This window comes from Micromys minutus (assembly GCF_963924665.1).
Source record: "Micromys minutus genome assembly, chromosome: 12".
NCBI lineage: Eukaryota > Metazoa > Chordata > Mammalia > Rodentia > Muridae > Micromys > Micromys minutus.
The window spans coordinates 578230-649593 of record NC_137981.1 but is presented as its reverse complement, the minus strand read 5'-3'; the positions used below and the strand labels follow the sequence as shown (position 1 = coordinate 649593).

At 44.4% G+C, this 71364-nt stretch overlaps 3 protein-coding genes and 2 pseudogenes across 7 annotated transcripts in view; 3 read left to right on the top strand and 2 right to left on the bottom strand.

Annotated features, from left to right (window-relative positions):
• FAM107A (family with sequence similarity 107 member A) overlaps positions 1-7297 on the top strand; it is a 19237-nt gene extending 11940 nt beyond the window's left edge. For both annotated transcript variants that reach the window (XM_080926189.1, XM_080926190.1), the window contains exons 2-4: positions 2457-2631; positions 4042-4198; positions 4903-7297. In XM_080926189.1, coding sequence (XP_080782315.1) covers positions 2457-2631; positions 4042-4198; positions 4903-5010 — 440 coding nt within the window. In that variant the 3' untranslated portion in view covers positions 5011-7297. The remainder of the gene's footprint in view (positions 1-2456; positions 2632-4041; positions 4199-4902) is intronic.
• An 11774-nt stretch (positions 7298-19071) lies between these two features.
• On the bottom strand, positions 19072-19349 carry LOC308427697 (selenoprotein K-like; annotated as a pseudogene). Its single transcript has one exon. The product of its transcript is annotated as a selenoprotein K-like (transcript).
• Positions 19350-19384: 35 nt separating this feature from the next.
• LOC308428008 (nucleosome assembly protein 1-like 1) lies at positions 19385-20132 on the top strand (annotated as a pseudogene). Its single transcript has one exon. The product of its transcript is annotated as a nucleosome assembly protein 1-like 1 (transcript).
• Positions 20133-32349: 12217 nt separating this feature from the next.
• ACOX2 (acyl-CoA oxidase 2) lies at positions 32350-60076 on the top strand. The gene is made up of 16 exons (XM_080926115.1): positions 32350-32417; positions 33500-33664; positions 34194-34427; positions 34993-35155; positions 35339-35490; positions 35838-35945; positions 37375-37494; positions 37782-37897; positions 38403-38575; positions 40204-40366; positions 42050-42240; positions 43711-43890; positions 46268-46373; positions 48705-48922; positions 56547-56679; positions 58109-60076. The coding sequence occupies exons 3-16, from the start codon at positions 34268-34270 to the stop codon at positions 58169-58171; spliced, it is 2046 nt and encodes a 681-aa protein (XP_080782241.1). The 5' UTR covers positions 32350-32417; positions 33500-33664; positions 34194-34267; the 3' UTR covers positions 58172-60076.
• A 93-nt stretch (positions 60077-60169) lies between these two features.
• On the bottom strand, positions 60170-68981 carry KCTD6 (potassium channel tetramerization domain containing 6). Of its 2 annotated transcripts, none has more exons than XM_080926114.1 (3): positions 67065-67112; positions 63186-63257; positions 60170-61469 (listed from the first exon to the last, which is right to left on the bottom strand). In XM_080926114.1, exons 2-3 carry the CDS (start codon positions 63210-63212, stop codon positions 60783-60785), a joined length of 714 nt encoding a protein of 237 aa, XP_080782240.1. In that variant the 5' UTR covers positions 63213-63257; positions 67065-67112; the 3' UTR covers positions 60170-60782. The 2 variants fall into 2 exon arrangements, with proteins under 2 accessions (XP_080782240.1, XP_080782239.1); XM_080926113.1 differs by lacking the exon at positions 67065-67112 and adding an exon at positions 68837-68981 and having other exon boundaries at positions 60171-61469.
• Positions 68982-71364: the final 2383 nt, after the last annotated feature.

Here is a 71364-nt window from a genome sequence, read left to right as displayed (position 1 = left end):
ATGTAACAGGAGACTAAGAGGCAAACAGAAGCAGCGTGCTGGAAGTGAAAGAAATAAAAATTCCTAAGATCTGCTGACCATTTCCCTACATGACAGCCGGCATGACCTTTTAGAAATCAAATCTGCCTTGCCCTTTCCTGGACCTGAAGCCAACTGTCCACCCTCACTTCGAACACTCCACTACCAGAGCTTGCCCTGGGCACAGTATGCCTTTGTGTTCCCAGAACAGACCCAACTTGTTCAAGGTGCGGGAGTCAGAAAGCTGTTCCCCAGGCCTAGAGCAGCCTGGGCCCCACTCCTCAGAGAGGCCTTCCCAGCACAGGCACAGGTCTGTCCTAGCCGTTTGTAATCTTTAGAGCAGGGCTCCCACCTCCCCACCTCTCCTCTGTGTACCTAGTGCTACCACACTACCCGACAACTGACAGAAATATACACATGTGCAGAACACATTACGCATGATGCACATTATTATTATGCACTTCCTCAGTGGCCACGCCCATTGTGTAGTGGCTCTTAATCCTGTGCATTTGTTCTGGCCATACTACTGAATCTTTCTCCTGTTGTTTTGCTGGTATGTCTTTTAAAGGTATTATTAAATAAGCATAATACCATATTTTAATATTATTTTTTACATAACTCTCCAAAAGTTATGTAACTTGTTTCTGTTTGCTGTCTTAGCATGTTAGCCATATACCATGAGTTCTTCTAAAGACGATGTGGCTGATGAGAAGTGCTCCACACGGGGAGGCTTGGGGCCCAAAGAGGGTGAGGGCACAGTCAGTAGCCAGACAAGGGGATACTGAAGTGTGCTGTGTTGGCTGCTTGGACAGGAAAGGCGCTGAGAACACGGGAGTTCTACAGAGAATCCCTGTAAAGATCAGAGCTCTCAGTACCACAGTCTATACCTAGCAGGGATCTCAATGATACAATTTGCATCAAGGCATTCTGAGATACTGGCTCCCAGAAGGCGTGACCCCATCAACTATGCTGCCTTGATGGGCTGGAAGGGAGATGGTAATTTTCAAGCATTCCCATTTACTAGAGGTCCGGGATGTAGCTCAGTTAGCACAGTGCTTGTCTGGGATACACGAAGCCCTGGGTCTGCTTCCAAACACTGATTAAAACCAGGCACAATGGCATAGGCCTGGACCAGTGGATAAGTTCAAAGTCATCCTTAGCTACAGCGCAATGTTGAGGCCAGCCTAGGCAACAGGAGACCTATCCCAAAAGCAAATAAGTAACTAGGGTGCCTCACAATCATTTTCTTAAGAACCAAAAACATTTGGGTACAACCTGAAAAGAAACCACCTCATGAGAAAGACAGAAAAAGGAAATGATTAAAATTCTCATTTCTGAATAAAAAGTAGTTTCGGGCACATATACACACAGGTGCAAGCCAGATGCTGTTCGGCCTGGTGTGAAAGGGAAAATGGATAACAGCTCTCGTCCCTAGCCAAAAAGCCAGCTCCAATTGACAGCTGCTTGCAAAAGAAAAGAAAATTCAGTACCCCAGCAGGACCTCCAAGGTACATGAAACACACTTACGGAAGTCTGGCAGGAGACGGCCAACCGAAGCCTGAGCAAAATGAGTCCTTGTTTCATATTGATTGCTGTGTGTGTGAGTGTGTGTGTGTGTGAGTGTGTGTGTGTGTCTGTGTGTGAGTGTGTGTGTGTGTCTGTGTGTGTGTGTGTCTGTGTGTGAGTGTGTGTGTGTGAGTGTGTGTGTGTGAGTGTGTGTGTGTGTGTGAGTGTGTGTGTGTGTGACTGTGTGTGTGAGTGTGTGTGAGTGTGTGTGTGAGTGTGTGTGTGTGTGTCTGTGTGTGAGTGTGTGTGAGTGTGTGTGTGTGTGAGTGTGAGTGTGTGTGAGTGTGTGTGTGAGTGTGTGTGTGAGTGTGTGTGTGTGAGTGTGTGAGTGTGTGTGAGTGTGTGTGAGTGAGTGTGAAAGAACACATGTGTATGTACACAAATGAAGGCGAGAGGTCATCCTTGGATGACATTCCTCAAGCACTGTCTGCCTTGCATCTTGAGACAGGATCTCCCACCGGGACATGAAATTCACTGATTAGCATAGTAGAGCTCCCAGGGGGCACCCACTCTCTACCGCACACTGCTGGAATTGCCAGCTGGGAATCTAATTCAGGTCACTGTGTTCACATTGCAAACTCTTTCCTGAATGAACAGTCATCTCCTCAGCCCCAAGACAGCTTACACTGTGGGCCTTGGTCTCCTTTCACTTCTGTAGCCCACATTCCAGACGAACATCGGCTACAATAATCACAAGCTTTTTGCCTTGGCGGGATGACTGCGTCCCACAGTAGAGAGGCAGAAAGCAGGACAAGGATAGCCAGGTAGCTTACCCAAGTTGCTCAGAAGCTACTGTCAGTGTGAGAAAGCCCCCATTAAGCTGTGTAGCATTATTAATTATTAATGTGTAACGTTACTTCCCATCATCACAGCCTCGATGTACTCAGAGATCCAGAGAGAGCGGGCTGACATCGAAGGACTCATGGCCCGGCCAGAGCACAGAGAGTGGAATTCAGAGCTCATCAAACCCAAGAAGCTACTGAACCCTGTGAAGGCCTCTCGAAGTCATCAGGAGCTGCACCGTGAACTGCTTATGAACCACAGAAGGTAGGGTGGCACCCAGATGGCTGACCCAGCAATACCCTACACCGGCCTGCTGGTCTTAAAGGGATGCTTCCTAGGGGGACTGGCCTAGCCATTGCCTGGAGCCCCAACAGGGTCACCATAAGAAGCCGTGTGAACCTGAAAGCCCTAGCCACTTTCCTTGTGCTTAGATGCCACATAGATTGGCACAGCGCATGCCCACATCTAAGATACAAGACAGAGACCCAGTTTCTGCCCTCCCCAGGGGAAATGAAAGTTGCTGGAGACTTTAAATGAATGTGGGACCCCAGAGGGGTTACTGGGCTAGGGGGACTATCTATATAGCTTCATAGAAGAGATGCTGTCTATAAAGCCTAAAGCGGGGTAAAGAGTCAATGGTGGTGGGAGATGGGTTGTGTTGGAATAGAAAACTAGAAAGCACAGAGAAGCTACCAGGTAGAGATGGCTCTTTCTCAGCCATGCCCCTGTATCTGGGGAGAACACGGCAGTAAAACAGAAAAGCCAGGGGGTAACTGGGCTATGTCACGTCTGTGATCAGTAATCACAGGATGTCAAGTGTAGAAGACAGAGGCTAAGGATCCATTGTGAGAATCCTGATCACCTGGTTTGACGGAAGCTGGTGGTACCGTCATGGCGCCCTCTGCCGGCTGATCGCTGTATTGGAGCTTGTTGTGATTTCCATTCTAATTCATGCAGGAGATACCCCTTGCACATGGGGGCTGTTTGTGAGTTTGCTTTCTATTAATATTATAACATTATCATGGTCTTAGGTTTTTTTGAGACAGTCATTCATTTTACCATCAAAAAATACCACCACGATAATAAACAGCTTCAAACTGAAATATTTGCAATATAAGTTATATCGAAAATTACATATACAGTATAAAATATTCATATATCCGTGTACCATAGTCTACAAGGAAAGGGTAAACAAAATGAGCGGAATTAATATGCAAATGAGAAAGTGTGGATGCTAGAAAGACTTTAAAGTTACATGTGACTGATAATCGAGAGAGCATGAAAACCAGGCATTGTTTTTTTGTCTCCTAAACTTAAAAGGCTTGGTTTGTAAAATGAGGATAAATATATATCTTTGTAAGAAAATTAACTCCCATGAGATTTTAAGAGAGTGAAGGCCAGCATTCATCAGAAGCTCCAGTAAAATATCCAGCGACCACGTGGCACCTAGTCTCTGCAGCCTGGACTGAAATTCCATTCACCTTCCTGCTGTACCTGCGGCTGCCCCTCCGTGTCCTGGGAAGGGGACCTCTGCCTTTTTCTATAGCGTGGGCCAGTGAGAGCGCCCCCTTCCGGTGTTTCCCAAGCACTCTAAGAGATAATGCTGGGATTGCTGTCACTGGGAAAAGTCAGGTCCAGGCTGTAAAAGAATTCTGACAGTTCCCTCACCCCCAGGGGCCTGGGTATGGACAGCAAGCCTGAGCTGCAGCGGGTCCTGGAACACCGTCGCAGAAATCAGCTGATCAAAAAGAAGGAAGAGGAGCTGGAGGCCAAGCGGATGCAGTGCCCCTTCAAGCAGGAGCTGCTGAGACGGCAGCAGAGACTGAACCAGGTGGGTAGGAGACCTCCAGAAGGAAGATCAGCACGGGGTCAAAAACCTACCTCTGCCCTGCTGTGTGACTCTAGTCCAGTGGCTTCTCTGACCCTCTGCTTTCCTGTAAGGTCTACACCCTGGAAGTTAGATCTGCTGATCATCCCTGCCATGAGTGTGTGGCATCTCTATTTCACAGGTGGGAGGGTCTGGGGCCAGAGGAAGAGATGATTTGAACCCAGGAGAATCTGGCTCTTACTGTCTCCATGTGGGTAAACAGAGTTCTGGGTTCTTGTGTGCTGGGGGGAGGAGCTGGCTAGGGACATAGAGAGTGGCAGGGATGAGGTACATTAAGGGAGGAAAGCAGTCTCCAGAATAGACGTAGGCTCCAGAGCTGGAGCAGACCCAGGCTCCAAACCCCGGGCTGCAATGTGAAGTCATTTGCACATTATCCGCTTATTCAGAGACGCGGATTTCCTCACAGGCACTCCTTTGATAATGTTTCCTGAAGTGAGGGTAGATTTTTGTTGTTGTTCAGGTTAATCTTTATGACCCCTTAAGTTTCTAGTCTCCTGATACGCACCCCAACTTTGGGGTGGATTTACAAACTTTCAGGCTTTCTCCACTAACAGGACCCTTTGGTTTAACACCATGGCTTTTGAGAATAGGAACCCCAGCCCCCAACCAACCCTGCCAAATTTACTCCCTGTGTTTCTCTGCTCCAGCTGGAAAACCCACCACAGAGAGAAGAGGACCACGCCCCTGAGTTTATCAAAGTCCGGGAAAACCTACGCAGAATCACCACCCTGACCAGTGAAGAGAGAGCACTGTAGAGTTTCCTCCACTCACTCTGGCCTACCCCTCCTCGAGCCCTGAACCTGAGGACCCTAGCCCACAGTGATGCCAGCAAGACACGCCTGAAAGGCCAGCTACCCCTGGGAAGCTGGAGACCCCCGCATACCCTACAGCAAAGTCTCTGGGCTTTTCTTTCTGAGCACCTAGCCTTCCTGTGCCACCGAGAGGAAGACCTCTGGAGGTACCATGACTGATCTGACTCACTGAAACTTCCCTAGCAGAAGTGAGGAAGAGAGCCAGGTATCCCTCCGTCTGCCTCAGTTGCTTAATAAGGCCTACTTCTTGGAGCAGCTCAGCTTCTAGTGCTGGGAACAGCTCAAGTCTGGTTCAGCCTGAGACCAAGGACACCTGATTTAGAAATCACAGATTTCTAAGAAGGTGCCGAATGTTTGTAGCCAGGGAGGTTACAGGTGGGAAGGAACCCAAGCAAAGCAGCTTTAGGCCTTGCCAGCTTGCCTCATAGTTTGGCTTTTATAACTCCTCTTCATTGCCCTCCCTAAATTACTAACCACATCTCACCTCAGAGCTCTGGCTTCCAACCGAGAAGAGCACGTTGCCTCGTTTACTGTAGATACACATCAGAGAGTCCCGTGAACAGTCCCTGGAAGCTTCCTGTCTAACACATTCCCAGGGGTGATCCAGGACGTGGGTGTGAACACATAGCTTGGCTGAAGCACCCAAGAGTGGTATGTTAGAAATATCCAACTCTCTTGGCTCCCTAGCCTGGAGGTTCCCAGTGCCTCCTCTGAAGCCCCCCAGAGTTCTTCATTAACTATCCATACTGTTCCCAGAACACACACACACACACACACATACACACACACACACACACACACACACACACACACACACACAAACTGTAGGCCTGGTCAGGGGATTATAACTGCCAATTTTCATTTCTTATTGGTGTAACCACACTATCATATAATTCTAGCCAAACATAAGGGGGAAAGAACCTTTCTACCACGTTTTGAAAAGCAACTATACAATGTTTTCCTCTGGAAAAAAAAATATATATAGCAGTTTGAAAACTCTTAGGTCAATATTGTACTGTCACCTCAGACCCTCAAAGGGCCTTCCCCACTCATTCTTCTTCCTCAAAAGCCCTTCTTCCATGACACCCAGAACTTGAATCTTTCACTCCTATTCCATTTGTGAAGATCTACAGAGTAAGCCAGGCCTGAATTCTTCCTCTGAAGAATGAAATCCATGACTCAGCTTTTAAGCCCTTTGCTGGGAACAGCTACCAGACAAGCAAAGTTTCTCACTCCCCAGTGGTTCTGCCTCCTGGAAATGGTGGTGGGATGGGCAGCAGGTCTGATAGCCAGTGGAGATTCAGTCTCCTTCCTATGTGTGATGCCTGCATAGATATGTAAATAGACCCCTCTCTCCTCTCTCTCTCTCTCTCTCTCTCTGTGTGTGTGTGTGTGTGTGTGTGTGTGTGTGTGTGTGTGTGTTCTAACTCGAAAGGTCTAAATCTGTGGTTCTCAACCTTCCTAGTGCTGCGACCCTTTAATACAGTTTCTCATGTTATGGTGGCCCCCACAACTGGAGATTATTTTCATTGATTTTTCATAACTGTAATTTTACTACTATTAAAAATAATAATGGAAATATCTGATGTGTGACCCCCCCCATGAAAAGATCACAACCCACAGCTTGAGAAATGCTGGCTTAAATGCAGTGAAGCTGTCTTAAATATCTGCTGGTGAAGTATTTTGCTGAAGGTGTGTGTTTCTTAAATAAAGAGAGGATTGGGGGTTGTCACCTTATGTCCATGTGTTGTTCTGACATGTAAAGAGGAGCTGGCAGAGCATCTGGGACACAGTAGGGCCACCCAAGGTGTCCCCAGAGAAATGGCAAGTCATGGAAGAGACACCCCAAAAGCACAAGAGCCCTCAAGGCAAGTCTTCCAGGAGAGCCATAGTTGCTACCTTGGTACTCTGTGAATCTGTCAGTTCCAGTTCTGTCTCTTTCACTGCCTTTCTGACTGTAAATCTAGATTCTCATTCTTCTAGCCTCCTCTGCAGGCTTGGGTGATCATGTGACCAGGTATGGTCAATGAAATTGAAGTGGAAATCTACAGGAGCTACTAGAAAAGCCAAGCCCATGCCTTTTCTGAGAGCCTCACTTTGCCTCTCCCTTCTTGATTGGGGATGTAATGGCTGGACCATTAGCAACCATGTTTTACCTGAGGAAACAACCAAAAGATCCATAAACCCTGTGATCCTCTGACCGAGCAAGTGCCAACAGTTCTCTATCTCCAAATTCATGTAAATAAAAATAAAGTCCTGTTTGGTAAAGCCGTTGTTAGTCTGTTCCTTACATTTCCCAAGTGACACTAAAGGCACTTGCCTGCCCATCCAGAAATCCCTGTACGCAGGCTAAAGAATCAAATCGCCATTTTCCAACAGAAATCGGTGGGCCTGCCCTCTCTTCCACACACCTTCTGATGCTGCCTGATTCCAGCCTGCGAACTGGAACTCCTCTCTGATCCAGTGCCCTGGTGTCAGGAAGCTTCCCATGTGTTGCCTGGAAAGATGCTGCCTTTTCCTGGGTCACTGCAAAGGCTTCATCCCTGTTGCTGCCTTTGCCCCTGTGGCTCCTTAAGGAAGCTGCCCAGTCTGTTCTGTTACATTGTTAAGTAGATTTTGTCATCCTTCACAGAGCCTTCTGCTGGCTCACAGGGGAGTCCTTCCAGTAATCTGGAAGGTTTTATGTGTCCAGCTCCCTCCTTACCCTGACCTTTCACTGTAACAGTCAGCCTGGCAAGACCCACATCGCCTACTTGCTACATAGCTGTTTCTGACCACAAACAGGCTCTTCTCAGGAGTCACTCTACACACACCCTTATTCTCTTCAAGCCCTCACCCCCACCCCCTCCACACACACAGACTCTCTTTCAAAAAGATGTTCCAGCTAAGTTGTTGGCATCTACATCCTACTAATGGGCCATCTTAAAGTGTACAAAATGGCATACTGTCATGAGGAATCCCTGCAGGCATAAGTCAAAGGTGTGTGCCCAAGCTCGCAGCCTCAGGACCACTGTGGAAGCATCCCAGCACAGAACCATAAAGTTACTTAAAACAGGAGATTTTTTCCATGTGAGATTTATTTTCTTCTAAGCTATGGTTTCTCCATCGTAAACTGCATATGATAAAAAACATCATGGCACAATGTCCAAAAGGTTGGATCTCCCTGACAGCTTCAGAAAGGGCCATCCAGCCATCTTTTCCTACCTTCAACAAGCCATAAAGGTTCTATAGGAAGGAGTGTTTTCTCCACACAACACCAAGTGGCTTTGTCCCAGGACACCAGCACCTAGGCTGTCCTGAGCCTAAATAACTAACTTCTTCTCCACCTGCTTACATGGGCTTCTAGATATCTTCTATTGCCATCTCTAGAATTTGCTACCTTTAGTACAGAGATCTGTGTCACAAGCAAGCTTCCCAGGCTACTGTATTTTGTGTAAAAGTCTGTAAACATCATGCTTTGGTCATGTCTTCACACTTTGCTTTCTTGTGAAAATCCTCACATTCATGTAAAGGTATTTTCTCTTCTTAGTCAGCCATGTATTAACTTCAACCTCTCTGCTGTCTCTGAAATAACAATAAGTTGGCCATGTGCTGAGGTCACAGGTATCCAGAGACTTTCAAATATGCGTGACTAAGGCCAGGGGCACAGATTCAGGTTACCCCCAAACCCTGTGTACTCCAGAGAAACAGATTGTTTTAAACAGAAGGAAGTAACTTTGCCTTAATTGACCTAATCAAAGCCCAGACGTCTCCACTTTTGTATACAGTGATTTAGATCCCAAAGAGTAAGTGGCAAAGTTGATATTTGATTTTCTGCTGTTATTGGGCTTACAGGAGATGAGACTCTTTCTCAATGGCTCCCAAGGTTGCTAATCCCTGTTTTCTAACTTCAAAATTCAAAACTCTAAAATTATTTAAGAACCAAACCAAAGATTTGGAACAAGGGCCTCCAAATATTTTTGGCATTTCTTGCCTTCAGCCAAGAGAGGACAAAGGACACTTTTGGCTTTTAGCCAAGGATACAAACCAAGACCCCCATCTCTAAATAATTCTGTTCCATTTTGATCTTTCATTTTTATCATCCTCCACTGTTTTAGTCAGGGTTTCTAGTGCTGTGACAAAAACCAAGACCCAAAAGCAAGATGGGGTGGAAAAGTTTATTCAGCTTACACTTCTATATTGCTGTTCATCATCAAAGGAAGTTAGGACAGGAACTCACACGGGCAGAAGCTGATGTAAAGACCATGGAGGGGTACTGCTCACTGGCTTGCTTGCACATGGCTTGCTCAGCCTGCTTTCTTATAGAACCCAAGACCACCAGTTCAGGGATGGCACCACCCACCATGACCTGGACCCTCCATTAATCACTAATTTTAAAAATGTCCTACAGGCATATCTTAAGGGAGCGTTCTCTCAGTTGAGACCCCTCCTCCTCTAATGACGATAGGTTGTGTAAAGTTGACCTAAAATCATCCGGCATACTCCCATCCACATAACTGCACATAACTTTGTTCTTTTCAGAAAACAATGGAACCTTCCCATGCTGTGTTAGACGTTGCTAACATTTTTCTTTAGTTCCCTTGTCTACTGACACCTGCTTATAATCCATGCTTATGAGCCTCCAGAGACCCAACCCACACTGTGAAAAGGCCTCATAGCAACATGTTTTATAACTCTGGTCTTAGAGTCTTCAGACAGTAATCAGCCATCTGGACAATCTTGCTACTTGAGACTTTGGTATTAATCTTTGAGCCCTGACAAAAATAAGTGTTTGGCTATTGTACGTGAGATACATTTGCACATAGTGTTTGTAATAACTACACTGTTCCCTAGACTTGTAAAAGATCTAAATTTTACCCTACTGAGTCAAATATCCCAAACTATACTTCAGTAGGAAAGCTGAGCTCTCTCTCGCTCTTTCTCTCTCTCTCTCTCCCGCCCCCCCGTGTGTCACACACACACACACACACACACACACACACAGGTATAATTCTTCTTTGCAATAGTATTAGTTGCCCCCGAGTTTTTTATATATGTATTACATGAGTCCTCTAAGACATAAAGCTTTTTAAAACCATTCACTGAAATGATGCCCTCCTTTTCCTGGCTTTTTGCTTATTATCCTTCTTAACAAATACAACAGAAAATGATCTACTAGACGGTTAATCAGTGGCTTCTTTAGAATAATATTGTTCAAAGGAGAGATGGGGAAGATGAGAAGGAGCAGGACTGAAATGAAATCACAGAATTTGCCTGTAATTCCCACACTTGGGAAGCTGAAGATGGAGGATTTCACATTTGAGGCCAACCTAGTCTTGGTGGCAAGGCCATGTCGTAAACCAACAAAATGGAATCCTTTGTGCTAGCTTCCAAAGTGGTTCATGAAAACTCAGACCAGCGGTTGACCTTGAGTAAATTCTTCTTCTATTTATTTGCTCCAGACATAAACATTTTCCATCCACCTCAGGGTCTAGATGCTAAACCAGAAGTGTAACTAACCTGGAAGGAAGGGAAACACCCCAAAGAGACTCTCATACCCATCAGACTATTCAAAAACGGACCCCAAGGAATTTGAACTTCCCTTGGGAATCTCAAACTAAGGAGACGGAAATCTTAAACTCTGGACCAGCCAGAATGGAAACTTTTCTCCCAGAGGAGATTTACAGCTTCTCAGACCATCTTGTAGGTGCACAAACGAGCCAGTGATGGGCAGGACCACCCTTGACCAGAACCGCTAATACATGCATTGCTCTGGCCTTCCACTCAAACTGAAACCTCCCACTGGGACTCTGGGTCAGGGATGGAAAACTGTATCTCTTTATCTTTCCAGCGAAGCCACATTGAGTAGATCTTTTTATACTTTTCAGTATTGATCTGGCTCTTTCAATTTGCTCAAAAGTAAGTGATATAGCCTGGCTTGTTAGGCACTAACTCTGATCATCTTCCCAATCCCCAGCAACCTCACTCCCTCGTGGTTCTTGCTGAACCAACTTTCTGAGGCAGGACAGAAAAGGAAAAATGTGGGGACATGGGAAAAAGTGAAGCTCCTGCATTTTGTTTACATACTGGTGGATCCTAAAAATCACAATAATTTTGCATTTCTGAAACGAACATATTTTCCTGGGCTCTTGGTCCTCCCCTCGTCACCCTGTTTAAATCCTGCTCCTGCAAAGGGCTTTCATTATCCATTACCTGTGTGCTAATTCACAACACCTGCTAACCCCCACACACTTCACACTGGGTCTCCGCCCTGCAAATATCCAGCCTGTAAGCAAACAGTAGGCTCTGATTCTCACACTAGGCACTCCTTCTGCAGGTTTTACTCACCAATAAAGATGTAATGTTGGCAGGTCACTCATCCCTGTGTCTGTTCAACCAACCTTACGTTTGGTCCATACAGGAAGCAGGAATGGGAGTTATCCAATGAGAGTTTCCTTCTGCTCTTTGTCCCTCCCAACTTTTGCATCCCCTCACCCCCTTGAGTGACTCCAACAAAGAACACCATGAGTCTTGCTCTCCACCGACCATCTCTGGCCGACTCAACTCTAGGTAAGTTTTGCAACTTTCTCCCCTCCTCTGGAAGCTGTCCATCAAGAACACCTCAGAAAGCCCCAGTGCCAGATACAGTTTCTCAGGATCCTACTGTCAGTCCTCCTCCAGAGGACTTGTGGAGACAACCCTTTCCTGTAGACAAACACTCCATTACTGAGCAGGATCTCTCCAGGAAACAGGATGGTCTCCATTTTGGCCTGTGGCGGGGAAATGGCTCCTGTCCTCCCAGCCTTAACAAGCCTCTAACCGAGCTATGGATGTCTCCTAAAAATAGATTGACTCTGGGACTTAAAGGCCTTAGTAAGCCAAAGTCTCACATTCTACCGTGACACAGCATGGCCACAGTGTTAACTTACAGGTAATTCCACTAGGCTTCTCCCAGGACCCTAGCAACAGCTTCTGTCATCATCTGCCACCAACACCAGATGTGGGCTGCTTATAAAAAGGACTGCCAACTGCTCCAGTGCGCGTGCTCTCTCTGTGTCTCTCTCTGTCTCTCTCTCTGTCTCTATCTCTCTCTGTGTGTCTCTCTATCTCTCTCTGTCTCTCTGTCTCTCTCTCTCTCTCATGACTTGTTATTTGTCTCTACTTTTCCCCCAGGTCCTCACTGCTCTCCTTTCCCCCAATAAGCCCCGTTTGTACCAGATCTGTTGCATGACATTTACTTATGGGGCACACCTTGGCATGGGCCCACCCAGTACCTCCACACCCCATTATACTTTATAACACTCACTACCCCTGCACAATGACAACCTCAGGCCAGAGGGTGGGACATTCAGCTTCCAGGTTCAAAGGGACCTTTTGTTGACACAGTGTAATATGGAGCCAGGTTTCCAACATCTAAGCCTTTATTTCTGCCTCCTTCCTTGCCAGCACCATCCCTGGTCACTGGTCCTCCAGAGAAACTTTTCTCAGGATGGCTGGTGAGGCTTCCTTCCCAAGCCAGACCTCTGTAGTCAAAGCCATTGCTCTGGTCAGAGGAGTTCTAGCTTCTCCGTGGACGTCACATTCAGGTTTCATATCTTTACCACTGTCACCCACTCATACCCATGCGTGCCCTCTGAGAACTCTGTGGAAAACACATTTCTGTCTGCTCCCTGTTCCTTTCCCCTTCTCCCTTCCACATGGGTACCTGGCCTGGACTGGGGCTGCAAGCAGTAAACACCAGCCTTTGCTTCTCCACCTAAAGCCATCCCTCCCTGAGCTGCACTTTTAAAAATGCTAGTTCTATGTTCCATCTTCTGATTTCTAAACTGCTTCTCTAGTCTGTAAAACCCCTTTACCGCTGCCTCTTCACTCTCTCCCTATCTCCAAAGCCAAGATCCCAAACTCCAATCCCACTCTGCCTCCCCTCTCCTTCCCACACCCCTGATGTGCAACTCTCAGCCAAAACACAAATGATAAGGGCTCCCGAGAAGGAAAGGCAAGTGAACCGACAAACTGGCTCCCAGCCACACGGTGCTTGTGAAGTCCACACTGCCTGCCAGATAAACACTTCAGTCTATCCTTTGCCCTCCCCAGTGGTTCAACATAATCATGTATGTTCTCTCCGTGTACTGGCCTGCCCGCTGTCTTATGTCTTCCTAAAGATTCCATGTAATCTGTGTCATATATTCATTCTAAAAGCTGAAAGGCCTATAGTCACTACATAAGAAGAACTATCACTTTAACTTCATGATGATTCATGCTTTGCCTGCACTCATATGTCTGCGCAACACTTGCCCACCTGGTGCCCACTGAGTCTAGAAAATAGTACTGTGCCCCCAGAACTGGAATTACATGCTACAAAACAGCATAAAATACCATTTCTGTTATTGTAAAGATGTATACATAAAGCCTATATATAGGGATGTATGTCTGTATATAAACACTTTAAGATATTTTAATCTTTTTATTTTATTATTTGCATGAGTATTTTTGTCTTATGCCCACAGAGGCCAGAAGAGAGCCTCAGACCATGAATTGGAATTCTGGACGGTTGTTGACTCCCATGTGAGTGCTAGGAACTGAACCTGAAAGACCCCCCCGCAGAGGGGAGACTCTCAGTCAAGTCTCGGGATAACACGACCCTCTAAGAACTCACGATAGACCATCCTTGCTGCAATTACACGAGGTTTTTTAATGGACGAGTGTACTGGGGTTGAGACTCATATCTCATACAGGGGTAGAGGAGTCTGACCCCGAGTGCCTGGGAGAAGGGGTTTTAAGGAAAACAGACCACAACCTGGGGTGGGGGGAGTATGTCATTGGAGAATACCAAAAATACCAGTGAAGAATCGCAATGGAAGTACCTGATTTCTCAAGATTGCCTATAAGGTGAAAATTACCAGTGAAGAATCACAAGGGGAACATCCGGTTTCTCAAGATTGTTTATGATGTGTTATTTAACTTATGTTTTTATGGTCAGTCAGTTCCTGAAACAGAGTCACTGAACCTGCTATCCTACATTTTTGGCTCTACTCTACCTGCTAGGGGACTTCTACTTTACCTGTTAGGGGGTCAGGATTTATCCTGGTCTTTCAAACCCAGGTCTTCTGTAAGAGTAATTGGTATTCTTCACCACAGAGCCAACTCTCCAGCCCCCAATTTTAGAACAATAACCTCCTCTAAGATATACAGCTCTTTTACAGAATATTTCAGTCGACTACCATGCCTTGCCTGTGCTTAAAGCTATTAGATATTTAGAACATAGTGTTCATGTTTTCTGTGTTTCAAATATGGCTTATTAAGTTATAATTCGAAATGTTAATGTTTCAAGATTTTTTAAGCAAAATTAAACATGTTATTAAATCAAAAATAAAGGAGTTATAAGTGTAAAGTACATAGTTTATTTAGAATAGAGGCTAAATAGGTGGCTCAGCAGTTAAGAGCACTGGCTGCCCTTCCAGTGGGCCTTGGTTTGATTTCCACATGGCAGCTTACAATCATGTGTAATTCTAGCTCCAGTGGGTCCAGTACCACGTGTTTGGCTCAGTGAGCATCAGGCAGACAAGTGTACACTCATGTATCTGCAGGCAAAGCAGTAATAATAATGAAGCTAATGTAAATGGTTTTTTAAGTTAAATAAATTTGACACTAAAATACTTACACAGATAGTGATTAAACTATTATAGTTCTAGCTTAATTATAATTCCTAAAGTCAAAATTTTGTTGCATTGATGGAAAGCTGATACCTGATTTTCTATTGACAATGATAAGTTTTCTTAAATATTAACTTTGTTTGATCCTTGTAATAAATAAGATACTTACAATCTGTGGTCTGCTTTCTCTAAATGCAGTTATTGTGTTCTTGTTCGGTTAAGCCTTCCTGAGCAATAAATATTCTATTACAAGTAAGGATTCATACCATACTTAGGACATTCCTCCCAAACCACAGGATAATGATGGAATTTATGTTACTGGACAAAAACCTAGATCTGTTCATAAGTGTGGCACATCATACAAAATGTCATTGTGCCTATGAACTTCAGTTCTCTGGATTAATAAATAAGCCACTGTCACTAATAAATTATTATGTTCCACAGTACATCCCTAAAAAGTAAAAAATGATGTGTATATAAAAAAGAAAAGATGATGTCCTGGGTTTCGGCACCAATGTTAGGAAAAAATGAAGATAATGGGGGGGTATGCTCCATGGAGGTGTGGTAAGGCCTGGAAGTGAGGGGGATGCCTCTGGGGGACCCATTTTGAGAATCCCTTCCCCCTGGGGAACCAGCCACACAGTGATATAGTACAGAATAGTTTATTCAGGTCATGGTTAAGAGGGTGGTAGAGGGAGAGAGAGAAGAGGAATAGAGAAGCAAAGGCCGGCCATGAGCACGTGGAGAGAGAGGGGTGGGGAGGAAGGAAATGGGGAGAGGAGGAGCAAGGGGGGAGGCAAGAGGCCAAGAGAGCAAGAGAGAGAGAGGAGGGGGCAAGCAGCCCCTTTTATAGTGTCAGGTAACTAGGGAGGAGCATATCTGGCTACTGCCAGGTAACTAAGGGTGGGTTTACAGAATTCCAACAAAAAACAATCTACATTAATCTGAAAAGATCTCCTCCTGCCCAGAAGGGAACTGCTGTATTTTCTAAGTGCTTCTAAATGTAAAAGATATTTATATTTTTATTAGATCTTTTTTTAGTATAAAAATAATGCTAATCTTGATTCTGATGAGACTCGGGTAAAGACAATAGTAGGTCTTTTCTGTTGTAACTTTATCAGGGCACCTGCCCTACTCAAACCACTTTGGAATACTTATATTTAAATTACTCTATGTGTGGGACGTGGGAGTGAATCTAGTGGAGGAAAGAGTGGTAAGGAGAGAGAAACACTTGAGAAATCATCATCCAGCCATGCACAGCAGAGATTTGAAATGGCTCCCTGCAAACCAGTGAGACAAAACAAAGGCATGAGTGCAGCTGTGGGGGCTTCCTCTATCTCCCCACCATCCCCACCCCCACAACAGACTTCTTCCCAAACTTAACAATGGCAGGCAAACTAGATTCAACAGGCAGTTTGATTATGTAACTACACCCTTATTGGCTGAAAAGTTGTTTGTAAGTTACTGTAGTGAATATTAAAAGTTCTATCTGCAGGCCAATGCTGCTCTCCCAAATCTGAATTCCAGGGCATCTTTGTGAGCTGTCTCCATTCCCCCCATCTTGGGTCCCAGTTCTGACAGTTCTAATCTAGACTGATTACTCTACTCCCTCATCTGCTGTCTTTGCTTCTTTAAATCTTCCTGTTTTTCCTATTTCAATCTCAAATGTAGTATTTTTATACTATATATGCATGTAAAAAGTTCAGTGAGATACATTTGTATTGCCAAAACTTCAATAAGTCTAAAGATTAAAATTTTAGGAGTCCAAAGTCAAACTTATTGTGGACAACATTAGCCACTCTGATATCCAATCTCTCACTCTCTGTGTGATCTAATACACGTCTGACAAGACTCAGAACTGCTTAAAGAGATTAACTGAAGAGATTTTTAACAACCATAACCAAACCTTTCTTTACTCTCTGATGCCTTCTACACAACCACCTTTAAAATTAAAAAAAACAAAAAACAAAAAACAAAACAAAAAAAAAAAAAACCCAAAAAAACCAAACAAGCCACAAATCATATGGATATGTCCTCCTCTAGCATGTTCTACTGTTAAATTCTTTTCTTTAGCTCAACCCAAGGGTTGCTCAGACCTAATCTACCTGCAACTTCATCTCTCCCCAAGCTCACTGTCCCCTTTCTCTCCCCAAACGTACTTTACTGGGATTCTAGTGACCCCTGCAGGCTTCCTTATTGCTGGCATCTCCTTTCTGGGCTCCTATTCTTACCACAGCTTCTGCTCTGTCTGTCCATGTGTCCATCATCCATGTCCTGTGTCACTGTTTCTCCCCCTACCCCTCACTATAAGTCTCTGGGTTCTCTGGAACCCCTGTTTTCTGCTGACTGTGCCAAAATTCTCAGAACTGGGTTAGGGGTTCCCTAGCAGACCTGAATGGAAGTCCAATGCCCTGAGGTACTGATTTCCCAAGGCTCTAGGATCTTTGAGTTCACTCATTTCCTACAAGGTAAACTAAGGCTTAAAGGAACTTTTGTTTGCTCTCTCTCCTGTTTGCAAGATGCACTTGACCTATCAAAACTCCATCTCTAGCATACACTCCCCTTAGCTATCTTGTTCACAATCTTAAACTTATCTACACGGAAGATATGATAATAGAAATTAATCCTCTTTCATAAAGCCATTCAATCACAGTAAACATAATTAAAAAAAGAAAAGGAAAAAAACAGCACAAATAGACCCTGAGCACACTTCCTCATTCCTACTGGCTTTTTATGGGTTACTGCACCATCAGCCCACAGGACTAAAAAGCCCAAGGACCTAAGAGCTGGGGGAACTGATTAACAAAATCTAGATAGCACCGTTTGCTGTCCTGGCAACACCACCTTCCTTTTATTTTCCCATGACCTGCTTCATTCTAGCTGAAATAGCCTGCTCCTCCCCCACTTCTTTGCTACACGGTTTTATCAACTTTTAATAAATGTTCTGGGTCTAGTACAGAGTCACTGAGCTCAAGGGCAGGTTTCTAAATAAGTTGGCAAACATATTAGTTAATGTTACTATTTCTTGGCATATTAAGGAAAAAGGAGGAAACTAATAGGTAGAAGAACTATATTTAAAAGACATAAAAGTGAAGCTGTTATTTATAAAACAAATATGATTTATATATGGGGATATATTTTTTTGAATGGAAAAGATAAAGCTTGGAAGCCTTACCAAGGTGCAGAAAGTCTGAAAAAGTTACACAAAGGCTAATAAAGAAAGGGTTGGTGACATGTTTAGAAAGGATGTAAAAGACAAGACTGAGGAAGAATATGTTATCAAATACCTACTGCAGGTTATTGAATTTTCTAATACTAACTTCAACTGGATCTCTTTGTAAATTAACAAACTTCTGGTTAAGTTTTTCATCTGATGTTGGTAACATATCGAAGGAACAATATTGTATGTCCTATCAAGATTTATTTTTAAATATTCAGATATTATTTATCTTTTATCTAACTATATAATGAAGTTAGAAATACCAAACTAGGAACTGATCTTCTGGGTGTTCAATGACCACATTTAGAAGCTTATACCTATGTGGACAGAAAGTATAAAAGGTATAATATTTTTAACTCTTGCATTTCAAGATCAACTAAGTCCAACTATCTAACATCTTTCAAAGGTGCCTGCAGCTCTGAGTCAGCTGTCCTCTTGTTCAAAGATATCACAAAGATCCAAAAATTGAACTCTAGTTACATTCTGCAAAGAGAAGACCCAACACTGAGAGACATACCTTCAGTGCTTCCCAGGGAAGATCCTGCTAACAGGATAAAGTTAGACTCAAGAATAGAATGTGCCCCTCCTCATAGAAACGTAAGTAAAGGCTGCACAACAGGAGCACAATGAGCCTTCATGAACTGAAGGAAGAAGAAAGATAGGCTTGGGACAGATTTGCAACCAAGAAAAAAACATTTACTCAAGTCAAGTTCAGGGATGAGGCCACTATGGCAACACAAGGCTGTGTGAAACTGTTGCTTTGAACTTACAATGAGCTTATAGAATTTATCGCTACTTTGAACTTACTATTGACATCCTTCTATAACTCCCTTTTGTGAAACATTTTATTTGTGAGGTAATTTTTTTGCAACCTAAAAATATTTACTTCTTAAATCTATATTAATGTGTTAGTAATCTATACAAAAAAGATAAGGAGACAAACATGTGCATTTATAGAACTGCATGTCAGTCAGGCCAGATCCTGCAGAGGGAGTTCCCAGCATGACCTCATCCATCTGCGAGGACACAGAGCAATGCTTGTGTGGACATACACCATCTTCCCTGCTTGAGCCGCTCTCCACTTCTTGATGGCTTCCTTCTACACATGTGTATATCTAGTTGTCTGCTTCTCAGAGCAGACATTTACCTTCCTCATCCACCGGTCATTGGAGGAGGGCTGGGGCCACGGAGGTGACTGATCGGACCCATTCTTCGTGGAGGGTTTCCTGGCGGCCCTCTTCCATCGTGCCTGGAATCAGAGAGGCTCCAGTAGCCTCTTCTTTTCTTCACATCTTGCTAAAGCAGAGTTTTGAGAAAACACACACACACACAAATTCTGCTATTCCCCAGAAAAAATATGTTATGAAAGACAATCTTCATGGGGACTGATTCCGATTGTCCAACACTTGACCATTCAAGATGTAAACCATCTTCTCTCCCATTGCCCACTTCCTAGCCACTCCTGCCTAAGGTAATCAAAAATGAGGAAATGCTCTCAAGAACCTTCAAGTTAAATGTGCACATATAGAAGCCAAATTCTATGAGGAAGTTCATGATCTCGAGGGACAGTATGCTGTTCTCTATCAGCCTTTATTTGATAAGCGATTTGAGATCATTAATGCAATTATGAACCTACAGATGAAGAATGTGAATGGAAACCAGATAAAGAAGATGAAGTTTTGGAAGAGCTGAAAGAAAAGGCCAAGATTGAAAATGAGAAAAAGGATGAAGAAAAAGAAGGCCCTAAAGGAATTCCTGAATTTTGGCTGACAGTTTTTAAGAATGCTGATTTGCTCAGTGATATGCCTCAGGAACATGATGACGCTATTCTGAAGCACTTGAAAGATAAAGTGAGGATTTCAGATGCTGGACAGTGTGAGTTTTATCTTAGAATTTCATTCTGAACCCGGTGAGTATTTCACATATGAAGCGTTAACAAAGACGTACAGGATGAGGTGAGAGTCAGACGATTTCGATCTCTTTTCTTTTGACTGACCAGAAATTATGGGTTGAACAGGGTGTCATATAGATTGGAAAAAAAGAAAAGAGTGTTACTTTGAAAACCATTAAGAAGAAGCAGAAACACAAGGGCCAAGAGACAGTTCGTACGTTACTAAAACAGTTACCAATGGGTCTTTCTTTAATTTTTCCCTTCTCCTGAAAGTCCTGAGAATGGAAATCTCAATGCTGCTGCTGAGGCAATACCCTGCTGAGGCGATTTCGCCTGCTGAGGTGATCCCAGCCTCTAAGGCGATCCCAGCTACTGAGGTGATCCCAGCTCTAAGGCAATTCTGGCTGCTGAGGTGATCCCAGCTCTAAGGCAATCCTGGCTGCTGAGGTAATCCCAGCTGCTGAGGTGATCCCAGCTCTAAGGCAATTCTGGCTGCTGAGGTGATCCCAGCTCTAAGGAGATCCTGGGTGCTGAGGTGATCCCGAAGAGTCAAAAGGTATTCAGTTCTAACAAGTGCAGTTTCACCTGTCTAAACAACCAGAGCACATCACCTTTTTAAAAGCACATGTGTATGACCTCCTCCAACGTTGTTCAATACAGAAAACAAGGCACCCCTGAATTCCAACTAATCCTCTGCGTTAGCCTCAATCTGTAGAAACTGAGACAGCATCCTTGAGAGCTAAAACTGTGTCATATTTTTATTTTAGGCTATCAAAGCTAAATTGGGCAAACAACAGAAAAACTCAACATTTGAACCTTTGACTCCTCGATGCTGAGGAGGAGTGCCGTGAGCCCTGCTGTTTACTGTGCACCACTAAGGTCGGTTCAGCTACCTCGGCTCTCTTAAGGCATATTGGGGTAAATCTCACAAACTCTCTCAGTCTTACAAACTGCTAAAAATAAAACTGGACCTCTATACCTCGAGTGTGATATTCAGCATAATATTCACACCAAGCTTTGATGACTAAACTGGAGAATGAAGTTTAAACACTTCTATCTACATCTATTTTAGTGGGGATGAATGAAAGTAGTATATGACTTCAAGAGCTTGAAGGGTTTCAGATTTTTTGAGTTAGCTTTTTACTTCCCTTTATATATTTCAAGTGGCCACATTATAATAAATCCCAAGGTGGTAATGAGGCAGGGGAGGGTGGCATTAAGTTTTAGACCATGAGAGCCACATTTAAAATACCTCAGGCTAATTACTGTTCACTCTGGGGGAAGAAATCGTTTTGGACAGGATATATTAATTCGATTGTACTTGGAGGAAAGTCCCTACTGTTATTAAGATTTACGTTGAGGAAAATAAATTTTGGAGGTGATAGTTCATTTTGTGAGATTTTAGTATTAAGCTCTTAGAATGTGAGCACATTCTATAGCTGACATCTTCCTGAGATTTTTAACTACTGGACATCCTTAACCAATTATATTTTCTTTATTTTGTGCATGTCTACTTTTCAGTTGGCCTTGGTGTGCATAATTATTCTATTATATCTGACTTTCCTATTTCTCCTTCTGCTCTGGTAAATTCTGTGAAACTAGGTGTTGCTTGAAGTAATGATTCTCAAACAATTAAAAATTGAGGCACAGGGGCACAACACAGTGCTAATGACCCAGGTGTGTGCTATGTGTTCTCATCTTGGAAGCCACGTAATAATTGCACAATGGTAGTTCCAGATTAATGCCTGACTTGCAAAAGAAAGTTTAAAGAAATTATTAGAAAATGAAGCAGAGCCAATATTGAGACCCTGAAAAGGGAAAAAGCTATTGGAAATTAGTTTTGCATAACACTTGAGAGTGGTTCATGGATAAGAAAGTATAGAATGCATAAAATTATATATTAGTAAAACTAAGTCAAAGCACTGGGATTCTTAGAGAGTCATTGTGTGCAATGTGCAGAAGCAGGAAGCTAATGGAATGGCTGAGTTAAGGGTTAACTTGACCCTTTCTGGCCACGGCCTGGCAGCTTTGCCCAAGTCATTTATTGTTAGAGCTTCACAGGGAAATGCAAGTAACTGGCCTCAGAGCCCTGAGATCTAAAGTACACTAAGTCAAAAATCAAAATTTAAATAATGATAACTTTGCAATTATTATTATTTTGACCTCAGGCCTGGGAATAGGGAAAGCTGGAAACATTGGGGAACAATTGTAAATAATTCTTAATTCTTTGTGGGATGTGGCTATTCATTTGAATTTGTTTTGGCAAGGATTATACAGTGTCTTTTTTCTACCTCCTTTGGGAGTATTAAGAAAAGACTGGGACAAGAAAAAGGCGAGAGAGTGAGTGTGGAGTGTGTGGTGTGGAGAGAGTGAGGAGAAAATGTGTGAGTGAAGGGAGGGTGCATGAGGGTGTGGCGTGTGGTGTGGTGTGTGTGTGTGTGTGTGTGTGTGTGTGTGTGTGTGTGTGAGTGTGTGTGTGTGAAAGAAGAGCACACAGAGCTGTGTAGGAGCGTAGGATATGAGGAAAAGAAAAGTGCACAGAAAAGCAGAGCGCAGAGACAGAGAGAGACAGAGACAGACAGAGAGAGACAGAGAGCCTGTCATCTTATACCCAAAACAGTTGTCTGTGTGTGTTTATTGTGCACCTTCCGGCTTTCCCTGTTTCCAACTGAGAACTCCGACCCTGTGTGGAGGCTGGACCCTAGCAGTTTCTCACCTGGCATTCCAGAGAATTAAGTTTGCCCCCTTCAGCACTGTTAGTGGTGACCCAGAGTACTGCATGCCATGTTGAGGGGTGATGGGGGATACGCTCGGCGGCCCTCAGCAGGGACCCCAGCCACCTACACTGTACCTGGCTGCCTTCCTCCCTACCTGGATACTGAGCTGCTTTTCAACAATCTCTTTTGGTTTACATGGTCTATATCTAAGACGCTGCTTAACAGCACCCATTGGCGAACGGATTTGGAACTAATTCTATTTCTCCATGGTAAAAATGAGTTACATCTACGATCATCTCAGTAGTAGTGCTGTTAGCCTTTTGATCTTGTATATTCAGCTGCTGTTTTAATCTTATCAACTCCTCTACATTCAGGAGGCACTGCGACATTCTCTAACTCCATCCCTATGATTGCCATCCAATACCTAAAAGCCAGAATGGAGGTCCTTCTCCGTCTCAACTTCATCCAGAAGCAACTAGGTTGACTCAATACCTATCTTCTAAATAACTGTAAGGTCTCAACTCTTGAGAAGAAAATATTATGTAACTAAAGAGATTAGCAGGCTTGGAGGCCACTGAGAAAAGGCTGCCAAGGACCAGCCTCAGCTTGGAGAGGGGTTCTGAGAGAAAGGGTATCTGGGAGCAGTGAAACAAAAGACCCAAAGTCAAATTGTAGTTCAAGCTGACAGCTAATGTTCTGCTCAAGATAGCTTTCCAGGCTGATCTCTCTGTCTCTCTGTCTCTCTGTCTCTCTCTGTCTCTCTGTCTCTCTCTCTCTCTCTCTCTCTCTCTCTCTCTCTCTCTGTGTGTGTGTGTGTGTGTGTGTGTGTGTGTGTGTGTGTGTGTGTGTGTCTGCTTGAGACAGCTTTTTAGACTGTTCTCTTCTCTGTGTTCTTTTCTGCGCAAGACAGTTTTCTCTTGCTAGTCTAAAAACTCTTTGGATATCTCATCTCTTGCAGATCAAAAGCCCAGCATTTTTTATCTATATATCAATTCAGTCGTTACTCCAAATTCCCTTTTGATTATCCCATGAATCAGCATTCTATGACCACCCCCCTGCCCCTTGATTCCTAGAGAGAGACAGCAAACACAAGCACAGACAATAAGATGGTTGAAATTACCATTCCCACCATACCTGGGTCTCACCCTAAACCTCTTCTGTCCCAGGCTAACCTTGAACTCAGGAATCTAGCTGCCTTTGTAAGAATTAACAAACAAACAAACTTAGCTGGGTAGGATCTTGCCCTGCAATTGCCGTTCCCTAAGTCTCTTTCTCTTCTTCCTCAATGTCTTTCTGACAAGCTGGTTCATACTGCAGCTGCCTCTGTTCCTTCAGGTCTATGAAGCTTCTCATACAATTCATATTGCATCCTTATATTTTGCATAATTGAAAAATTAAATATTTTGAACTCATGTTTTCAGTGTTGTTTCCCACAACCATAATTGCTGTCCTACCATTTTGCTGAGCCATTAGCCAAACTCTCATCTCCAGGACTCATGCCGTCTCTGATTATCATGGAGTCATTAACCTTGACAGAGAGGACATTCCTCCAAAGGAGAAATATAAAGTAATCTGTGTGTTTGTGCTTATATATATATATATATATATATATATATATATATATATATATATATATATACACATACATACATACATACACACGTATACATACAAGCCTCATGTCCACCTCAGCAACCATCAACACTTGTGGAGGCCCACACATTCTGCTGGCTCTGTTCCAGTGGCAGCCACCATGTCACTCCATCCCTCACTCACGGCCAAGCAGGACTCAGCAAAAGATCATTCCTTCATGTCCCCTTCTCTAAGCATCTAAAGAAACAAAAGTCAGAAATGATAGCTGAAGTCATAACTTATTCCCCTAGATTCTTATGGCCACCCCGTCAGCCCCCAGGAAAGGTCAGAAGATAAGACGGTCACCTGACATTCTTCCACTCCCCACTCCCTGCTTACACCCAGCAGTTATCAACACCAGGCCAAAGAGGAAATTTTATAGTTTCCTTTCCACTCCACTCCCAGCCTGCACACACACACAAACACACACAAATACAACTACACAGACACATAGACCTATACATGCATATAAAAATGAAATATGATTTTTAAAAAGCATAGCACCGCAGAAAATCTTCTAAGAAAATCAAAATCAAAAGAGAAATAAAAGAATAAAGGATCCACAAAACAACAAAATCATTTATAAAGTCAATGTAGCAAGCCCTTCACTAATCACCTCAAATGTGAATAGATTTAATTCACCACAAAATATCGAGTACCTGCATGAATCTTAGAAAGATCCAGCTACATGCTACCAACAAGAGAATTGTTTTACTTTTAAAGACACATATAGATTGAAAATAGAAGGCTAGAAAAAAAAGATATTCCATGATAACAGTAACCAAAAGAAGCCAGAGGTAAAACTTACCTCAGATAAAATAAACTAAATCAAAAATTGTAAAGAGAGACAAAGGGGTCAGTTTATCGAAAGTATGCAACAGTGGTAAAATATGTTTACTCAACATTGCAGCATCTAAATACATCAAATAAACAATCACAGATTCTGAGAGAGAGGTTGCAGTACAGCTATAGTTGGGGACTTTAATACTCTACTTTCAACTATGGGCAAATTGTCTAGACAGAAAATTGAGTTAAAATCCAGACCAAATAAATTTAAGAGATAAATACAGCATTGTAACAAAATGTACACACACACACACACACACATAAACACACATACACACACACATACACCCAGGATAGATCAAATATTAATCATTAAGAACTGGTCATGGATATCAGATAAAAAAAAAAAAACTTGAAAAACTCTAGTCTTAGTAAAAGCTTTCTCCCTTCCCCTAAAAAGACATCATGGTACCCCGGGTGGATTTGTTACAACAACACACCACAAAGACACTGGTGAGGAGATACAAAAAAGAAAAGAAAATATGCTGTTGAGTGTGAGGCAGTAGTGGCTATGAAGAATGGTCCAGAGGGGCTGCAAAATCTCAAGACAGGCTGACATCACTGGCCTAATTATTTATTAGGATCTTTTGTCTTTTATGTAGTTGTCCTGTTGATCTTTCTTTTTTAAAAATGAAATCTTAGGTTAAAAAAATTAGTCATGAACATAAATGCCTCTAATTCTAGCACTTGAGAAGATCAAAATTTTTAGGGTGCTGTTAGCCAAGTAGAAAGAACCTGACAACACACTTCACGTAGCATACTCACAGCAAAGGCCCACAGACTGAACAAGTTGGAGACTGAAACAAATACATTTTCTGGATACAATGAAACTAGACATAAATAACAGAGAATTCTCAAATATTCATCAGAGTGTGGTAAATAAGCAACATGATTCTGAATAAACCATGAATCAAAGAAGAAATTAAAAGAGAGATTTCAAAAATATTTTGAGATAAAGGAGAGCAGACATATAAAATGCAAAAAAAAAAAAAAAAAAGAATTGAAACAATAAACAGTTCTAAGAGCGAAATGCTCTGTAATATGTGCCTATATCAGAAAAAAATAATAATCTCATAAAATATAAAAAAATCTCAAACATATAACTTTACTCCACAGGAAATAAGAAAAAAAACACAAATTCAGAACAAATTTTGTAAAAGGGTGGAATAAACAACTTGAGAACTGAAATGAAATATAGAAAAATTAAAGATGATAAGCATAGCTAAAAGTTGTTTCTTTGAGAAGAAAGATAGAATTGACAATGTTGGTCAGATTAAGAAATGAGAAACTCCTAATTTAACTGGTACCATCCAGAACTCCAAGTGGAACAGTGGTCAAACAGAATTTACAAAGTAGCCACTGAAGAGAATAAAACAATGGTTCTGAAATTTTCTAAGAATGCATGTTTATTAAATTTGGTTTTCTTTAAATAGAACCTCAGACAATGAAAGAAAGAAAAAAGGAAGGAAGAAAGAGAGAGATGGATGGAAGAAGGAAGGGAGGGAGGAAAGGAGGGAAGAAAGAAGGGAGGAAGGAAGGAGGGAGGAAAGGAGAAAGGGGGAATGGAGGGAAAAAGGAAATAAGAAAGAAAGAAAGAAAGAAAGAAAGAAAGAAAGAAAGAAAGAAAGAAAGAAGGGAGGGAGGGAGGGAGGGAGGGAGGGAGGGAGGGAGGGAGGGAGGGATGGAATGAGGAAGGGAGAGAGGAAGGGAAGAAGGAAGGGAGGGAGGGAAGGAGGGAGGAAGGGAGAGAAGGAGGAAGGAAATAAGAAAGAGAGAAAGACCAACTCCACATCTGATAGAGGTCTAATATCCAATATATACAAAGAACTCAAGAAGTTACACTCCAGAGAATCAAACAATCCTATTAAAAATGGAGTACAGAGCTAAACAAAGAATTCTCAGTTGAGGAATATTGAATGGCTGAGAAGCATCTAAGGAAGTGCTCGACATCCTTAGTCATCAGGGAAATGCAAATCAAAACAACCCTGAGATTCCACCTCACACCAATCAGAATGGCTAAGATCAAAAACTCATATGACAGCAGATGCTGGTGAGGATGCATGAGGAGAAAGAGGAACACTCCTGCACTGTTGGTAGGGTTGTAAGATGGTACAACCACTCTGGAAATCAGTCTGGCGGTTCCTCAGAAAATTGGACATAGTCCTACCTGAAGACACAGTTATTCCACTTCAGGGCATATACCCCAGAGATGTTTCAATATACAATAAGGACACATGCTCCACCATGTTTATAGCACCTTTTTAAAAAAAAATAATAGCCAGAAACTGGAAAGAACCCATATGTCCTTCAATAGATGAATGGATACAAAACTTGTGGTATATTTACACAATGGAGTACTACTCAGCTACTAGAAACAATGACTTTATGAAATTCCTAGGAAAATGGATGCTTCTAGAGAATATCATCCTGAGTGAGGTAACTTAATCACAAAAGAACAGATATAATATGCAATCACTGATAATTGGCTACTAGCTCTAGAAAGCTCTGATTACCCAAGAAACAACTCACAGATCATATGAAGCTCAAAAAAGAAAAAAGAAAAATAAAAGAAAAAAAGAAAGAAAAAAAGACCAAAAAATAGAAGTCTCAGTCCTTCTTAGGGAAAAAAAAAAAAAAAAAACAAAAAACCCCAACAAGTGTATAGCACCCACTCAGAGTGGGGTACACCTAGACCTTAAATCATTAATAAATCAAGAGCTAAGAAGATAGCTTTGTGCAATTTTTGGTATTTAAAAATCATTATGTTTAATCTATACACACCAAAAAAACTTTGACTATTTCCATGTTTTGTTTTGTTTTCCATGTACTTTATGCTCATTGTAACTAGTAAGATTTCAGTGCATACTATCAAACCTTCAAAAAAAATCAAGTACTGACAAAAATATAATCATATCGTTTTATTCCAAAAATGCCCTTTAAAAATCTGTACATGTGTCTCTCTTTTTTAAAAAATAAAGTTGTAAGAGAAAGAAAGAAAGAAAGAAGGAAGGAAGGAAGGAAAGGAGGGAAAGAAAGGAGGGAAGGAGGAAGGGAGGAAGAAAATAAGAAAGAGAGAAAGAGAAAGAAAAGGGAAGGAAGGAAGGAAAGAGAAACTCCAAATAAGTACACTCACAAATGAAAAAGGAGAGCACGGAGACTGTAGAGGCAGGAGTCACAGGAGACTATGACAAACAAATGCAGGCCAACAAGTCAGATAACCTAAAAGTAATGAAGATGTTAATAGAAACAACATACCAAGGCTGAGTCATAAATAAACAAAATCTCAATGACTAGTAACAAGAAGGGACACTCAGTCAGGAGTTGAAGTCAGCAGATGTGGCACACACCTGCAAACTACAAAGTGAGACCTGGGTCTGAACTCATTGATAAATGTTGAAGTATTTGAAGATAGTGTTAAACCGTGGAGGCAACAGTTACTGTTAAAACTCAGCATGAAATCCAGAGTCACCTGAAAGCAGGCCTCCAGAAACACTTGTGAATAAGGTTATCTGGATTAGGTTAGCCTCTGGATCCACAGTAAAGGGTTAGTTTGATAAAATGAATTAACATAGAAACCTACCCTAATGGAGGCTGGCACAATCTCCTAGGAAGCAGAGAGAGAGAGAGAGAGAGAGAGAGAGAGAGAGAGAGAGAGAGAGAGAGAGAGAGAGAGAGAACAGCTAGGTACCAGCTTTGTCCTTCCCTGCTCCCTAACAATGGATGTGTGGACCAGCTGCTTCAAACTCCTGACACTGAACTGTATTCACTCCAACTGTGAGCTAAAAAAAAAAAAAAAGCCTCCAAAGATTAAAATAAAAGGCAAAAATCAAACAAATGCCAACAGCATAGGCACTAAGAAAAACAATCAACAGATAGCATCTAGTGAAACTAAAAAGCTTCTATATGGCAAAGGACACCATCATTCAGAGAACGCTGCAAAATGGGAAATGATCTTTACTAACTATACGTACAACAGAGGGCTGATATCCAAAATATATAAAGAACTCAAAAAAACTAACATCAAGAAAACAAGCCAACTGAAAAATAGGATATATATCTGAATAGAGAATTCTCAAAAGAGGACACTCAAATGACTGAGAAATACTTAAAGAAATGTTCAACATCCTTAGTCGTTACAGAAATGCTAATGACAACTGCTCTGAGATTTCCTCAAGGTCCATAAAACAAATGACAGCCAGTGGTGGTGAGGATGTGGGGCAGAAGAAACACTCGCTTACTGCTGGTGGAGTGAAGATTTGGACAGCCACTGTTGGAAATCAGTGTGGTGGCTCCTCAGAAAGATGAGAATCAACCTACCTCAAGATTCAGTTCTCCCACTTGTGGTTTGAATGAAATGGCACCCATAGACTCGTAGGGAATGGCATTACTGGAGATGTGGCCTTACTGAAAAACAAATGTGTCACTGGAGATTGGGCTTTGAGGTTTCAGAAGATCAAGCCAGTCCTAGTGGCTCAGTGTCTTTTCCTGCTGCCTGCCAGTCCAGATGTAGGTCTCAGCTCCCTCCCAGTACTCTGCCTGTGCTCTACTCTGCTTCCTGCCCCAATGAATGTTTTCCTTTAAAAGAGTTGCTGTGGCCACACTGTCTCTTCATAGCAATAAAACCCTAATTAAGACATGGCTCTTGAGCATATACCCAAAGGAGACCTCATCCTACCACAGAAGCCATTGCCCAACTGTGTTTATTGCTGCTCTATTCATAATAGCCAGAAATTGGAAACAGCCTAGATGTCCACCAGTAGATGAATGGATTAAAAAGAATGTAGTACACTTACACACTGGAATGTTACTCAGGTGTTTAAAAAATCAAAATCTTGAAATTTGCTTGTAAATGGATGGAAATTAAAAGGAAAAAAATCATCCTGAGTGATATAACCCAAGAAGACAAATATGGTATAGATGCACTTACATGTTGTTGTTAGCTGTTGAGTCGTTGATGAGCAAGCTACAGTCTTTAAACCACAAAGATAAGGTAGTGAGGAGGGATGAGTCCCTAGGGAGGGGAAATAAAACAGATAGTTATGAGTGAATGGGGTGGGAGGTAACTGGAATGAGAGGATCAAGTAGGGAGAGAGAGGGAAGAGGGGGCTAGGGAAGAAACTCCGGGGCAGGCAGTTAAAAGTAAGTGGGATGGAAACCTAACAAAAGTAAGTGGATCTATAGAAACCTAATATAGTAGTTTCACACACACACACACACACATATGAAGGTGGTCCACCAAATGAATCTTCCAGTACCAGTATTGAGTGATATCCAACAGAGTTTTGGCCAAAGGGGTCCCAATGGAACATCCACATAATCGAAGATATTGCCAAGGCTCTCCACAAGTCAAAGGCTCCATTGCTGAAGACAACACTTACACGAGTCTTTGAACATGGAAAAGTTGAGCTGGTGGCTACCTAGAGCCTGCAGAAATCTGCACCAGATGGAGTCCTAGAGCTGAGAGAAATGGACACACAGTATTTAAACCGGAAGGTACTCTGCATGCTACCAACAGAGAAGGATATATACCAACCAAGCTACCAGCCCTTCTATCTACAAGAGTGACCTGCCTACAAGGCATGCCAGCGCATAAGTAGCACAAAGCTTGGGACCAACCACGACCTGAATTAAGGTCCACCCCATAAGATGCAACTCATACCCAACATGGCTTGTGACCAAGACTGACACTAATAGTACTAGGAGAAAACAAATCTTCTGCTAAGTGTTCTGCTGTGGGAATGTAGCAATATCACAACTCCTAATGCCATCCTGCTACACGCACAGATCCAGAGCTGGTATGAAAACACTTGTAACAGAGGGCTTATAAACTGCCAGCTCTTTATAGTGGTCTCTAGCCCCTGCAGCCCAGCAGGCAGAGGCAGGGAGATTACCGTGAGTTTAGGTCAATCTGATCTATATAGTAAGTTCCAGACCAGTTCATAGTGAAACCCTGTCTGAAAATGAAATTTAAGAGAGCCAGAGAGATTGTTCTGTGGGTAAAGGTGCTGGAAGCCAAGCCTGACAGCCCGAGTTCAATCCCTAGGACACACTTGGTAGAAGAAAAGAGCCAAGTCCCACAGGTTGTCTTCTAACATTCACAAACAAGCTTTGGCACATTTGTACTTGTATACACATACCCTCCCCTCTTTCCAGTCTCATTCTCTTCCTCCCTCCCTCCCTCCCTCCCTCCCCCCCCCCTAAACATTTTTTTAAATATGGAAATACAAATGGAGATGAATTAAGTAACTTCCCATGATCAGTGATGGCACAAATGCTTAGAGAGGCAGGTGACCACCTACAGACAGTGAAGCCCGGGTTACCTCATTATTTATTTATGTAAATGGGGGAGTGAGGTCATCAGTTAGTTAGCTTGTACCACTTGTGGATGTCGGAGCACAACCTTCAGGAGTCTGCTCTCCTTCCACCACAGACACAGGGATCAAACTCAGGCCATGAGACTTGTGCAGCAAGCACCTTTACCTAGTTGAACATTCCACGAGCCCTGACTAAAACTTCTTAACCTATCACCATCCCCCCCCATGTGTAGCTACCACCAACAGCTGTGAGGGACAGCCAGGGGGTGCGGTCCACACAATCCCAGCATGACAAGCTAGGTGACCCTTGGTCACAGGGAAACGCATCTTCCTACAGAGAAAACTGGATATTACCTTGGGGACCACGAGGAGCTGTGAGGTCCCTTAGTATGCTCCTGCTCGTGCAAGCACACACCCTCACACATAAAGACATCGAGTGTGCATATATATATACACACAGAAATTGGCACACAAAGGGAGAATGGATGAGGTCCCAGAGAGGAAAACACTGGGGTCATGAAGGTTTGGAAGTTCTGTCAGAGGCTTGTGACTTCTTTCCCAATGTTGTACAAATGAATAGTGTTCACATCACCTTTGTGACCTGAGACCTTGCTCAAATTCCAGGTAGTTTGTTTATTTATTGCACAACTTGGGCACTGGGTGTTACTTGGCTCTTCACTTACACCATAAAGAATTCACCCTAAAGGCAGGGTACAAAGGATGACACAGACAAGGTCACATTCAGACCAGAAGCAGGGGGAGAGGGCTGCTCCTTTTCCATAAGAATCACTGTGGTGTGCAGGCAGAACAGGTTCGGAATTTCACGGGAAACACCTCCTGAACACAGGGCACACCCCTCAGAGGGATCCTTAGCTCTAAGGCTGGAAGCTGAATCATGCCAAAGTTGCCCAGCACCGGATACAGTACGCCTCATTTGCCCTAGGACACTGGCTGGCAAGAGCGGGCCTCATGCAATGCTCTGGCAGGTCCTGTAAATACCAGCCCCTTGGGGAGGAGAAAGGGGTGTGGCCAACAGTCTGAAGATTAGGCCTAGAGGGAAGAAGCCAGCCCGGCCTATAGAGCTGCCATTGGACAGAGGTGAGTCAAGGGTTTAGAGCCAGGCCAGCCAGAGAACTGAGAGACCACAGCTAAGGTAACAGTAAAGAGCCTGGGCAGAGGGCTTGGGGTGTCCAAGGAGGTGTAGGGAACCTCACTGAGGGCTGACATGGAGTAAGACAGAGGACATGAAGACATCTGAGGAAAGGGTATCCAGGCAGAGGCAGAGCAAGCCAGAGGCTGCAGAGTTGGGGAACAACCAGGAGGCAAGGGCATCTGGCACAGAGGAAGCCAGAGGCAAGAAAAGGAAGCAGCTAGGCAGCCTCAAAGGAAGGCAGGCAGACAAAGGGCTCCTTATATATGCCAGGCCTCTTGTCAGTACCTCTTATAACCTCTTCAGAAGCCTGCCAGTGGCTGTGGCCTTACAAGGGTACCCCCTTTCCCAGTACTATCCTCTCTGTGAAATGACAGGGCCCTTACTGTATCCTCGGGCTTAGGGGATGAAGGAAAGGAGAGCAGGTGACAAGCAGAAGGGACAGCCAGGCTCTGGAACAGGGAGACACAATGCCATCTCTTAGCACTCAGTGCTGGAGGCAAGAGTGCGTGAGGGGTGCCCTGTTCTCACAAGAATGCTGCTGTTGGACGGGTTCAGCTACGATGAGCTCTCAAGAGGCTGGAGCTCACTAGGAACACTGGGGAGTTGGGCCTCAGCCAGAGGAAACGACAGGGGTAAAAGTCAGGAGGGGAGGAGGCAGGCTAGCCAGCGGGAAGCATGTGGGGAACATGTAGTCATGCTAGGACTCCTTTCTACAAATGTCCCTTCTGCACATTTCCAGTGACGATTAGGAAAGGAAAAATGAGATACTGAGGCCAGGTAAGAGGTGAAGGTGGCAGAGCGGTAGGGAAGGAAATGGCAAGGAGTGGAGAGGGTTAAGGTGCTCAAAGAAGGTGGATGGATGAATCTAGTTGTTCATTCACTGTGTGGTGGATGGGATTTCTATCAGGCCAAAGGTTTGTTGTGAAGGAAGCAGGGCCAACCTTTTCTATGGGGGACACAGGAAATCCAGAGAATAAAACACTTCACAGAAAGAAAGCAAGCTTTTACCTCTTTCTTTTTTCCACAGGCTTCCTCTCCTTTTTGCTCTCCTTCATTTTCTTCTTCCACAGTGGGAATTGAACCTGGGGCCTTTTGTAGACTAGGCCTGCACTCTCCAGGGATTCTGCTACTGTTTTGAAACATGGCCTTACTAAATTACTCAGACTGTCCTTGATCTCATTCTGTATCCCAGGTAGGTCTTTTGATCTTTTTGCCTTTGCCTCCCAAGTAGATGGGATTACAGCTCTATACGCTTAGGCCCCATTCCTCAGTGCTCAAATAGGTATCACAAAAATTGAGAGGCAAATGAGGTGTGTGGGTCCCTCCCAGCAAACCAGAGGCAGTGAGCCCCCAGTAAGGTATAGTGTGAATGAGGTAACTGCTTTGTGTTGGACTCCAGCCAGCCAGCTCCCAGCCACCTCTAATAGAAGTCACTTACTTAACCTCTTTAGAACTGTTCTTTCCATGTGACTTCCACTGACTTCATGAAGACCGTCCCAGGGATGCTGTGACACAAACTGCAGAGGGTGGGGAAGGAGCTTTGTGGTCAAAGCACTGGACCCTGGCTACCTCAGACAGAACAATACTGACCGCATTCACTCATCAACAGCATGCGGACCACAGCCAGGAGCCACAAAGACATGGAGGGAGCGTGTTGTCATTCAGCTGGCCAAGAAAGGCCCTGGCTGACCCCAGCCCTAAGCAATGCCTTTCGTACACAGGTTCTTGGCACCTCCCAGTGCTCAGAGCAGACCCTCAAGGAAGCCAAATCCTTTCTGAGATAACTCGATTCAGGATGGGGAGCCCAGTGCACCGAGTGTCCCTGGGGGACACCTGGAGCAGGCACTTGCACCCTGACATAGGCAGCGAAAGGCAGGCACCATCCTTCAGTGTGGAGCGGCTCACCAACATCCTGGATGGAGGCATCCCAAACACTGTGCTGCGGAGGAGAGTTGGTAAGCAGAGGCAGGAGACCAAGCGCTGGCTTTGAACCTTTCCTAGAACACTCTGTTAACTAATTCTCTACTCCTTTAACTAATAGTCCTTTCTGTTGGTGTTGCTCATTGTTCTGAGACAGGGCCTCATGTAACTCAGGTTGGTCCCAAACTGCTACATAGCTAAGGATGATCTAGAACTTCCAGTTCTCCTGCCTCCATTCTTAAGTGCTGGGATTGAAGATGTAGGCCACCATGCCTGGTTCCTGTGGTGCACGGGAACCAGTGCTGTGGATTAAACCCAGAGCCTTATGTATTCTAGGCAGCCCTTCTACCAAATGAGTTCCCTCTATAAGCCTAGGTTCTCTTTCAAGTAACAAACTGATCCTCGACACCACACACCCTGGCAGAGCTTTGCAGGAGTGGACAAAGCACACTGTCCTTGAGGGTCCCGATTGTTTCACCTGTTAAATGACAGTGACAGCTGGCTTCCTTTCCAACTCCATGAGGCAAGTGGGTGGGAAAATTAGCTGTTGTCAGGAACCTTATCCAAATCCACCAACCCCCTCTGTTCTTTCTGCTGTAGAAAGCATCATTCAACATGACCCAGTGTTCAATATGAAGAAGCTTTACTTCATGAGCCAAGATGAGCTGTATGAGGATGCAGTTCAAAAGAAATTCCATCTTGAGAAGCTGGCCTTGAGCCTGGGCTGGTCAGAAGATGGTCCTGAATACGTTTATATTGAAAGGTGCTCACCCAGGGCAGCCCCACCAGAAAGGCTTGCCTGCAACCCACAACCCCATAAGGCATTTCCCTCAGCAAACAAGGACTTGATGCCAGATACTTCTTCCCTCCTGAGCCCTACCCAGGTTGAAAGTTTATGGACCTGTCCTCCACAGGCTACTCATCTTCAGCATCTCTTCCCCCACAGAGTCCTTGCTGGATGTGTCAACTTAAGCTTACATGGTGTTGCCATGAATGCTATCAGAAGCCTGGGCTCAGATCAGCAGATTGCTAAATGGAGCCAACTCGGCAGAAACTTCCAGATCATTACAACGTATGCGCAGACAGAGCTGGGACATGGTGAGCCTCAGCTGCGAGCAGCGGCGTTGCACAACTCTGGAACGCCTGTTCAAGTTCACACATGTGCATGTTAATTCAAAACACCCCAGCAGATGGCAGTCAAGGGTCTTGAGGAGGGAGTGCCTTGTCCTAATGTCACATACATTGTATGAGCTACCAGGGGGCAAGTCGTTTCTTTAGAAGCATCAGTATGTCCTCACACAGCCCACAGATAAAGCAGAGATAGGCCTGGGAGCACAGTCAGGGGCTGACCTCTTCCCACATTGAGCCCTAGCCCACCTAGAAGCTACTCACAAGTGCATACCCCATCCTATCCCAGTAGTCTAATTCTTCTCCTTGATCCCAAGGGACATATCTGCAAGGCCTGGAGACTGAAGCCACCTATGATGCAGCCACCCAGGAGTTTGTGATACACAGCCCTACAATGACTTCCACCAAGTGGTGGCCTGGGGACTGTGAGTATCCTCCTTCCTAGCTCCCTGTCTCTCCACAAAGAAAACAGAGCTGAGGCTGAGTAGCACTAGCTTTGATGCTTAAAAGACATCAGGCTGATTTCCTGTTCTCAGCTCGTCGCCTTGAGATCAACTGAAATAGATAAGATGTTAAGAATTTCCTTAGTAACTGGAAGGTCCCAAGGGAGTTTTGAGTAGATTAGGAAATGTGCCGAACCTGTGGGCAATGAGGTTAAGAACATGCCACATATTCACTGTCCACATACAAAACATGTGTACATGCACACAACACAAACACTACCCCCATATACACATATGCAAGCATTTAACACATGGAAGCACACTCTGACCTCCACAGTCACAGGAGTTGTTCCCATAGACAACCTGTACATATGCACATAATACATACAACTCCCTAAATACACATACGTGTATACACAGCACACACACTGTACCCACACAGACACATGTAGACTTGCATATACACACACACAATACACCATACACACACACACACACACACACACACACACACACACACACACACACACACACTACTACCTAGTCTTGTCCCAAGGACTCCCAGCAGCATCACATATTCTAGCCTCCCGAGTGAACACAATAGGCTTGCTACCTACCGGAGCAGAGAGCATGCTCTGGGGTGGGTAACTGGCTAAAAAATGTTCCCTGACACTCATACCCAGACAAGCTCCAATCACATGGATAGACACGAGGTGGCAGCCACACCATCTCGGAGCTCCAAGACAGAATTCTGCCAATGGCCACTTTGAGAAATCATTTCTAAGGACTCCACTGTAGCATTTGGAGACCCGGTGACAAAATGCCTGGTGTGGAAACTAATATGTGCTTTCAATGAAAGCAGGGCAAGGGACAGAATGGGAAAAGCAAGGCAGGAAAGAGGAGACAGAGAGAAGGACGGGATGAGGGAGAGGGTAAGAGGGACAAAGATGAACGAACAGTCAATATAAAATGTCCAGGGAGAAGAAACCCATCTTTAAGGTTAGGCTAATGGGGTTAAATTCCAGCTCTGCCCCTCCAGATAAGTGACTTTCAGTGTGTCACTCTATACTCTGAGCCTTAGTTTCCTTATGTGAATAAATAAGAGTCCTCTTACTTCAGACAAGAGCTAAGCTTTAGCTGGGTTTTGATACGCAATGGCTGTGCTCATTGCTGGGCTAACGGCAGCATGGTTCATTAGCTGCTGTGGTCTGGAACAAAAGTCTTTAAAAGTTTACTCACTTCAGACTCCTCACCAAATCTCTCTGTTACTTTTGCTCTAGCCAGGTTCTTTGTGACAATTTTTTCTGTCATCACTGACTTTACAAGGACCCAACAACCTAAACCGAGCAGGCAGAAACAAGACATGGTACATAGGGCTTCCTGTGACGGGCCTCTCTTCTTTCTGCCTCAGTGGGACGGACGGTCACCCATGCTGTGGTCCTAGCCCAGTTGATCTGCTTAGGAGCCCATCATGGCATGCATGCTTTCATTGTGCCCATCCGGAGCCTAGAGGACCACACCCCACTGCCAGGTAATCCTGTGCTTCCTCAAGGATCACCCACCCACCTAGAAGATGGTTCCACCAAGCTTCCCAGTCCTGTGTCTCCAAGAGATGCACAGACGCTTGGATATGTCTCCCTTGTCTAGTTGAAAAAGCTAATGTGATCTGACTGCTAGACTGGTACAAGATTCAGCATCTGTCTGACTTCAGTTTGCTTAGTGTGTGTGTGTGTGTGTGTGTGTGTGTGTGTGTGTGTACACACCTGCCATACTGCATGTACTCAACTGCCAGGCATTCTCATCTCTACCCTTTTCTAGGAATCACAGTTGGGGACATAGGCCCCAAGATGGGCTTGGATCACATAGACAATGGCTTCCTGCGACTGAACCACGTGCGAGTTCCCAGAGAGAACATGCTCAGTCGATTTGCAGAGGTTAGATGCCTGGGAAGGCTATGGACGCAGACTGCCTAGGAAGGGTACTTGCCCTTTACATGGCTGCCAAGGCTCTGGGTCTGCCTCAACAAAGCCGAAAGAGTTTCGGGTGCCACGGGTCTGGATGAAACCGAGCTTAGGGGCACAGTAGCGTTGGGGCAATCTTATCACTTTAAGACTAAGACTCCCCATGTGTAAATACTTAGCACATGGTTTCAGAACAGACATGAGGTACAGGGACAAAGCAATCCCCAGAAAGGGGAGGATGTGAGGGTGAACATGTTGCTGTCCTGAAATCCGTTATAGGACAGACGTGCCCCAGATGCTGGCAGAAGTCCGAATTAGCCAGCTTTACCTCTTTAGGTGTAGAAGGTGGGGATTTCTCATGCAAGCATTTTTATGTGTCAGCGTGAGGAAAAGTGGGATGCCTGCAAAGATGGAGGCTCACGGAGGTGCGGCCTGGGGTAACTTAGCTCCAACCAACACCTGTTTTTATTGCACACAGGTTTTGCCGGATGGTACCTACCAGAGGCTAGGGACACCCCAGAGCAATTATCTTGGCATGTTGGTGACCCGGGTGCAGCTGCTGTATAAAGGAATGCTACCTTTCCTCCAGAAGGCTTGCACCATTTCTGTGCGCTACTCTGTAATCCGACACCAGTCTCGTCTTCGGCCTAGGCAAGCAGCACCCAAAGGCTGACCCTGGCAGACATGGTTGACTCTCAGCCCCACTCTGACACCAACTCTGCCAGAGCCATGGTGTTGGAGCAGGTCACACTCGGATACACACACATACACACTCACACACACATGCACATGTATGCAGTCCCGATGGGGTCTCGGGTTTCCTTTACTCTACTGACAGACTGGCCTAACCTGTCTCTTATCAGTGTGTGGCCCCTTTAGGCTGTGTGTGACCATACCTCCCCCCCTGCACCATCTGCAGTGACTCAGACTGTTTGCTGAGTTCCATTTTGTTCTGCATGGCTGTGACTAGCTAGAGTGTTTGTGTCTGCCCATTGTCAAGGCTGGTCGGTTGCTGTCAGGTTGTGTATGGCAAAAGCCAATGCCCTAAACTGCATGAGGCTGAACTCGTGCTGCGTAGCAATGTGAAGCCTCAGTCCGGACCCTTTCTTTTCACTGTCACTGCGTCTGGTTCCTGTTCCCTCCATTCCATGACACAGAATGGCAAGGGCTGCTCTGTGACACCCGAGAGTGTATGTGTGTTTCCAGAATACACTGTTTAAATTTAAAATGTATGGAAACAGCAGTCATTTGGGATATGTCCCAAATGGACATACACTCAAGATGCAGAAAACTACAGTAAGAACAGAAAGTGGGGACAGAGCATATCACAGCCTAACAGTTCCTGGTGCTCAGGAGAATTTTCATCCCAGCCCTGCTGATTGGCCCTGGGCTTGATAAGGTTCTCCAAGGTCTATCTATGTCCTACCTGTGCACAATGAGGTCACCAGGAGTGAACAGCACTGGGACCTGCTGTGATTTGATGTCATGCACCCCAGGCATTGGCACCAGCCTGCCATAAACACACTGAGGATTAGATGCTGGGCAGCCATAGGCATAGGCCCTTCTTTCTCCCTCAGCTTCTATGTCTGTAAAATAGAATTAACAGGGACAGAGTTTCACGGTGGTGTAAGGGTAAAATACAGTACAGCTTGAATTTCAGAGGTTTCCCCTGGAAACCCACAACAGCCTCAGTGTGAGGCCTGGGCTTTTGAATTCCAGGCTGAAGGCCTTGTCCTTGGAGGACTGGGTACCCAAAAGATTGTGGTGACTGCTCCTGGACTTCAGGCTTCTATCTGGGTAGCAGAGGTCCCACCCTGATTACAATTGCATAATATCTCAGGAGGAGCTGTTGCTCAGAGAGACTCCAAGCTCCCATCAGCTTTGGGGGGACTCCTCATGAGCACACTCCCAATCCCATTACTCAGGCTCCACATGTTGGACATATTCCCAAGTACTGAAGACAGAAACATGGAAGACACTTCCTATTTTGTTCTTTGGACCCAAGTTCATAGGCTAAGAGTTGTTAAACTCAGTGCATTTCCTATAACATAGAAGGCACATGACAGCAGTGAAGGGTCATGAACTCTAGTCACCAGTGGGTCAGGGCCACACCGCTTCACCTGGTCTTTGGGTCCAGATGCTTTAGAATTCAGAACCTTTCAGACTTCCATCTGAGATGATGGATGTATTTGCTGAGAGCATTTATACAGGAAAAGAAATGTCAAGGAGAAGATGGTTTGGAGTGAACTTCTAAACCTTCGCTTCCTTTCCCTACTCAGTGATCCAGAGGCAAAGATCCTGGAATACCAGACACAGCAGCAGAAACTCCTTCCTCAGCTGGCTGTGAGCTATGCCTTCCACTTCACGGCCACCAACCTCTTAGAATTCCTCCACAGCTCCTATGACGATATTCTGAAGAGAGACTTCAGCCTCCTGCCTGAGGTACGTTCTGTTTGCTGGGAACTTCTTTGAGAGGGGGGCAAATGCTGTTCCAGTTGTGGGAAAATGACTACAGCCTGGCTCACACAGGCCCTCAGTCTCCCTTGTATATGATAGAAATCCAAACAACTCCAAAGTCATTTGAACGCATTTGATGGCATACTTTGACCTGAATTAATCGGATTTATTCTACTGGCCACAAAAATAACAGAACCATCAATGTGTTCAACTGCCAATGCTTTCAGAGTGAGTCCTCCACCATAGTAAACATACCTCACAGGCTCTGCTTTGCCTTTGGAAAATCCAAAAACACTCAGGCCTAGAGAGAGCACTGTGGTCCAGGCTGTGCAGGGATTCAATATTCAGTCTTTGGTGAGGCTGGGACTCACAAACGCCTTCAGCCTGTGTGGGCACCGTGCTTCTGAAGCATTGCTTCGTTAACTTGTCATGGAATCCACCCTTTACATTCTTAGTTTGCAAGTAAGGAAACTAAAATAGGAAGGGAAAGGGAGGCCTCCCTCCCAGGGGTGTGAAAGTCTGGAAGACAGATAGGGGTTTTCAAGAACCCAAACCAGACTGTTAATGGCACCTTCTGCCAGGCTGTTCAGATGTTCTAGCAAACGTTTATAAACTCAGTGCCTAGCACACAACAGAAATTAATTTCTCACTCTTCTGGAGATGCCCAGCCTGTCATACTGGTACTGTTTGGTAAGGGCCTCCCTGCTGTGTGGTAGGGTGGCAGAGGACATCATTTGACAAGAGAGAGGGGGGGGCACTGAGAAAGGGGACTCGGGTTTATAACAAAGCAACTCCCACAATATGGAACCCAGTCCCATGGCAGCATTAATCTATCCGTGACCCAGAAACCCTTGCGGCCCAATCACCTCTTAAAACAGTTATGATGACAATTATCGGGCCAGCAACGTGGATTAGTGAGGAAAGGTGCTTGCTGCTACTAAGCCTGACAACCCAATTTCAGTTCCTGGACCCACATAGTAGAAGGAGAAAACTTGTTCCTGCTAGTTGTCCTCCGACCTGCACACATACACTATGGTCATGCACAGGCACACACACACACACACACACACACACACACACACACACACACACACACAGAGGGGTGGGTGGCAAGAAAGTTTCCAAAGGCAGCAATAGTGCAATTGTATTTTAGCAAGTTTTGGAGTAGATCCTACAGTCATTTGCAGCCATGGGCACTTGTAATGAAGGCTTCACCTAATGCATGCCAAAGGTTCACTGCCTTAGTCCATTTCTTTGGGGTTCAGATCGTAACACATACATTTGGGTGGACAGTTGGACCATAGCACCCACCTACACCCCAGGAAACGGGCTGATGGTACACACATGCCTTCACTGGCAACTTTTCCAAACTTCTGCCTTCTAGCAAGTTCCCATGTCCCTTATAGGACAGTGGGCCCACTCCCGGAAGCCCCTTTTTTCTGCAGATCCTGGAGACACGGGCTAGGACAGATTTCTCCTTCATTCTTACAGCACCATGGCCACACTTTATAACTGTGTGCCTTTGCACGAGCCTTAGCGTAGTCTGCCACCTCACAAAAAGGCAAGCGAGGAATTGCACCAACCTCGCAGCCACGGCCAACATGCTGCCGGTACTGGGTGGTGAGCCTGCACGGTGCTATAGGACCTTCTACTGCTTTGTTCTTGCAGCTCCATGCTCTGAGCACTGGAATGAAGGCCATGTTTGCAGACTTCTGTACCCAGGGGGCAGAGATCTGTCGCCGGGCCTGCGGGGGTCATGGCTACTCAAAGCTGAGCGGCCTGCCGACGCTGGTCACTCAAGTGACAGCCTCTTGCACATATGAGGGTGAGAATACAGTGCTCTACCTGCAAGTGGCCAGGTAAAATCCAGACCTCTGCCCTACCTACCCTGGGGGGGGGGTCCCCTAAGGTTCCATTCAGGGAGGCCATAGAGGGAGTAAGCATTGGAAGAAAGCATTTGAGGGCAGTTCAAATCCCAGTGTGTCCCTAATCTGCCCACTTCCCCTAGACTACCTGCTGTTCCCAGCCGGGCCATCTGTCTGTCTTACACAGACAATAGTATCAGGCTCTGTCCTGGACTCTTGCTTCTCCTCTGTCCCCATTTCTCCATAGGCAACAGGGAACCCTTGGCAAAGCCTAAAGAAAATTATGTCTTTGTGTCACTTTAAATGGTTCATTAGCCTCCCTCTACCTGAAGGGAACGCCTCAGGTCACACTGCACCCTTCCAGTTATTGTGACTCAGATGCTGCCTCCACAGCCGGGCTGCTCAGCTCCGCCTGCCCAGCCTGCCGCCCACTGCGCCCTTGACCCCTGCCACCTAAAAACACGTGTTCTTCGGGAGTTATCACAATCTGTGATTGTCTACAACTTTTTGCTTAGCTTTTTAGCTCTACATCCTAGCTGAACCAGGACTTCCTTGAGGGCAGGCACCTTCCTGCCTTGCTCTCTGAGGTATTCCAGGCTCAGCCAAGAGCAAATGTGAGACAGGCTCCACTCTGAGAGGCAGGGGAAACCACACTGGCCTCCTGCAGACAGGGCTGTTTCTTGCCAGCTATTTCTGATGGTTGATTCTCTCCCACTCACTTATTCTCTGGCGATTGAAGAGAACAAATGCTTCAATATTCAAGGAGAAAGGAGTCCACCGGCAATATAATATATACATTTACTGGCTCTTTCTTTGCCACCTTACACAAATAATGCCACCGCATGCACTAGGCAGTCTGCAGCCCGCCCTTGACAAGCAGTTCACAAGTGTCTCCTTCAGTTCTACATGCTCACCCTGTCCATTCCCATCGTCCTGGGGAAACTGAGGCAGCGGGAGACACAGTTCTAGAGCATCACAGTGGTCTCAGAGGAGCCAATGGGAGCCCAGGGCTGTCTGGGCACAGCCATCTCACACAGAAGCAGCCTGGAGCTGCTACACCTCATGTCACCTCATGTCAGCTGTCCATGCATCTGACTGTTTGAAAAGGTCACACTGTACTTCCTGAGGCGGAAGTTCCTGATACGGAAGCTTCTTTGTGGTCAAGCCTCACAAGGGTGTGTATCTAGGATCTAAGGGAGCCCGGCCCAGTCCTGTAGCCCCTGTCACCTGTTAAAGAGATTAGCACTTTGGGTACATCTCAATGAAGGTCCTACAGAAGATGTCAGCCCCAGGGTTGGAATGAAGAGTGACGATCAGGAAGAGGCTGGGCTGAGACCAGTAGTCCTGGCTTTCCCCACTGACGCACAGCATAAAAATGCATGCCTCTGGGAGTGAGGGCAGTTGGGGTGGGGGCCCACGGAGTCTCACACTATCTCATCCATCTCTACTCCCCACTAACCCCAGGTATCTGATGAAGAGCTACCTGCAGGCTCAAGTGTCCCCAGGCTCCATACCACAGAAGCCTCTCCCTCAGTCTGTCACGTATCTTACCACACCAAGGCCAGCCAGGTGCTCCGCCCAGACAGCAGCTGACTTCCTCTGCCCAGATGTCTATACCACAGCCTGGGCATATGTGTCTGCCAGGTAAGCCAGTGCCAAGAAGGCAGCAACCCAGCAGGGGTAGGCTCGTTCCCACACTAGGGCCTCTTGCACACTAGTGGATAATGCCATTTCCAGCCTCTCCAGACCTCTTAGCTCTCGTCACTGTGGGAGTAGAAGGGACACTTCACCCTCAGGCATGGACCACCATCCTGGTCCCCTCTTCGATAGTGACGGGAATTTCTTAAACCTTTAGGTTCGTATGGTGATTTCCAATATAACAGGTGCACGCATACACAAATCAAGGTAAATGGAGTGATATGCAAATCAAAACAAGTAAAGTATGTGATGCTTTAAGTCTATACTATCTCACAATCTGAAGTATTTCTCAGAGGCAAGTTTATTTCCACAGCACCCATGTAAAACAGCCAGGCATAGTTTAGAGTACTTATAAGGTCAATGTTTCTGGTTACCAGCTTTATTCCAAGTAAGAGAAACCCTGTCTCAAGAAAACACGGCAGGCAGTGATAGAGGGGGATTTTTGACACCCCCCTTTGACTCTATGCAAGTACATGCACCCCACAACACACACACACACACACACACACACACACACACACACGTGCATACACATTAAATAAATAAATAAGTAAATAAACAAACATTAAAAGTAATTTTCAAAAGTGTGCTTATACCTCAGAGTAGAAGAACTAGGTTATATTCATGAACAAAACCAAGGACCCAGAGCTAGAGGGATGGTTCAACAATTAAGAGAAGTTATTGTCCTTGCAGAGGACTCCAGTTAGATTCCCAGGACCTACATGGGGTAGTTTACAGCTGCCTACAATATAATACTAGTTCCAACGGACCTGGTACCCTCTTCTGGCATCCGTGGGTGCCTGCATACACATGTTACACATAAACCCACAGGAGCACAAATCCATGAAAATACATATTTTTTAAAGATATATATTATTTGTTGTTGCGAAGCTCACTGTGTAGACTGCACTGTCCTCAAAAATCACAGTGCCCTGCCTGTCTCTGCTTCCTCGGTTCTGGGATTAAAGGCATGTATTACCATGCCTGGCTTAAAACATGACGTTTTATTATTTATTTTAATTTTATGTGTATGAGAATTTATCTGCATGCATATCTATGCACCATGGAAATGCAGTATCATGGAGGCCGGACTTAGTGCTGGATCTCCTGGAACCAGAGTTGTAGAAAGTTGTGAGCTGCCATGCAGGTCCTAGGACTCGACCTTGGATCCTCAGGAAGAGCAGCCAGTGCTCTTAATTGCTGAGCCAGAACATGAATTCTGTTTAAAAGAAAACTCCAGGAACTTGCACATTCTGTTGTTTAGTAAATATCACCAATATCGACTGTACGTCAGACTGAGGGCTCAGATGCTGGGAAAGGAGACACATAAACACAACATAGCCACCATCACTGGAGACACGGCTACCTAGAAGGGAACTTTCTGAACTCTGCCTTAGACCAGAATGCCAAAACTGAAGAAAACATTTTCAATACACACTAAGAAAGCTTACATTCCAACCTGTGTCTCAGAGAGGATCACAGCTATTTTGGGATCACTGGCAACTTGAGATATTTACTTATTTGTTGCACAATACTCTTAAACGCTTACAGTTTGCCAGGCACTGTGTTCAGAAGTGGGGATCTACCAGGGAACTAGCCTGATTAATATGCAGGACACACAGAGCTAAGGTAGCTGGGAAGGTTGGGGATGGGAAAGACAGACTGCCTGGAAATAAAAGCACCACTCTGTGCCGCCTTGCTTGGAACTCAGTGTGCTGTTGGCTTATCAGTTCCCTGGCAAAGCAGAGTAAATGTTGCTTAATAAACAGTTTGCTTTACAACTGAATTCCAAGGGTCAGACAGGCACACGGGGAGTGAAAAACAGACTCAAGGTTAATATAATGGCAAATGACTAGGTTAGTGGCTCAGAGGGCAGGAGATGGTTTTCTAGTTCAATACCTGAGGTAGGACTTCTAATAGAATTGCCCTTTGAAGAAAAAAAAATCTCTTTGGTTTGGCCATAGGAGCCAATCATCAGAATGGCCTGAAGTTACCTGAGATCCTAAGACAAACAAACAACAAACAAATCACCCCAGGAGGCTAAAGCAGGCAGGGGGAAAGTTCTAGGTCACCCTGGGCTATACTGCAATACACTGTCTCAAAAGAGAAAAAGGAAACCCTTAGCCCTATTCCTTATTAGCTGTGTGATCCTGAACAGGTTAATTAACCTCTCTAGGACTCGGTTTCCCCACTGTAAATTGGGAATGCCTGCCCTTGAAGAGACGCGTATGCAGCAGTTATCTCTCAGACCGGTCAGTGAGAGCATTTCTGTTCTTGAGAGACCCCAGCAGCCCCTCAGTTCTCCCTTTCCTCTGGTCTCTAGGCTCATAAGAGACGCAGCACAGGATACACAGACCCTCATGAGAGCTGGGCTTGACCTGTATGATGCCTGGAACCAGAGCGCTGTCATCCACATTCAGGCTGCTAAGGTGAGCTGCTGCCTGGAGGTGAGGGGTGTGCTCCCTCTCCCAGCAGGACCCTGTGCTAAGAAAACTGGAGTTCACATTCTTCTTCATCCCCGCCCCTGCCCCACAGGGACTGCCCTCCTCCTACATCCAAGGCTGTAGTCCAGAGAATTTTAATTAAAGGACTTATTTCCAAAGCATCTTGCCGGCATCTTAGGAAGAAGTAATGAGGCGTTTCTACTGGACCTGCTTCAGGTCGTTCAAATAGCTCCTCCCAGACAGAAAAGCAGGTCAAGTCTTTCCTTAGCCCCACAGGCAATCCTACAATGTCTGACTCAATTCCCACTATCCTTTGTGTTTGTGCTTATTTCACCATCAGTTGGGCACTATGTGAGCACGCACTCTGTGCCAACAGTGAATAGGACACAGGGACAATACTGCCTACACACAGCTACAGTCAAGGGGCTCTAGGATGCGGGGGGGGGAGGGGGGGAGGACTCTTACACTCCCTACAGAGCCTAAAGGACTTTCAAGAAGAAAGGGCAGAAGGGGCTAAGAAGTCACAAAGCCTTTGGCTGTCTGAGGGTGGTGGCAGCTTGGGAGAGGTCTCCAAGCAAGAACAGCTAAAGATATCAAAACAGGGAGAAAAGACCAGGTGCCTGGGAGGCAATACAGGTCTTCCCTTGGCCATGCCAAAGCAGGAGAATGGAACTGAAGTGAGGCAGGCAGAGCAGGGAAGAGAGGAGGGGGTTGGCGAGGCCAGGGACCTTCTGAAGCATGGTAAAATGGCTAGTTCTTTCCTTTGCAGGGGAGACTGCCAAGTTTGGGGGCCAGTGATCAGAGCTTCCTTCTAGAAGAGCCATGCATGATGGGGTTGCAGGGGGAGGTCTAGAAGCTGGTCACAGGGAAAGCAGAGGCAATCTGGTCCATCCTGAGGGTGGCTCTGCCATGAGCTTGGTGTAGGCTATGGGGAGAACTGGGAGGAGACAGAAATGCTGTGTGATATGGTATAGGATACAGGACTCAAAGTCATCAGGTGGGAAAGAAGTAAGAATGTCTCCTAAGCTGGGGCAGCTAGAATGGAAGTCACCAAGTGAAAACTGAGGGAGGCATTCATTCCTACTCTCAAGATCCAGGCCTGGGAAAGGGCACCCTTGGAACAGCAGTCCTGAAAAGTACCTAGAGATGCTTAGGCCAGGCTGTCAGGCAGACTGGGCAGCAATGCCACCTGGTGACTCAACATTCAACCACACACACCAAGGCTGCCATGAACTCTGCAGTACTCAGTTTTTGGGCCACTCAGTTTTGCTGTACAGCTCACATACATGAACTGAAGGGTTACTGAGGACTGTGAACTCTCCTGGGGGGGGGGGGGGAGGAGCCACACCTGCTCAGGTCTCATTTGTCTGTTTTCTAAACCTCTGCTTGCCAGGGCCCCCTCAGTTAGCATAACAGAAGCTAACAGAATCCTTTCTAAAGTGGAGGACACACAACACGGAGGAGTAAAATAGCTAAGCCGGAGGAGTAAAATAGCTAAGCCAGCGAGCCAACCTTTCCTGTGCCACAAAGGCCCAGGTGTGTCCTTGGACAGCTTCCAGGAAGAGACCTGCTGTTAATGTCTCCTTTCACCCCTTGGTAGAACTCACAAATGGCCTGCACAAAGGAAGAACTCTGAAGCAGCCCCACAGTCAAACAATTTAACAATAGCAGGGGGTCCTGAAGGCCTCCCACTGGGGCAGGCAATCATCCTTAGTTGTTGGGTTGAGTGGAGAGGGAACCCCAGGAAAGGAGTCCAGAGAGCAGAGGTTTGGTGCAGGTGGTCACTTGGTCACGGAAGTGTTCTATACTAAGTGGTTAAGACCTACTGAATGGCACCACTGACTTTGCTTTAGCTAGTATACATTCCACACATACCACAGTGCACACATGTGCACACACTGCCTTAACATCACAGACAGTAAGTAGCAGTTTTCTTGAGAAAAGTGGAGCTGAGGCCCTTCATGAACCCCAGGCTAGCCTCCAATGCACATGTCTTCTTTCTACTTCTAATGCTTCTGAATCTATCTCAAGCAAAATGAGGAATCAAAGGCCCAGTTTCACAGTTCACCCAAGCCCCCAGTGCTCTCTCTCTCTCTCTCTCTCTCTCTCTCTCTCTCTCTCTCTCTCTCTCTCTCTCTCTCTCTCTCTCTCTCTCTCTCACACACACACACACACACTCAGAACACCAGTCACACCTGAAATGAACAAGACAAAAAGTAACTGCTGGTCTTCTGGGAGATCAGCCATCTTGCCAAGCTTCCAGAACCACCTTTGGAGCTTAGAATGAGCGTCAGTGACATTTTTGTGTCTTTATAGGCTCACTGCTACTTTATCACTGTGAGGAATTTCAAGGAAGCTGTGGAGAAACTGGACAATGAACCAGAGATTCAGTGTGTGCTCCAGCGCCTCTGCAACCTCTATGCCTTACACGGTATTCTGAGTAACTCAGGGGACTTTCTACACGATGGCTTCCTGTCTGGGGCCCAAGTGGACATGGCAAGAAAAGCTTCCCTAGACCTGCTTCCCTTGATCCGGTGAGTGACTGCTCCTTGAAACCATGTTAGACCCTGGTGCACAGGCCAGCTAAGACCTTACAAACCTGGGGTCTGGACAAACTGACACTTAGCACAATTATACCAAAAGAAAACATTAGGACCTGATGAAAGAAACTTTGGAGGAACTGGGAGAAAACTAGAAATTAACTTAATTTCTAGTGCTTAAGAATAAATTAGGGATGGGCAGTGGTGGTACAGGCTTTTGATTCCAGCACTAACGAAGTAGAGGCAGGCAGAGCTCTATGAGTTTAAGGTAAACCTGGTCTACAGACTGAGTTCCAGGATAGCCAAGGTTACACAGAGAATCCCTGACTTAAAAACCCAAAAAAAGAATAAATTAGTCCCTCACCTGAACTCTTCCACATTGGCAAGGAGCAATGTCTAGGGAGTGAGAATGCAATCAAGGGTGCAGTGTGAGCACGCTGACACTAATTTTAATCATAACGAGCACTAGTGAGGTTTGTGTACTATTGTATACATAGTCTCATTTAATCCATACAGCCTTTGAGTTGGAGTTAGTCTCCCTGTTCTGCTGAGGAAGAAGTTTTGGCTTATATGAATGAACTTATGCACCATGCATGACAAGGCAGAGGAATTAGAAACATTCAGTTTTCTGGCCGCTGACTGTGCATTCTTCATCTGTGTGTTCAGGGGTAGGGGGTGTTGAGCATTATGTATATGTTATGTATATCCATGTCTTTGTTAAATGTGCTTTACATACACTCATATAAAGTATAATTAATATATTTTGATGTTACTTAGTGTCAAGATAATTTTTTTAGACTTAGTAATTTATATACCCATTTATAAAGCAGTAATAAATACTTTTAAATGTAGAGCTGACCCTTTACAATTTAGAGGCATGAATACAAGCAGTATTCATTCTGTTACTTTTTTATACATAAAGTAAATATTGCTTTATGAATACATCAAAATTGAAGCCTAACTTGACCATGCTACTGGAATAAACAGGTATTAAACACTATTAATTATTTACTAGTATCAGTATAATAATTTAAAAAAAGGTCACTTGAGAACATAACATTTTTGAAACCTTGCTAGGCAAAAACTATGTCTATTCTGTGTGGAGGGGAGTGACCATCCCCCTGAAATTCTAAATAGCTCTCATTATCAATAAAAGATTTTAGGTTTGTATAGATTTTCATCCATACGAATCAACTAGGTACTTTTGTTGTTTCTAAAATGCATTATTAACAAGCCCTTGTGGCTACATATCAACAACTGATTAATAGCTAGTAGCTAATAAACGATTGTTCAAATAAACAATCAAACATGGAGCCAGAGAGATGGCTTGCCGGCTCCCAACCAAACAGGACAGTTTGAGTTTGATTCGGACAGAGAGTTTGATGACAGAAGGCGCCAGCCTCGGCAGCCATCCTCTGACTTCCAATCGCATACCATGGCATCTCCACCAACACTAAGTGATACTACAAACAAAAACGCTCAGAAGCACACCTCATACGATTATACCAGGGGCTAAACTTACCCTAATAGGAGCACTAAGGCTGTAACTACTACACTCAATGATTAACATTTCAAACATACATGAAAAAATAAAGTCACCTGGTCCTGAGACACATAAGACCCTTAACATCTCATAAGCATGCTGCAGGGTGTGTGTGTGTGTGTGTGTGTGTTTCTTTGTCTGTATGTGGTATATGTTTGTGTGTCTGTGTGTGTTTCTTTGTCTGTATGTGATATATGTTTGTGTGTCTGTGTGTGTGTCTCTGTGTGTGGTGTGTGGTATATGTTTGTCTGTGTGTCTGTGTGTCTATGTCTGTCTGTGTCTGTATCTCTATGTGGTATGTTGTGTCTATGTGTGTTTGTGTGTCTGTGTCTGTGTCTGTGTGTATGTTTGTGTGTCTGTGTGTGTTTCTTTGTCTGTATGTGGTATATGTTTGTGTGTCTGTGTGTGTGTCTCTGTGTGTGGTGTGTGGTATATGTTTGTCTGTGTGTCTGTGTGTCTATGTCTATCTGTGTCTGTATCTCTATGTGGTATGTTGTGTCTATGTGTGTTTGTGTGTCTGTGTCTGTGTCTGTGTGTATGTTTGTGTGTCTGTGTGTGTTTCTTTGTCTGTATGTGGTATATGTTTGTGTGTCTGTGTGTATGTCTCTGTGTGTGGTGTGTGGTATATGTTTGTCTGTGTGTCTGTGTGTCTATGTCTGTCTGTGTCTGTATCTCTATGTGGTATGTTGTGTCTATGTGTGTTTGTGTGTCTGTGTCTGTCTGTGTGTGTGTGTATGTTTGTGTGTCTGTGTGGCAGGGTAATTATGCAGGAAACAGACCCCACACTCTTACCAGTTCAGCATCTCGGGTCTCAGACTGGATTAACCACCGACTCCCTCAGATTTCAGGGATGACAAAACAAGGGCAGGACAGTATTCTGAGACCCAAACCAGCCCCCAGTGTACGGCAGTGAACTGGCCCAGCACGTGAGGTCCTGCTAAGCATGTCCACTAAGGGACTGCTGAGTGGAGGTGGCACATTGAACATACTCGTTTATTTCTGGAGCCTTACTGCAACGTCAGTAAAACATCAAATATGCATTTGTTTTGAGACAGTGTGTGTCTGGCTTTGAACTTGCTATACAACCAAAAATAGCCTTGAACCTCTGACCATCCTGCCCTGTCTTCCTGGGGCTGGAATTACCAGCACTAGCCAACACAACCATTTTTTTATTCAGGGCTATGGTTTGAACCCAGGGCTTCACACCTGCTGGGCAAACACTCTAGGTATGGTTCCCTCAGACTCACGTTTAAATGCTTGGTCCATAGGGAGTGGCACTATTAAGAGATGTGACCTTATTGGAGTAGGTGTGGCTTTGTCGGATGAAGTGTGTCACTGTGAAGCCCTGGCTCAGTGGCTCAGTTTCTTCCTGCTGCCTGCCAGTCCAGACTTAGAATTCTAGCACCATGTCTGCCTGTCCACAATGCTTTCCGCCATGTTGATAATGGACTAAACCTCTGAACTGTAAGCCAGCCCCAGTTAAATGCTTTCCATGATGTCTGTTCATAGCAGTAGAAAGAAAGAAAGCCTAAGGCAGAGATTGACAGGGACTGGGCATTGCGATGACAGACCTAACCCTGCTTTCCTTTGGAGGAATGTTTTAATGTTGGCTTAATGGACAACACCAATAGAAACATGGAAGACAGTAGTGCTAAGGGTGGTTTGAACTGTGGCCTGGCTCAAGAGATTTCAGAGAAGAGTTTTAGTAAGTGGCTTAGAGGTTTTTCTTTTGATATTTTGGTAATATGTGGCTAGTTTTAGCCCTTATCTGAAAACTCTGCCTGAAGCTAAATTGAAGATTTTTGATCAATGGCATTGTCGGGAAGTTTTAAAACAGCCTAGTGTTTACTCTGCTTTGTGTTTGCTCTTATGAAGATTTATAATTTATAAAAGTAAGCTGAGCAAGTAAAAATATAAAATGTACAGTCAAGGATAAAAGGAGCACCAGGAAGTGGAAGGGAGCTAAATCTCGAGTTCAAGGTAGAATTGTGGCAATCTCAGAGAAAGTAAATGACAGAAAGATACAGAGGCTGAAAGGGCCCACAGTGCCTACAGGCAGGAGACAGCTGGCTCCCCCAACACACACACCAACACATACACACACACACACACACACACACAAGTACGCACACGCACAAACACTTGTGATGGGAAAAAAGTATTCTGGGAAGAAGGTAAGTACCAGGAGGGAGCAGAGAGCTCACGGAGGTTCCAAATGATCTTGTTCTGGCTTTTGTGTGAGGCTGGGGATCAAACCCACAACCTTGAACATGCCAGGCAAAGTGCTCTACCTGTGAGCTACAGCTCCAGACCTTCAAGTGAAAGGCTGCCTGTAGGCTGATGTGAGGAAAGGCCTGAGAACACAGGGAAGGAAGCAGTTTCTCCGAATCATATGGCTACCAAGAGAAACTATCAGCCAAGCAGAGCACAATGTGGAAATCACAAGGGGAGGACACTGCAGTGCCACAGAGGTGGCAGTCACAGCTGAGGGAGGGTAAGACAAAGGTCAGAGCACTGGTGCAGGTGAAGTGGGAGAGAAAAGGTATGTAACTGTGAAAACTAAAGACCTGGGCTTTCCCTGTGTGTGAGAATGGGAAGCAGAAACAACCTAACATGTGTATAGTCATATCTCGGGACCATGCACATGTATGTACATGCATATGCATGTTTTTTTTTTAATTTGGGGGTTTGCTGTGTGTTTTGTTGTGAGTGTGTGTGTGTATGCGTGTGTGTGCATGTGGAGTCCAGAGCCAGACCTCAGGTGTCCTTTTTCAAGCACCAGTGGCTTTTGTTTTTGTATTTTTGAGACAGCATCTCTCACTGTGCTGGAACCCACAAGCAGGCTAGACAGCCTGGACTGTGAAGCCTAGTGATCTCCCTGTCTCCACCTATCCTTTTCCCCTCTATATAAGTTCTGGGAATCAAACTCAGGTCCTCGACCATTTTCTCAGCTGAGCCATCTCCCTGCCTAATATATATTTGAATAATACAGTGCAGGAGCTGGGAGTACAGCCCTGAAGGTAGAGCACATATGGCATAGGTTTGGCCTGCAGCCCCAAACGTAATCAGTACATATAAACGAGTAAGTAGCAGCACAGAGACAGGTCTGGAGGCTAAGGCGATAATCCAGGTGAGAGATGATTATGGAGCAGATGACCATGGGACGATGGCTGATGCAGTGGGAAGTGGACAATTTTGGACATGCTCTGAAAACAGAATAGGGTTTGCTGACACTTATATATGGCATGGGATGGAAAGAAGAAGTCAGGCCATTTATCATCAAGGGAAAGTGACAGGGGGCCAGGGTTAGATAGACAAGATCAGGAGTGTTTTAAGTATGCAGAACATCAGAAAAGCCTGTTAGAAATCTAGTACTGACGGCAGAAGCAGGCAACATGAGATGGAGAAACCTGGAAGTCAAAGCTATGAGAGAGATGATGTCATCAAGAGATGATGTCATCAAGGAGGGAGTGGAAGAGAAGTGTCAGGACCTCCAAAAACAGCAGGGGACTAACCACACTGGTTCCAGCAATGGAGGTGAAAGCTGACATTAAGCCAGCCCTCGCTAGAAAGAGCAGAAGAACTGGCAAAAAGCAAACAAAATAAATACACTCCTGAATTCAGGAAATAGAGGAGCCACAATCTGTAGTGGATAAGGGAAAGGAGGGGGCAAAAACATGTTTGTTTTTAAATTTTATTTTATTTCATTTATATTATCAGGTTTTTTTTTTTTAATTCCAGAATCCCTTTTCTATGTTCTGGATATTACTGGCAATTTTTTATCTTATTTCATATCTGCAGTGTCTTGACCTTCTTAGCTCTTTGAAGATTTTGGTGATTAAAAAAAAAACATTTCTTTTCTATTTTTAAGTTTTATTTTGCCTGCAGGTTCATTTGTATCCTTTGAGTTGTCTTGTTCTTGATTATCTGGGTCTCCATCTTTTAGATTAAGGGCTTTCCTCTGGTGATCCCCAAGAGTCTGATCTTAGGTGAGAGTGGGATGTTAACCAGCCACACCTGGCTTAAATTTTCATTTTTAATTTTTCGAGTATGCCATATATGTAAGTACACCACATGCGTGAAGTGTCTGAGGAGTTACAGTTGGGAGCCACCATTTAACTGCCATCAGCTAAACCAAGAGCAGCTTGTGCTATTAACCACGGAGCCATTTCTCCAGCCACCCCAAAGCTTGTCTTAAGAGAGATAACACTACACTGATGAACTGACCCTGAGGGTTTCTGATACTATACAGGAAAGAAAAGTATTGTCTGGAGTATTGTTCTCCAGTAGGCAAGGGCTCAGAGCATCAGGCAGACCAAGGATTAGGTCTGGAAGCAGGAGAGCAGAAATGCCTGGTGCTCAGAGGTGAGAACCCGTGTGAGGCCCTTCCCAGTGAAACAGGGTGCACAGACGCTCTGAAAGGAAGGAGGAGGTGGAAGAGACAGTGAAATCACCATGAGGCAAGTGAACAGTGAGCCAGAGTAGTGGGACGTGAAAGCTAGGCCAGGACTGGCTTATCCAAACTCTTAGGACAACAGTGTAGCTGGTCTTTCCAGACACATGATCTCATATGGAGTGGTAGAAAAACCACTGAAAGCCAGGAGTGCACTGGCCTAAACCAGCATGAAAAGGAAGAAAAACTGCTCAATATATTTTTAGGGGGAAAAATACAATGGACCATGGACTTTCGGCTGATTACAAAGAGAAATGAGACCACAAGAGTCATAGGGATATTAAACAAAAAGTACATTTCATTAGCTCTTGCCAGAATAGGAGGCTCATTAGCTATTGCCAAAACAGGATTAAAAGCCAGCAAGATGGTTGAACGGACAAAGGTACTTGAAGCCCGAGACTGACATGAGTTCAATCCCACGACTGAGGATGTGAGTCAGATGCCTAAGATTCACACGTGGAAGATTCATATCGATTCTCCACACAAAGTGCACAGTTCAAGTACAGCCAGAGCTACATAATGAGTTCTAGACCAGCCAGAACTACAGCAAGACCTGCCTCAAAAAACAAACAAAAAACAACGTGAAACTTCAGACCAACCAGACCTTAATCTCAAAACAAAATAAAAACTTAAAAAGCTGCTCCATCCAGCCAAGTGTGCCCCATCCGTCAGGCATCTGGAGGCAGGGCGTTGAGGGGTACTGTATGCCAGCCTGGGCTTCACAGAGTTCTAGGACAGCCTGGACTACAGGGTAAGATTCTGTCCTTTGTACTCCCCCAGGAGGAAACTTCTGCTTTTATACTAGTCAATGAATAACAGGTAAAACTGAAGCATCAAGAACTTGTTAGCAGTTTATACAGAGATAGGCAGGCAGATACATTCATCTACGGAGATATTTGTGTATCATCTAAGACTCACAACATCTCTGGGGAACAGAGTTGTTGAGTGTACCGGTTACTTCTGCTGTGACCAAACACTGACCAAATCCAGCTTGCAGAGGAAAGGGTTTACTCGGCCCTCAGTCACTGAGGGAAGCCCAGGAAAGAGTGCAGGGCAGAACCTGGAGGCAGAGACTGAAAGAGGCCATAGAGAACGCTGCTTACTGGCTTGCTCCCCGTGGATTGCTCAATTGTTTTTTACAACCCAAGACCACCTGCCTAGAGATGGTACCTTCCACAGTGGGCTGGACTCTCCCACATCAACCACTAATTAAAAAAAAAAAAAAAAAAAAGTCTCACAGACATGTCTACCAGCCAATCTGATGGGAGAATTTCCTTAATTTGGGCTCGCTCTTCCCAAGTGACTCAAATTTGTGTCAAGTTGATAAAAACTAACCAGCACACTGGAAGATATAATTTCTTTTTCTTTTCTTTTCTTTTTTTTAATATTGGGAATTGGATACTAAACTTTATGCCCACTAGGCAAGCCCTGGTTTTTAAATAATAAGCCTTAAAAGAACCCTTTGATTCCATATCCTGTAGATATATACCTGATAAAAAAAATAAAACCCAAATAAAAAGGTGAATTTCCCACTCAATAATGATTCAACTTCTAATTACTTCTTGTGGGTTGATGAGATTTGTAAGAGCAAGGTGAAAAGCTCAATTTGTTTTCTCTCTCAGGAAGGATGCCATCTTGTTAACCGATGCTTTTGACTTCACGGACCACAGTTTAAACTCGGCACTCGGCTGTTATGATGGGCATGTCTACGAACGTCTGTTTGAGTGGGCTCAGGAGTCCCCAGCCAATACTCAGGTAGTTGAGTGAAACCCATTATAAATTATGTAAGATAGCAAAGAACAGGCAGTAAATACACCTCAATGTTTTCCCCCATTGTAATCGGTTCTGCTTAGGTTGGAAATCACTTGGCATAGTGCATCTGTTTAAAATACCTTTAGAGAATGCATAAAAGAAACCATGGGTGTGGCCTGGCAGGAACTGAAATCAGCAAAATGCACAGCTGAAAACATGAAACGGCATTCAGAGAAAGGCTCATTTCTAAATCATGGCTTGACATACCCGAAGGCATATACACACAGCAGCAAGCTGGCTTTACATGAACAACACTAAGATAAATCACAGCAGTGCCCAACCATCCCTTCTCCAGGCTTTTAGCTCTGTTTTATGTAGATAAGTGCACGTTCAGAGGGGATTGGGAAACGTGATGTACTGACACCAGTGGGCGGGAAAAGCACAACCATCCTAAGAGGATGATGATAAGACTGTTCTGGGGGGCAATGCAAGAAGGCCAGTTATGCTAGCTCACTGGGCAGATCTAAGCACATCAGTGGTTACTGCGCTTTTAATTTAGGAAGCCCATAGTGAACAGCAAATTCGATACAGAGAATCCCAACAAGAAATCTATCTATAGGCACCCACAATTGTTTCACAACACTGGGTACATGAGAATCTATTAAGCAGTGTTTTTCAGATGGTGACACTTTCTCTTTAGTCCAACTTCTGAAAGATGTCGGAGCAAGTATTGACACCTAGGTGTTCGCTAACACTTCAAGAGGTGTTAGTCGGCACACGTCCAAGCTTAACATGATTATCTAAAGTCAGAACCACCACAGTAGCTACCAGATACAAGGTATCTTGCTTGGGCACCATCCACAAGCAGACAGTGTTTCAGCTCAAGGAAATAGAAACCACTTACCTATTTACTGCTCCTTACAGTTCAGCTACTTCTAGTACTTTACTATAGACCTGGGGGGAGTGTCCAACAAGGGGCAGGGACTAGGAGAGAAGGAAAAAACAGATCAACAGACAAAAGACACGTAGAAACTGAATATATAAGAAAGAATACACAAAATGATGGGAAAGCCTATTCTGACACGGACTATTACCTGATTCTACTTTCTGGTTCCTTGCTTTGTGGTTCATATTCAATCTCAGAGACCCTCAAATAGTAAAAGGCTTTTATTTGTATTAAATCCTAGAAGTGGAGAAGCTGTAGGGTTTTCTCTTAATCAGCCACCTGCATGCGCCAACTCTACATAAGAAAGGATGCTCTCTGGAAAAGTGTTTACCATATGTTCACACTGTGACTTTCAAAAATAATCTGAAAAATTAAGACTCTTAGGTAATGTTACTTTTTTAAAGTGAAGTACTTAATTTGAAAGTGAAGTCATTAATTCTAAAAGTGTTCTCTTAGTAATGTACTTTGTACTTCTCATAAACATAGGAGAACCCTGCGTATAAGAAGTACATCCGGCCACTGATGCAGCTCTGGAAACCCAAGATGTGAAAAGCCCAAGGATTCGGGATCAAGTAGCACCGTGGCCTTACTGTGGCACATATACATATAAAGAATTTAAAGCACAGGGTGGAGTGCTGCCTGTTCAAATCAGTTAGTAAATTGGTACATGAATGTTTATCATATTATCCTACTAATGCGTATGTTTGAAACTTCCCCTTGTCTGTCTGTAGCATGTATTTGGCTAGCTGCGAGAATGTTGCTTTAAGTACAGGAAAGGCTAATGAACTTCTTAGTTGCTGCTTGTGCTGTTCACTATCTAAGGGGCTGCTGAGACTGAAAACTCTTGCTGCTGAGCTACCCCATAGCCCACCCTTACCTTTAGCTTCCCCTAAGCTTTACAGACACACATGAAGCTCTTCAAAGGTGCCAAGGTATGCTATAATCTACATCAGATATACATGCCTAGAATGTGACATACCATTTTTAAAAAGTCATCTCTTTTGCCATAAAAATTAAGATTTCATAAAGAAGAATTATCTCAATATACCCAAAAACAACCAAGCTTCATTTTCCATTTCATTTTCAACTTCACAACATGGTCTGCAGCTAAGTGACAGAACACTTACCTAACATGAACAGGGCCCTGGTCCACCTTACAGCTGCAGGGGAAAAACGAATGGCAAAACCTGAAAGTCCTGCTGCTTGCCTTTGTTGTTCATAGAAGCATTTACCTGCTAATACTTAGTAAGCCAGAGAAAATTTACTAAAAGCAAGCTTCCCTCTTGGGAGAAAGGGGACAGGAAGAGAACTCCTAAGTTTTCCTTTTTCACAAACTTGGAACTAATATTACTCCTAGTTCCACAACTTTAAAAAAGATTTTCAAGTGTGTGTGTGTGTGTGTGTGTGTCTGTGTGTGCATGCACACACTTAAGCGGAAGTCAGAAGTGTCACAACTACCTGGAGTGGTTACAACCAGTTGTGAGCCATTGATGTTGGTGCTGGAAGCCTAATTCCCTTCCAGACCCTCCACAAAGTTCCAAACCCAAACCATCTTTTTTAAGCTGGCTCCGCAGCACAGGACCAATTGAGGTCTTTATTTAGGAAACCCTTTAATTTTCAATTGGAGCATATACTCCAAACAGTAACCTCCTCTCACCAGTTCATCAACACACCAAAGCCATAGCAACCTGCCAATAACATTAAGGTATCCTAGTTTCACAATGAGGTAATTCTGAGCTTCTGTGGTGGTGTTGGTGTCTGAATGGGGTGGGGGGGGGTAATTTATCAAATCTTAAATTTTCAAAGAGACATGTAAGTAAATATTCTCATCTTCCTTTCAAAGGAAGAATCTTGGGACAGTCTCACAGAGAAGAGGAAAAGGTGTCTTGTCTTCCCTACAGCGAAAATTGCAGAGGTCTGATTCCCCTAAAACAGGGAAGTCACCATGCAATGCTCACAAACCAGAAAGCCTCTCATAATTAACACACACCTTCCTGTAACTTTCAAGCAACAGAGTCACGTCAACTCTGTAAGCAGGGAACACTGAAATAAGTAGATGTATGCACATCTCCCCAAGCGTTTCTGACCCTTCCCTGTAGTTTATTTTTCAGAATTGAACTTATGCTTGATAATAACATACATTTTCGGCTACCACAATTCCTGAGGATACAATGGTGGGAGTCATTTTGTCCTTATGCATGGGCAAGCACAAACCGGAATGAGTCATATTAATAGTTGTGAGTGTTGAAAACCTGTAATATTCACTGTAATCCTACCTGAAAAAAGTTTTGCGCTCTTCAGACAAAACTGCTTATCTCTGGTTACACAGCTGGCTTTCTAAACTACAATCTAAGGTTCCACCGAGTCCTGTCAACTCTACTACAAATGTGCTAGAAGCAGTTTAATTGGGACATAAACGATGCATACTTTCAACAAAAAATATGATTTTCCCCTTATATAGCAATAAATACAACCATTAATGTTCATATTCCATTTTTTATTAGATTTTTTTTCCTGGTAGACAGTCCCCTTGGGAGTGAAACTGTACCAGACATATGGTTTCTACCACAGGGACATTTTGTATTGAGAATCCGATATAAATATTTCTAGTCAGACATTTCCATGGCTACAGATATTTGGTTGCTTGATTTATATGCATAGAAAGAAACAGTTGTCAAAACTGTAGAAAGCAGTCCTTAACAAGTACCTTCAGATGACTGGTCAGTCTTCCCTTAATACTACAATACTGCCTATTGGTCTGGAAACCAGGCCACCCTACACGATACTCTTGATTTTTCCCAAAGACATCATGAATACCCTCTGTAATCTTTTATTCCTGTATTTTTAGCCTTCCAGTCAAGTCAGGGAACCACATTATCAGAAATCATTTTAGCACTGTTAAGGGTAGATTATATACCATAATGATTTTCAGATCTCTTTTTATAAAAAAGGTTTCTAGAGACTCTGAACAGGCACATGCATACTTGGGAACAAAACAGGGAGGAGACCGCTCACACACGAAACTCCCTTCTGGTTCTCAATGCCTTCAAATAAATACAAATACTGAAGAAAAAGAAAACAAGTTGGCCCACACTAAACAACAGTCCCTTCCATGTCCCAAAAACGTGAGCTTGCAGGTTCTCTGAGGGCTAGCCATCAGTCAGTCGTCTGTCTTTCGGGCCAGTCTACAGAAAGTCCAGTTGTGCTCTACTGTGTTCTCATTGGCCCGCTCACTCATGTGATGTACCCGAGTATTGCGGATTGTGAACCCTTGCTTCGTAATGTATTCCATCAGGTGGACCCGAAGAGAAACTTCCTGGTGGTAATCGCACGGTCCAAAGGTGAAGGAAACTTGGCAGTCTCTGGTGTCCATCATGTGTTTATTCCACTTGGTGAAATAGTTTGAGATGCCTTCTAGTAAGGAATGGACCTTGGTGGTGATGGTTAATTGGGTTATGATGACAGCCACAGGATTGGAATATTTAGAAAGCTTCCGAGTACTAGACAGCTCTACAACTTCTTCAAACGTATCCATAGGATACAAAGGCTTGGGGTCATTGAGACACTGAATCAGGGGTTCGATCTGGTAGAAATCGGCCTCTTTCCGAAGCAGATCAAACTCCTTAAAGTCCAGGGGCAGTGTCAATTCTGAAGTCCGTAGGAAGTTGAGGACATAGCGGAAAAGCGGTCCATCTCGATCAATGAAGTAATTGCCTTGAGGGTCTCGGGCTGTGGGGAAGTCACCCCCAAACATAGCTCCAAGCATAGAATCGGGGTAGCGTGTCAGCGTGGTGAGAGACGTCGTGTACAGGTGTCCGCCTACATTTAATGTGACTGGGTCAGTCATCTGAAAGTTTTAAAAATCCAATTAATTACCCCAAACCTTAAAATCTTAACTAACAAATTAAGAAAATCAATACTAGCAAGCGAAGCACAGACCCTTTCAAGCTAATATATCTGGCAGCACTAGGGGACAAAATGGCTTTACTTCCAATGATAAACCCGCCCAAGAGAAGAGCTTCAACATTTGCTTTCAAACTGAATAAATCTAACCCTTCCAAAGTTTACTGTGAGCCTGCCAGGTATGGCCTTTAGTGTCACCCAGTGAAGTCAGAATCTGAAGAGGTGCTTGGGTCAGACCCGCCTGCTTCTACTTCCCCCGTGTTGGGATTAAAGGTGTGTGCCACCACACTTGGCAAGACTTTCAGTTATTTTAAAATTTAACATAAGCTAGAGTATAAAAATAATCTGATAATATAACAATAATTAGTTTAGGGATTCACGAGATCTAATAGTTGGTCTAGAATTCCTTATTCTCTGCCCTACTGCCAGCACAGTGCTAAGATCACAGGTGTGCCCTGTGCCCAGCTGTGAAATACACACACACACACACATACACACACACACACACACACACACACTCATTCAGCTTGTGTGCACGTGTTGCCTGCGTGCATATATGTGCACCTCATTTGAGCCAAGGGTATGGCTCTAGGACCTGGGAGTAATGAATGTTTGTGAGCCACTGAGTAGGTGCAAAGAACCAAACCCAAGTCCTCTGCAAGCGTGTAAGTGCTCTTACCTGCTGACCCCTGTCTCCAGACCCAAAATGTAATTTAAAAACAGAAGTTTGCTTAGAATCAATCTTAGTAATGTTTTTCACCTCCGAGGTGCTGATATTACGGGTATTACAGGCCTGTGCCACCATGCCCAGAAAATAAGTTCTAAACACTAAATTAAAATACATGGTTTGGTGAACCCAATCTATCCCATCTTCTAGCCCCAAACTGCCACATGCCAAAGGACTGGTAGCAGCTTTAAAATGTCATAGCTGGTTGTGTATTCATTTTTATAACATTAATGTTATAATCTGACATTTAATTCTGAGAAGCAAGTGTCTCAAAATAACACCTTCAGCTTTAGAAATCCTATTTAAGAAAAAACAAGAAATGATCTTCAGGTACTAAGAAAGCAAAGTATGTCTTTCCAGATAAAGAAGAAAATAGGAAGACATGGAGACGTGTGAAAACTGCATGTGAGAATTAACACTTTCTATTATTAATCAATCCCTTTACTACAAGAAAGTGGTCTCCATTCCGTTATCCATAGGCCACTTAAACGTCACCATCCCATGGACAAAGAATTTAAAAAGTAATATACACCAAGGACCGAAACATCATGGTGTATCTGAAGTTAGTGTTATGAGCAGTTACTAGAGGAGCAGGACAGATGTCAGAAGTTAAAAGCCATGTGCTAGTGCGCGGGCCTGAGCTCCATCCAGGGGCTCACAGCAGCTCCAGGGGATCAGACACCCTCTTCTGGCCTCTAAGCGCACTGCATGCACTGCTTCCCCCACACAAAACTTAAAAAGGTTATTTGGAAAATATGCATTGAGTCTTCCGCTAAAACATCAAATAAAAACCCCCTTCCCCAAACACATCTATAGAAATTATATAAAGCTGGACATGTTCATAGTTTTCATCCTTGTAAGATAAGCCTATGAATACGAGAAGAGAAAGACAGCAAAATTATTTGCCAGCCTTCAAAGTGAAGAACCTCTCACCATATAACCCCAGTCTCCATTATCCATCTGCTCTAGCACTGCGTCTTCAGGAGCCCAGCAGCCAGGAAAACTCTGGAGAAGAAAAACAAGCACATAACCGTGACACTGGTGAATAAAGGCTGCTCTGCCCAAGTAGTTAGTCAAACCTCACAGAAACTCCACAGATATGGAACTGGTCAACTGGAGCCTACAGCAGGCCAAAGATGTGGAAAAGCCACGCCATGCTCCGTTCTGACCTCGGGAGCCCACCAGGCACAGAGAACTAGCCTCCACTTGGGGAAAGACCGAAGGGATCATCCAGATTCTATCAGGTGGGCTGACAAGATGGCTCTGTAGGCAAAGCCTTTTGCCTGACAAGCTGAGTTTGATTCCTGGACCCTCACGGTGGAAAGAGAAAACTGACTTCCACACGTGTCCTCTGACCCCATACTCGCTCACACGCACCCTCACACAAAAATAAATGTCATGAAAAATTTACAAATTCTGTCACTCCCCCAGAAATGTAATTTTTACATTTTCAGAGAACATTATGATTAGGTCCACGACCTTCATCATCAGTTTTTGATCTTTATCAAAAAAGTCATTTGAGGGAAAAGGAGGGAAATCCCTTTTGGTCAGCATGACAGCCATATAAACTACACATCTCAGTAAAAGCATCTAAAATCATGAGCTTCAAAAGTAACAGTCGTTTTTCAAGAGAAACACACTAGAATATTATTATCTTATAATATAAAAAAATCAAGCAGGCTCTTAATAATGAAGTGTCTTAGCAGTTTGCCATTTAAATTGCTTTCTGTTTGTTTTTATGTACAAAGAGAAAAAAGAACCTTACAGAGCTGGCTGAGGGTTTTAGGCGCTGGCAAATGCCCCTGTACTAACGATGCTGGCTTAGATCTGTTTTCATCTACAATTCAAGGGCATGCCAGCGGCTGCCAGCGCCCGGACTGCTCTCACTGGTTCCCTCTCTCACATGCTACTCCCCAAATCAACCTGCTAAGCAAACTGCAGAGCAGATCTCAAAATCTCTTAGTGAAGAAGGCCAGAAACACGGCCAGGATTCACCCAGGAAAGTCACTAGCTTTGTATGTGGTCTTTGAAGATCCGTTTATCCCACTTTTAGAGGAATCTGCCCCCATTTCCAGAACAAGAACAAGCCCTGGCTACAGAAGATCACAAAGGCTCTTTCTCAAAAGGTCACTCAGGCATGTAGAGAACATTTGCATAGCACAGCAGGGGCTGAAATCAGAGCCTGCAGCAGCTATTTCTCTACCTCTACCAATTCCTCAAAGCAAACAGGCTAAAATGTGGCCCAGAGGAGGGTCAGTCAGCTGCCATTGTCCAGCGGGCTGGCTGCAGGCGGACAGGCCTGAGAACTACAGTGAGATGGAACCTGTGAGACCTTCTCATCCCTCTGCCTTCACTCCACAAACCCCACCTGATGTAAATGGAAGAAATGATCCTTTCCAATGTGTTGGTTCCATTACAGATAACAACAATGGAGGGAATTAAAGGTATTTCCTAATACTCAAAGTATTCTTTCCCAACTGCTTCAAATATCAATCATTCAGCCAAACTTTCTGTAAGGTCCATTATCATGGGGCAAGGGAGCCCATGTAAAATAAAGATACACAAGAATAAGAAAGGGTAGCCCTGACCCTCATGGAGCTTTCTATCTACAAAGGAAGGCAACATGCAACAATGGAAGTCCACAATATAATCCAAAGATACATAATAGGACAAACTGGGGGAGCCCTCAGAGGAAGACCTAGACTTCAAATGGGAAAATGGAGGGCTTCAGCGAACAGCTCCTTCAGTGAAATACTGAAAGAAAAGGTGCCCAACCTAAGAAGAGACCTAGATTCAAGCAACAATTTAAACAGGCAGGACACACACACACACACACACACACACACACACACACACACACATACACATTTAGAATTATAAAATAAAGAGGCAGGATAGATCACTTGCTCACAAAACAAAAACCAAACAACTGAAAAAGCATCAACTTTAGACTTCCCATAACCAACTATTAACCCTATCCACCTAACACTTTATTTACAATTTAACAAAACCTTGGGCTAGTCATAATGAGCCTGTAAAAATTTCTACAGCGTAACCTACTCATTAGCACAAATAATGGCTTCTGTTTCAACTTAAGCAACAGAAGGAATTCTAGTTCATGAACATTCAAATGACTAATGAGGAACGAAAGCCCAATACACAAGGAAAAAAAGACCTTGGAAGATGGCTGCCACCAGCACTATCTCTTCATGTTCATGTCTTCATGCCTAAATCAAAGCATGACAGCTTTCTGTGAGATCATCAAACAATTACATGTTTCTCAATCTCCTCTACAGTAAAAGCTACAGATGTATAACAAACCTCAAGCTTCATAATTTAGGAAAGCACTCATGGGAATGTGTATGTGCACACATTCATAATTTTATGTATTTATTTGTATGGGTTGGAGGCTAGTGGGATGTGCAGGCAATGTCGGAGCTAGCTCCATGAGCCAAGCCCAGGTTTCTTTTATTTTATTTTGGGGGGGGGCTTCGAGGAGGGGGACAGGGTTTCTCTGTGTAGCCTTAGCTGTCCTGGAACTTGCTCTGTAGACCAAGCTAACCTTGAACTCAGAACTCACAGATTTGTCTGCCTCTACCTCCTGGAGTGATGGAATTAAAGGCATGTGCTACCACCACCTGGCCAAGCTCAGGTTTCTTAAAAAGCACTTCAAGGCCTCATAATTCTATGTAAAATACATTAAAATAAAATACTAGTCACTTCCAATATAAGCTAGCAAAATCTATTAAAAAATATACTAAATTGATCTGATAAGTCAGAATGAGGGGAGGAGTCTCGATTGATTTAAAACTGGTATGTGCTCCTTGCTTGTAAACATCTACAAAGTAGCATCTAGAGAAAAATCTAGAGAGAAAAGAGGGGACAAGATTATTGCTTCTCCAACATCCAGGAACATCTCAGAGATGAATACAATAAAACACAGTCCAGAAGAAAGACTTTGCAGAATAGCTTCAGCCTCTTCCACTGCATGGTTCTCCAGGGGCACTAACAATTCATTTCCTTTTCATCTTCTCTCTCATCTGGCACCATCTCCAGTGAGGGTTTAATGAGAAGTTTAAATGACCACAAGCCAGGCGACAGAAGGCCTTCAAGTGGGCATCAAAAAGGTCTATTTTACTTGAGGGGAAGGTAAAGAAGCATGTAATGTTTCATAAAATCGGTGAGACATTCCTCATAAAGTTCCTTTAAAGTTGTTTCCCTCCAGGTGACTTTCCTTTGCTAAAGATCTTTCTTAGAGCCGTGACTACAACCAACGACTATAAAGATCAAAGAAAAGCTCTCTGACTTTGTAAAATCAGTTTACCTGAAAATACCTGACCTTTGATACAAATAAAATTTGGTCCTAAAGACTACCATGCTCGAACTTCAAAGGTCATTGTAACTGGTGTATAAACTCTGACAGTATGTTAACAGGTGGTTAAGAAAAACATATCCTGAAGAATTTCTAGAAGCCTGAAAATAAGTTACTAATTTACTGACCTAGCGAACCTGGAGAATGCACATTCCAGTAAGTTAACTTGACCCATGAGATCTCTCCTTACCACAGCAAAACTGCACTAGGGGTTATGATAAGACAGCACAAATATTCTAGACTTACTTCTGTTACTAAGAAGCTCAGGAGCCAAAGTCCTAGTCCCATGTAAGTCTACGTGCTGTAAAGCTAACCTTCAGATCTGAAGGCATAATGATACAACTTCCTTCCCAGGGTTCCTACTTTCTTCCCAAGTGCTTTACTACGGAGTTATCCCAAAATGAAGACTTGGTAAATTTTCTCTCTCCACCTATACTTACCTTCCAAGTTGCCTTTGTACTGAGTTTCTCTGTTCTCGGAAATGTGGGAGTTTGAAAGTGAAATACTTTTTATAGTAATTGGTTCAGGGGCATCTCCAGACGTCTTCTGAGTTAACATCCACATACAGGCTAGCACAAGTAGCCAAGCCCACAAAGGTAATGCGATTACAAAGCTAAATTACCGCTAACTAAACCTCTCTCAACCACGTGGGCTAGAAGAAAAGAGATGTAGGCAAAAAGGAGAAAGTCTTACAAGAAATTATGGATCTTCTGACAGTATTAAACCAGAAGAATACATACTCTCCAGCTAAAGTGCTGTCAGAGTCAAAAATCATAAAAGTCTACTTCCTCTCAGCTTCCAAAAAGTAACCATAGCATTTAAACACAAGAGAGGTAAAACTGGCTGGCGGGGCAGTCAGGAGTGGATGGAGCTCTGGGGTCGCATGCAGCATGCCAGCAAAAGACTAAGAACCTGAGTCTATCGCTCTTCAACCCTGGCAGCACCAACAAAATCTATAAAGCTAAGTTAGACAGGGTGGGCAAACATGGAGCTGAAGGCCAGTCCGTGCTCCCAGTTGGCCGGGGCTCTTCTTTCCCCGGAGCTCCCACAGCAGTTGTGGGAGGAAAAACTAAAGGGAAAATGATGTCCAGCGCTCACAGACACAAACAGACACGTGAGCTCTCAGAACTTCTAGAAACCATGACTCAGGGTTGTCTCCAAGATAAAGCAGAACACACACATACATGTTCTGTTTAAAACAGACCCCAATTATTAAAATCCAAGATATAACGATGGATTCATAGGAGCGACCATAAGACTGCTTTTCATGCGATTGCTTCAGCTAAAATATGCTTTAAGAAAACTCGAAACACAAAACTTATGTATGGTATTATCTATGGCTGTCTTTCTACCTACGGCATTACAAAAAAACGACGAATCTATGTGGGCTCCTGGTTTTCATCCAAAGGGTGATTCTTCCACCCTACCTAACTACCTTAGTTAGACCTTTGCTCTTTTGAAAACACTTCTGGGTTTAGGCCTGTGCTATCCCAGCATTATTCCCACACAGAATATTCGTAACAGCGAAAAAGATGAGCCTGCCAAAGGGGGGATACATTGGAGACAGTTGTTTGGGGTTTCCCAAACATTCTTAGCCAAACCAGGTCACCCCGGTCTATTTGTCAGCATCACGAAACCCTGCAACCAGGTTTATCAACTTGCCCTGTGAACTGGTGTACAGAACAGAAACATGATAACTTCAGCAGAATATCCAAACAGGATCTCAGTCACGTTTCGTTTCCCCATCCCACCCCCAAACTCAGCCTCCGCTGCCATCGCCCAGCAGGTGCTGCAGGGGCTCCCCAAGACCTTGCCAAGGATCACCTCTGACACTGAGCGCTAAAACGCCGTGACATCCCGAAATCCCAGTAAAAAGCTGCAATCTGCGCAGAAAACCCAAACAGCAGGGCTTTAAACTAGGGCAGCAGCGGCTAAAAGGCACCATTCCCCAAGAAACAACCCTCTCCCCCGCAGAGCCCGCCGGTCCCCGCTCCGCGGTCGCCCGCAAGACAAGCCCGGCCGGCCACGCGCACCCAGCCCCGAACCCGAGCCGGAGCCCGAAGCCCGCGGCGGCCGCGCGCCCTCGATGTCCCCGCCCAGGCCCCGCCGCGGGCTCGTGCCAGTCTGGGGACGCGCGGCCGCCACCCGCCGTTCTCCTCAGCCTGACTTCCCGCAGCCCCGGCCCCGCAGGCCCCGCTCCCGCCCCACTCACTGCGCGAGCGCGGAGGCGACCCGGCCCGGAGATGCCGGCGGCCCGAGAGCGCGAGCGCGGGGACGAGCGAGCCCGCGCCCCGCGGCGGCGGCGGCGGCGGCGGCGGCGGAGGACGACTGAGCCGGCGCCCGGAGTTGCGGCTCCAGTGCCCGGCGCGGGCGGCGCCTTCTCAGCAGAGTCGCGGCGCCGAGAGCGCGGACGCCCCCTATCGGCGGCGCTGAGCGGAGGCCAGGAAGCCGGACCGCCGCGGGCACTCTGGGAGCTGCCGGGTCGGTGTGGTCAGGCTGGTTCTGCAGCAGTCTGAAGCCCCGCCTCCGGCCCGTTCCTAGCCCCGCCCCGCCCAGGCCTCCCGCGCGGAGCTCCGCCCAGGCTCCGCCCCCCACTCCTCCTTCAGGCTGTCCGGGCGGCAGCCGGCGGGCATAGGACGGGCTCTCCGCAGCTGTCTCTTCAGCTGTTTACACCAAGTTGATAGACCTCATCGTATGCAAGGCTTGAAGGGTACAGCAGCCACCTAAACCGAGTTCACTACCAAGACTCAAGAAAGCAGCCAGTAGACAAAATAAGACAAGTTCGAATCCTGGTGGGAGCGGTCCAATAGGAGAATAAGGAAAGTGGGTTTCCCGCTTTCAGATGTGACAATTATATAGATATGGATGAAAGGCCCTCTCTCCGGCTATATATGTGTGTGTGTGTGTGTGTGTGTGTGTGTGTGTGTGTGTGTGTGTGTGTGTATAGCCAGAGCCTCTCCTGGCCTTATATATTAAGGCAGACCGTTCTGTAAAGTAATGGCAGCGAAAAGCAGCCAGTTAGACTGGCAGAACTAACTAACATCATCCTGTGCAAAACCTCTGAGGAGTTTGGCCTGGATGGAACTGGCGAGGATAATATCTTCACTTCAGGAAGGAGGTCAAGGCTGCAGAGCTAATTGGACTCCAAGCATAGATGAGTTCCAAGAGTCATTCACTTCTAGCTAGCCAGATCGTAAATCCACCTTTACATTGGTGAAAAACCACTGGCCTTAGAAACTCATCTGGGCCGGGTATGGTAAAGGTAGTCCACACCCTTAATCTCAGCACTGCGAGGCAGAGGCATGCAGGTCTCATGTGAACTCTAAATTAGCATGGCTTATATAGCTGAGCTCCAGGAAAGCTGAGGCTGCATAATGAGACCCTTTTTTCAAAAGAACAAAACTGAAACTCGCCTGGTTTACACATCTGCATATTTGTGAGGTGGTTCTGGAATCTAATTTTTACATATATTATTCTATTTTTCTCCAAAAATCAAATCGATAGGTTAAATAAGCAACGAATGGCTACACTGACATCTAAGTGAGGATACAAATTAAGTAAGAATATAGGAAAATGCTTCTGCAAATCAGGACACAAAATAATATAAGCAGTATCTGAATTTTGGGGTTTTTTTTCTTTTTGTTTTGAGACAAATTTTCTCTGTGTAACCTGTCTGTCCTGGAACTCACTCTGTAGACCAGGCTGGCCTCAAACTCAACAATCTGACTGCCTCTGCCTCCCAAGTGCTGGGATTAAAGGCATGCACCACCCCCCAACTTCTCCGAGCAATATTGGTTTTTTAAAGGAGTATACATGGACAAAAGTTTTTATCAATAAACCATTGAGCATAGTATTCTAAGGTAACAGAATACAAATGTCAATAAATAACCTTAAAAAAAAGATTTTCTCAAATCTTTTTGGATGTTTTGCTTGCCGTGTATGGAAGATGCTACTTGTGCTACCTTCAGTCGGCCAGAAGATGGCGGTGCGTCCCTCGGAATTGACCTTTTAGATACCGTGCTTATCTACCCCGTGGAGATAGGAATAGAGCCCTGGTCCACTGGGCGAACAGCCATTTCTCCAGCCCCTACTTGTTGCTTCTTAATGTTCTTCTGAATTTTATTGATTTTGTAGAATATGTAGATATTGGATTTACAGTCAGGAAAAATACAAGGAACATGGATGTTTGTGGTACTAAAGATTGAATCCATGATAGTACAGACTAAACACATTCTGTACTGCTAAACTATACCATTGTCCAACAATGTGTTCCGCCAAAAAAAAAAACAGAAATCGCTGAAGACCAACATCTCTAGGATTTGGTGTCACTACAATTGAATTGCTTTTGATTTACTGGTATTTCTGGAAAAGTCACCTCCCATATTTCTCCAAATAAAGACTATTTATTTATTTATTTATTTATTTATTTATTTATTTATAAGACAAGGCTGTCACCAAATGGACCAGGCTGGCTTCAAAGTCACAGAGATCTTCCTGCCTCCTGAGTGCTGAGATCAAAGGCGTGTGTATCCATGTTTGGATAGGTCTGATAATTCTTGTTTTAAAGGAAAATAGATATTATAAATTACATTTTCAAATTTATAACTTAATAAGGTCACTTTAATTTTTGTATAATAGCATTTTACTCAGTAAACTTCACTCTCAGTTGTAATAAGACTTGAGGTGTGTTTAGATGTTTTTTTGTATAAATAACCATAGAACCCAAAAGTAGTGACCATT

Coding starts and splice junctions, on each gene's coding strand:
- ACOX2 (XM_080926115.1), top strand. CDS start 34,268: ATGGGGAGCCCAGTGCACCGAGTGTCCCTGGGGGACACCTGGAGCAGG. Junction 35,156..35,338: donor GAATACGTTTATATTGAAAG/GTGCTCACCCAG, acceptor CTTCCCCCACAG/AGTCCTTGCTGGATGTGTCA. Junction 48,923..56,546: donor GACCTGCTTCCCTTGATCCG/GTGAGTGACTGC, acceptor TTTCTCTCTCAG/GAAGGATGCCATCTTGTTAA.
- KCTD6 (XM_080926113.1), bottom strand. CDS start 63,212: ATGGATAATGGAGACTGGGGTTATATG. Junction 61,470..63,185: donor ATGGAGACTGGGGTTATATG/GTGAGAGGTTCT, acceptor TAAAACTTTCAG/ATGACTGACCCAGTCACATT.